Source organism: Rhipicephalus sanguineus, chromosome 6 (assembly GCF_013339695.2).
Source record: "Rhipicephalus sanguineus isolate Rsan-2018 chromosome 6, BIME_Rsan_1.4, whole genome shotgun sequence".
Taxonomy (NCBI): Eukaryota; Metazoa; Arthropoda; class Arachnida; order Ixodida; family Ixodidae; genus Rhipicephalus; species Rhipicephalus sanguineus.
Genome location: NC_051181.1, coordinates 53,164,808 through 53,236,896, shown reverse-complemented (window position 1 = coordinate 53,236,896; position 72,089 = coordinate 53,164,808). Strand labels below are relative to the sequence as shown.

Below are 72,089 nucleotides of genomic sequence, written 5' to 3'. Positions count from 1 at the left end.
AACAGTTTCATCCTACAAACGCCGACTGCTGTGTTCGTCGACGTCACGACCACGTGACATCTGGCGGAGGTGCTGCTTCTTCCATGATCCGGACGCCCCCGCGAAGCGCTGACCCAAGCCCAAGCCGCGAGGAGGACGACGGCAAAGAAAACCCGGATCGTCGAACAAGCCGCAGGCAGAAGGGACTGCAGCCAGAGCACGGGCTCCTTCCCGAACAAACCAGGCAGCCCCAGGTCCCAACACCGACCGCAGCGACGATGACCGACCCCGTGCAGCCTGCGCCGATACTTCTCCGGCAGCCCAAGGAGCCGCCAACTTTCCGCGGGTCGTCATTCGAAGACCTGGAAACCTGGCTCGAGACCTTCGAAAGGGTCTCAGCGTTCAACAACTGGGACTCCGAGGACAAGCTGCGCCACGTCTACTTTTACCTGGAAGATGCAGCAAGGACCTGGTTCGAGAATCGGGAGTCCACTCTTCGAACCTGGGACGCCTTTCGCAGCGCTTTCCTGGAGACGTTCACAAGCGTCGTCCGAAAGGAAAGGGCCGCAGCCTTGCTGGAGACACGGGTCCAACTACCAAATGAAAGTGTAGCCATCTTTGCAGAGGAAATGACCCGGCTATTTCGCCACGCTGACCCTGCCATGCCCGAGGACAAGAAAGTCCGCTTCCTCATGCGAGGAGTAAAGGAACAGCTCTTCGCTGGACTTATGAGGAATCCGCCGAATACCGTCGAAGAATTTGTCTCCGAAGCAACAACAATCGAGAAAACGCTTGAGATGCGAACACGGCAATACAACCGCAGCTTCTCGACAACAAGCTACGCCGACGTTCAAGCACTAGGATCCGCCGCCCTGCGTGAGACGATTCGAGCAATCGTGCAAGAGGAGCTGCGAAAAATTCTACCTTCGTCGCAACCTCAAGTGGATTCCATCGCCGACGTCGTGCGCGATGGAAGATCCAGCATTCACCGACGTCGTGCGCCAGGAGATCCAGCATTCACTCAGTGCGCCTCAGCTAGCAGAGCCGCAGCCGCAAGCTATGAGCTATGCTGCTGCAGCCCGCCGTCATGCTCCTCCTCCACGCCCACGCCAAGACGACACACCGCCGCAGTACCGTCGCCAGACGCCGCCAGCGACGCCCTACCGTTCACCTGTCGGCCAGACGCCGCCGCCGCCGCCACCGACGCCCTACCGCCCACCTGTCGGCCAGCGCTACACCCCAAGGAAGACCGATGTCTGGCGTGCCCCTGACAACCGCCCGCTCTGCTACTACTGCGGGGAGGCCGGCCACACGTACCGCCGCTGCCAGTACCGTCAGATGGGGCTACGCGGATTCCCCGTCAACGCGCCGCGCCCGCAGCCAGGCGAACGGCCTCGCGACATCGACGACTACCTCACAGGCACACAGTGGCAAGAACGACGACCTTCACGCTCACCGTCGCCCGGCCGCTACATGTCACCGCACCGCCGGCAGTACACTGGCCCAAACCGGGGCCGGTCGCCTAGCCCGTATCCGGAAAACTAAGGGCAGCAACCGATGGAGGTGCGGTTGCTGAACGACGAAATGCTGAAGATCCTCCGCCGTCGACGACGACACCGCGACGAAGTTCCGAGCCCCCGCCGCACGCCGAACGACGTCGACGTCCCGAAGACGAAACTTTGCGACTGGAAGCAGACCTGACGACGCAACGCGGAAGCAGCGGTGCAAACCGACGTAGCCGCGACCCGACGCCGCGACGTAACCGCAACGCAAGAATGCGGACTAGCGACCTCGACGTTCTGATCGACGGCCACAACGTCACCGCTCTCGTCGATACTGGAGCCGACTATTCCGTCATCAGTGGGCCGTTCGCAGCAAAGTTGAAGAAAGTTAGGACTGCTTGGGAAGGCCCTAAGATCCGTACCGCTGGAGGCCATGTAATAACGCCGATTGGTGTCTGCACGGCGAGAGTCACTATCAACAACCGGACTTATCCTGCGAGCTTTGTAATCCTACAAAACTGCTCCAGGGATGTGATACTTGAAATGGACTTCCTAAGTGACCACGGCGCCGTCATCGACTTAAGAACCAAGTCGATAACCCTATCGTCGGAGAAAGCGACACCACCGGATACGAACCCATGTCAACATGCCCTGAACGTGCTCGAGGATCAAGTCACCATTCCTCCTAGATCCAGCATCATAATTCCCGTCGGCACCGAAACGGCTGAATGCATCGAAGGTGTCATCGAGAGCGATCAGGGTTTGCTGCTAGACCGTGACATTTTCGTCGCAATAGGCATTGCTCGGCTGTATGAAGGGAAAGGAAGCGTGATGCTAACGAATTTCAGCCAGGAATACAGACACCTGAGCAGGGGCACGACGATTGCATACATCGAAGAAATCTTGGCCGTCAGCGATGCGTTTGCCTTTTCAGATTCTGACGAAGCTACGACGACGATCCCTGAGCCACCCTTCGACGTAAACCCAAGTCTTCCCGCTCGCCAACAGCAACAGCTTCGACGCCTTCTGCAGGAATACAGGGACTGTTTCTCGTCGTCGTCGCGGGTCCAACAAACGCCCCTTGCTAAGCACCGCATCATAACACAAGAAAATGCTCGACCACTCCGTCAGAGTCCCTACCGGGTTTCGACGCGGGAACGGGAGGCCGTTAAGAAACAAGTCGATGAAATGCTACGCGACGACATCATCCAGCCGTCCAACAGCCCGTGGGCGTCTCCCGTGGTGTTAGTGAAGAAGAAGGATGGGACCCTACGTTTCTGCGTCGATTATCGTCGCCTGAACAAAATCACAAAGAAGGACGTATACCCTCTCCCACGGATAGATGACACCCTGGATCGACTCCACAACGCGAATTACTTTTCGTCGATGGACCTCAAGACCGGCTACTGGCAAATTGAAGTCGACGAGAGAGACCGAGAAAAGACCGCCTTTAGAACGCCGGACGGCCTCAAGGTCATGCCCTTCGGTCTTTGCTCGGCACCTGCGACTTTCCAACGAGTCATGGATACTGTAATAGCTGGCTTGAAGTGGCAGACTTGCCTTGTTTACTTGGACGACGTCGTTGTGTATTCCTCGAACTTCGACGAGCACCTCCAGCGACTTCAATCCGTACTTCAAGCAATCAAGAACTCCGGGCTCACCCTGAAGCCAGAAAAGTGCCGCTTCGCGTACGAGGAGCTCTTGTTTCTGGGTCACGTGATCAGCAAGACTGGAGTGCTCCCAGACCCGCAGAAAACAGCTGCCATCGCCGCTTTCCCGCCACCCACCGACAAGAAGGCTGTGCGCCGATTTCTCGGCTTGTGCGCCTATTACAGACGCTTTGTCAAAGACTTTTCACGGATCGCCGAGCCACTAACGCAGCTCACGAAGACTGACGTCGAATTCAGGTGGCAAACAGCGCAAGTCGAAGCATTTCATGAACTGAAACGACGCCTGCAGACACCTCCGATACTTGCGCATTTCGACGAATACGCCGATACGGAGATTCACACCGATGCAAGCAGCATAGGACTCGGCGCCGTCCTTGTGCAGCGGGCGGGCGGACTGGAAAGGGTTATCAGTTATGCTAGCCGGTCGCTGTCTAAAGCAGAGGTCAACTATTCCACAACAGAAAAGGAGTGCCTCGCCATCATCTGGGCTACGTCAAAGTTTCGCCCCTATCTCTACGGCAGGCCCTTCAAAGTTGTGAGCGACCATCACGCCTTGTGTTGGCTAGCTAACTTGAAGGGCCCTTCAGGTCGCCTCGCACGGTGGAGCCTCAGACTTCAAGAATTTGACATTACTGTCGTGTACAAGTCCGGAAGGAAACACTCCGACGCCGACTGCTTGTCTCGTTCTTCGTTCTAGTTCTTCGTTGAGAGCATCGTCCTTCGACATGGCGCCGCAGAGGTTCTCATCACCGACAGAGGTACGGCGTTCACGGCTGACCTAACTCAGGCGATCTTGGAATACAGCCACACAAGCCATCACCGCACCACCGCGTACCACCCACAGACCAACGGCCTCACCGAGCGTCTAAATAAGACCATCGCCGACATGCTGGCCATGTACGTCGACGTCGAACACAAGACGTGGGACGCCATCCTTCCGTACGTGACCTTCGCGTACAACACGGCCGTACAGGAAACGACGTAGATGACGCCATACAAGTTGGCCTACGGACGGAGCCCGGCAACGACGCTCGACGCCATGCTACTAAACGTGACCGACGAGGAAAACATCGACGTGACCACCTACCTACAGCGCGCCGAAGATGCACGACAGCTCGCCCGCCTACGGATAAAGAACCAGCAGACGACTGACAGCCGCCGCTGCAACCTTCGACGACGCCACATGGAATACCAACCCGGTGACCGTGTATGGGTATGGACGCCAATACGCCGACGAGGACTTAGCGAGAAGCTTCTTCGACGATACTTCGGACCGTACAGGGTACTTCGACGCCTCGGCGCAGTCGATTATGAGGTTGCCCCTGACGGCATTACGAACTCTCAGCGGCGTCGTGCGCGACCTGAAGTCGTCCATGTCGTGCGCCTTAAGCCGTTTTTTTGCGCGTTAGCGAGCCTGGGGACTCTATTTTTTTCCTTCGTTATTGTAATTTATTTGTGTATGCACTTGTTTTGTTTTGTTTTTTTCTCTTCTATGTTCTTTGATAAGCATCGGGACGATGCTTTTTCAGAGGGGGGAAATGCCACGCCCACTTCTTGTCTTGTTTTGATGTATTCGGGTTTGACCGGCAGGGACGGTTATCAACGCTCGACGCTGTCCGCGAAGTAGTGTTCTAGAAGCCTCGCGATTGTAGTAGGTCGTTTTGTTAAGATTTCGCGCCGCACGCGAATGTTCCAGCTTTATCCAGAGATAACGCCGCCACCAGCGATATTGCTGGAAAGTTCGATAGCGCCTGTATAAAAGGCGACGCGCTTGACCGCTTGTCAGTTGATCGACGGACGACGCCCTGTTCGCCGCTATCATTGTACAGCGTGCATTGCTGTAGTTCTAGTTCTCATTTTCCGGCCACAAGTTTGGCCAAATAAACAGTTTCATCCTACAAACGCAGACTGCTGTGTTCGTCGACGTCAAGACCACGTGACAATATATACGCAAGCAAAACTGAAAATTTTCGGCGGGGGGGTTTCAACCCCCCAACCCCCCCCCCCTTGGCTACGCCCCTGCATCCATGCAAGATCACTGTGAGAGGAAAGTGTGAAAGGTAAAAGGCGGGTTCTGTAGCATGCGTTACGGGTTTGGCGGTAGCTCAGTGGGCTTAACGCCCGCCACCCAACGTCGCGGACCAAGAGGTCATGGGTTCGATCCCTGTCAACGGAACATTTTCTTATAGTTTTTTTTCTTTGCCATTTGATGGCGTTCATTTTGCTGACGTATTTCCGTGACGGAAATACGTCATGAAAATCTTGGTGGACCCCGGCATAAAACACTTTCGTGTTAAAAAGGAGAGGTTCGACACGAGCAGTAGAATAAAGCATGGATTGCTTGGTCTGGGGATCGGTTCTTTACTACGCGACAATGTGCTTGTTGATTCCATCTTTGCGCGGGATTCAGCATATTGTAACGGAAATTCGCGAGTGTGCAGAACGCAGAAGAAGAGAAAGAGTAGTTTAGGCACCGGCTGTGTCCAGGTATATGTTAACTACTGCTGCTACCATAAGGGTTAAATCATGGTCTTCGGTGTTATTCATCCGCATGAGGATGTGCCTCTAGGCGTCAAAGTGGGCGCATCTACGTCAAACGGTGCTTTAGTTGCCAAATACCAATATACACTGCGAAGCTCTCATATATCAATGTACAAAATTACACCATTTCCAGCTAAAGGGGACCATGAGGCGATGCGAAGCCGGAGCACTTGGACGATCGCGTTCCGTTGGCGTTCGTTGGGCATGCTACCGACCTCGCGTCGTGGAACGCGAAGAGGAACGCTACGCGCTTCTTGTCTTCCCTCTAGCCTGGCCGTTAATTCTCACAGGGTAATTCTCACAGGGAACGCGGTCGACAGGCGTGCGAGAGGGGGCCAGCATAGGAGAGGAGAGAGAGGGGGAGGGGACGCGCGTGCGCACAACGCCACCTAGACAAACTTTGTCTAGGTGGCGTTGATGCGCGGCGTTGCGCAGGAGAGAATTTCGACATGTCTAGCCCGCGTTTCAGAGGAAGAGTGGAAAGGGGGAGGGGAGAGGGGAAGTGGAGAGGGGTAGGGGCGAGGGAGTGGGGAGAGGAAAAGTGGAGAGGGGAAAGAGGAGAGGGGAGATGGAAAGTGGAGAGGGGTGAGAGGGGATATTGAGAGGGGGAGTGGAGAGGGTATGCGCATGCGCAGTAAGGGTGGTCACGCCGCACACCACCACCACCACCACCGGATTGAACTCCGCCATAAGATACTTCGCATCTAATAAACAATCAACTATACTGTAGTAGCTTTAGTACACGGGAGCCTACTTGGCAGGACACATGTTTATTGCAACTTGCAATACAACGGAATGAATGCAACGCGCACACTTGGCGGTCTTATAAGCTAACAGAGAACTAACAGTGACGTATGAGAGCCAATCCTTACACGTGCATCTTATCTTAGGTACGATACGCAAAGCAACGAGTGACGTCAGAGCATGACTAACGCACGTTCTATCTTAAGTGGAATAACACAACACTCCCTTCCCCCCAAGTGTTTTTAGTAACGGTCAGGCGGTCGTCTTTGTCGGGTGCTGCGTCGAAGCTCCGGTTGGGAAGGTTGGGACTCGCCTCCGCCGCAGTGCCCGCCTGCCGATGAAGTGTCCGGTAGGTGGACCGGTTCTTTGTTGGCATCGTCTGCCTGCTCATCGACTTGCTCGGCGTCAGACGTCTCTCGTGCACCATCGATGGGTACAGGGGAACCTAAAGACCTGCGAGACACAACGGCTTGACTGCATGCTGGAAATTCGGGGTTTGCAGACGGCACCTGAACCGATGGCGGGAAGCACTCCTGGAATGTTCGTGGTCTCATATGATCAACATGCACGTATCTCTCCTCGTTCCCTATCCCTATCACATAAGTGCTTAAACTAACGCGTTTGTTTACCTTACCGCTCAACCACTGTCCTTCCCCGGGGCGTAGTCCTTGCACGAGGACGTCTTCCCCTTCCTCGAAGTCTCTCCAAGCTCCCCGTCCCCGATTGGCCGACTGCCTTGTTCGCTGCAGTTTTTCTTTCATTCTTTGCTCGATATCTGGATGGAGAAGGCTCAATCTGGTTCTAGGTTTCCACGATAAGAACAGCTGGGCCGGCGTCTCTTCAGTAACACCCGTTGGCGTGTTCCTATAATTGAATAGGAACTGGTCGATCCGGTGCTGGAGAGACTTCATCTGCCCATTCCTCTGCTCGTCCATGACCTGCTTAAGAAGATTTCTTTTCAACGTCTGTACACAACGCTCCGCGCTGCCGTTCGATGCCGGGTGATAAGGCGGCGATTTTGTGTGCCGGATGCCGTTCCGTCTCATGAACGTCTCGAAAAGTTCCGAGGTAAATTGCTGGCCATTGTCTGTTACCACTTCTTCCGGTAATCCGTACGCTGCAAATACTGTGCGCAGTTTTTCTATTGTCTTTTCGCTGCTAGTTGACCTCATCAGAAACACTTCAACCCACTTGGAGTAGGAATCAACAAGCACTAGAAACCAATGCTGATCTCGATGAGCGAAATCTAAGTGCACACGCTCCCACCGGCGCCCCGCCACTCCCCATGTCATCACCGGAACTTTGGGCGCCGCATTTTGCGTCAACTGGCATGTTACACACTCTAACTTTTTGCTCAACATCCTGCGTAAGGCGAGGCCACCACACGTGGCTTCTAGACAGCATTTTCATACGGGCCATTCCAGGATGGCCCTCATGCAACAGTGATAGCACTTTTTCACGGAGAGATAATGGAACTATCACTCGGTTTCCCCACGTCACACAATCTCTGTCAACAGAAAGCTCGCTGCGTCGCACAAAATAGGGCGCCAGTGCGTCGTCAGACACCTTTGAAGGCCAACCGTTTTGCGTGTAAAACAACACTTTTGATAACCGGCTGTCTTTTCTCGTTTCCCCTCTGATGTGTTCTGCGGAGAGTGGGAGTCCATCTAGCATAGAAAAAGCTATGTACTCCGACACGTCATCCGAGTTCCTAAGCGGCAGGCGTGAAAGTGCGTCTGCATGGCCGATATCCCGTGATTTGCGATAAACCCATTTGTAGTCATAAGCAGAATCTGCAGGGCCCATCGCTGCACGCGTGCCGCCGACATAGCAGGAATTGGTCTATCCTGTCCCAATAATCCCGCCAAGGGTTGATGATCAGAGAATATTCCAAATTTTCGCCCAAAAAGGTACTTGTGAAACTTCTTTAGCCCGTACACTACAGCCAGTGCTTCTTTTTCGATATGGGCATATGCCTGCTCTGTTTTAGTGAGAGTTCTAGAGGCAAAAGCGATTGGCCTTTCTTCTGAGCCTACTTTGTGAAAAAGGACTGCCCCCAGACCATACGCAGATGCGTCGCAAACGAGCCCTAGCTCCTTTGAAGGGTCATAGTAGGTGAGTACAGACGTACTCAGCAACCAGCTCTTGGATGCTTTGAAAGCTTTTTCGGTGACCTCCGTCCATTTCCACTTGGTACTCTTAGCTAGCAAGTCATGCAATGGTTTAAGCTGTGCCGACATGTTTGGTACGAACTTCCCATAGAAATTTAACAAGCCTAAGTAAGCTCTCAGCTCATTCTTGTTTTTTGGAGTTGATGCTTCTTTGATAGCACGCACCTTGTCCTCTGAAGGGCAGATTCCGCTTTCGTCAATCACGTGACCCAAATATGTCACAGACTTTTCAAAAACTTGCATTTTTCTTTCCGCAATCTCACCCCCCGTTCCTTGAACCTTGTCAGCACAGCTTGCACTCTATCATAGCATTCTTCCATCGTTTCCCCCGCGTTTAGCACATCATCAAGATAACATGACACTCTGTCCAAACCCTTCAGCATGTCATCCATTACCGCTTGGAAAATGGATGGAGCACTTGTTATACCGTACGGCATACGTGTGTATTGAAAAAGCTCTAGGTGAGTGTTCACAGTGACCAAGGGTTGCGACTCGGGATGCAACTGCAATTGTTGGTACGCTGTCGACAGGTCAAGGACAGTAAAACACTTGCATCCATGTAACGCTACAAAAGTATCTTCCAATGTTGGGAGAGGGTAATAATCAGTTCTCAGACAGCGGTTCAAAGTCACTTTGTAGTCTCCGCATATTCGCACTTTGTTGTTGGCCTTGGGGACAACTACTAGAGGCGTTGCCCATTCACTGTGTTTTGCTGGAACCAGCACCCCAGATTCCACTAGTGAATGTAACTCTGATGCTACTGCGTCCCTGAGTGCGAATGGCACCGGGCGATGCTTGCAGAAAACGGGCGTACAGTTGTCTTTTAGCATCAGTTTGACCGACGTGTCAGCTATCAGTCCTAGTGACGGATTAAACACTTCCGGAAACTTTTTGATGAGTGCGGTTGATCTATCAACTGTGTTAGATCTCTCAAAGTTGATATTACACACGCTAGACCAATTCAGCTTCAAAGCCTCTAGCCAGTTGCGGCCCAACAACAAAGTGTCACAACTTTTTGCTGTTCGAACTACAATTAACGGCAAGGTCGCGGTTTGCCCATCGTGCTGTACACGCACCGTCAACTTTCCGGCAATTTTTAGTGCCGAACCCCCATAAGTTTTTAACCGTAAAGTACATCTTTCTAGGGGTACCTCCGGCCAGTACCGTCTGTACATTTGTTCCGGCACAATAGACACAGATGCCTCGGTATCAACCTGCATAGTGACATTTCTGTCTGCTATCTTAAGTGTCACAACGTAGCCACCGTAACTACTCCGACATAAAAAAATATGACTAAGCAAGGCATAGTTCTCACCACTTTTATCGTCCCAGTCACCGGAGTCTCTAAGCCAGTGCTCTCTTCAAGAGAGTGCACCGAACGTGGCGTTGTTCTGCAGACCCTTGCCAGGTGTCCCATCTTTTTGCAGGCACGACATCGAAATTTGCGAAAGGGGCAGGTGGCGGCGTCATGCGTTGCTCCGCACCGGGAACAGTCCGTTGTCTCGGCATGCCGCTCCGTGTTTTTGCTCGCGACCTTTCTTGTCCCAGTGGTCCGCTGTGGGTGTTGCTGTACCAGGTTCACGTCGCCGAGTTCTTTTGGGTGAATTTTTCTTGTTTCCGTGCGAGCAAGTTCCCCACTTTTCGCCAAGTCGTAGGCAGTTTGAAATGTCAGGGTACTCTTCTTAAGCAGCTCTGCTTGTGCCGTTTCATCTCTCAGTCCGGCCACGAATCGATCCCGTAAGGCGTCATCCAAGAATTGCCCGAACTCACAGGATCCAGCCAGCCTTTTTAGTTCCAATGCAAACGCGGCCACTGGCTCATTTTTCAGCTGCGACCGACGGTTGAACCGGAATCTTTCCGCTATCACCAAAGGCTTCGGAGAATAGTAGCCTTTCAGTATCTGGAGCAGTTCGGCATACGTTTTCTCTTCCGGCTTGGTCGGGGCCAATAAATTTTTCAGCGTGCGGTAGGCCTGTTTTCCAATGGCGGTAACAAATACTGATACCTTCAAGTCTTCACTAACCTGGGTAGCTCGGACGTAATGTTCAAAGCGTTCCGCATAAGAGTCGAAGTCTTCGTCTCCCTCCTCCGTGAACGGATCAAACCGCCCAAAGGAAGCCATGTCGTGGTAATCCGCCCAGCCGCTTCCGCTCCTAGAATACCGACGCCCGAGAACATCCCATCCTCGTCGCCACTGTAGTAGCTTTAGTACACGGGAGCCTACTTGGCAGGACACATGTTTATTGCAACTTGCAATACAACGGAATGAATGCAACGCGCACACTTGGCGGTCTTATAAGCTAACAGAGAACTAACAGTGACGTATGAGAGCCAACCCTTACACGTGCATCGTATCTTAGGTACGATACGCAAAGCAACGAGTGACGTCAGAGCATGACCAACGCACGTTCTATCTTAAGTGGAATAGCACAACATATACTCCTTTGAAGACACGGTTCACTTTCGTGTTACACCGATTCCTATGACGGAGGAATCAACCATGTTTTTTCATGTTGAAAACTCAGCCTCGGTTCATTCATATTAAATATGACAGCGAGAATGGACTGGGCACCACCACCGCCGCTGCTCAGGTACAAAGGAATCGTAGAGCACTATTGCTTCCACCATTGCCGGTATCCTCCCCCCGCCAAGGGTCTGGATAAGGCGGGAGTAAGAATCCTACGCGGACTTCGAACGAACACATTGCTATGCCCGGCCATATTACCATGCTTCGATCCCGCACTCACTGGGAGGTGCAAGCACTGTAGGGAGACAACCGATGTCTACCACATGGTATGGGCCTGCCCACACAGCCATTCCTCCCATCTCCGACCCAACGCGAGATGACCGGGAGGCGAAGCTGCTTAGCTGCTCTGACCTAGGGGCCCAACAAGCCCTCATTACGCGAGCAAAAGCAGCGGTGTCGTCCAATGACGTCCCGGACTGAGGATGTCACCTAGTCGGTAGGGCCCTTTCAGGCGCTCATACACTCTCTCTCTAGTAATAAAGTTTTCGACCACTACCACCCATCAACACGGTGACAACGCCTCGTTGTTCACATTTGTATTGCTGTCAGGTTAGGTGTATACGCCCTGTACCACGTGCACGTACGATTTCTACGTCGAGTACAAGGAAGGCGGAGCCCTACGCACGGTCATCGAGCGGGTCGAGTTTTACACTGCGGCCGGTGGAGGAGCAGCCAGACGCCAGGAGTCCCGCATCATCCCCATCAAGGAGACGGAACACCTCAAACGGCTGGAGGGTGGGGACTCTTGTGCGGGTGTGTGTCCGGGTCTGCGGTAGAGGTATGACCTCGCGGGCGCCGCACGGTGCTTCCAACGTTACCAATCGCCCATGCGAAGGGACGCACAGGCCATTGACTGTGAAAGCAGTCGTCCTCCAAAGACAAGGAGGCCAGTCGCAGCAATCCGAGGAAATTCCGGACGCCGTGTTTCCCGCAGTCCGTCAGAAAGGCGGTACGGTTGCGGGCCCGTGTAAACCACGGCACGGTCCTCGGTATGGTCAGTCACTATCAGCAGCGCCTGCACTACTGTTGCGCAATATAGGCGACCGGTGTACTCGCATGCTTCTCACAGGAATTTGATAAAAAAAATTCACCGAATTTCACAGATCTCCTTTTTTGATTTATCCCGCCTACGGTAAGGTCAGATGATTGCGCATAACGCACGTGTGGCGGCGTACGTCAATTCTCGGTGTTACCTCACACATTCCTACTCAGAAGGAAAGCAATAAGACTATTTTAGTGCTTTGCACGTTCAAAAACACTTTTTTTTTTAATTCGAAAGCCTGCCCTTAGGCATCGTAAATGCGAACGCCAAAAAGCATGGCGTAGTTAAAAAATTTCGGCAGATCCCACGTACCGTGGGAGTCGATGTTATGCGAAGCATGCGGCGGGTAGGTGACTGTGGCCTAGTTTTTTTTAGGAGCGAAACGTTACAATATGACGCTAAAGATTTGTATAAATTTTATACGCACACATATATGTTGAACAGCCGCACATGTGTTATATAACCAGTTGTTTACAGTTGGGTAACGCTGGCAACGGCAACGTGGGTATTACCAACACTAGAAGCGGTAAGCTGATATGTAGTGCTTATACTTGTCCCTTATGATGGACAACGCACGCAAGTTTCACGAACCCGTGTGCATCTGTGAAAACGCTTCTTGACAGTTCTTGAACAAGGTCATCGTCACCGTGGTCAGTGAGCACGAGCAGCTTGGTCATCACTTGTTATTGGATCCGGTCCTGATCGCGGTGACGAGGAGTCCATGTGTAGTGAAGTATGATGTATAGTAGAGCTGTTCCAAATCGCGGATGCCTCGGTTTGGAGAGACAGTTTGTCGACGACAAACTGTCTGTCGATACAGCCAGCGACATGTAGGAACCTGAAGTCACCCTTCGCGTTGGTAAGGTATAGGCCGCCGAGGCTGGTAGGCCTGTATAGTGCTTCGTAGACCAACATCAGTGGACGGTGCTTGTCGTTTTCGTAGACTACCTGGGCGTATGTGGCCTACGTAGCCTAGTCTACAAAGCAGCTGTCATTCAATGTGGCATCATCCTCGGTCAGCATGAGGCCATCGCCCAGCCTCGTAAGAAATGAAAACACTGCGTCGTTCTGGCGGACAAAGTGCACTTTACGGTGCGATGATGTGAATATCATACGTAACTTTACGTTTGAAGACGTACGCGACAGGATTTTCCCGCTATTCATGTCATGACATAACAGTCATATTCGTCAGATCCTCTTACCCTCCCATGCCAATTTTGGTCTGCACCAAGTTAAGGAGGCGATCATGAAAGCACCCAGACGTAGGCGGCTAGAGAGATAGATAGATAGATAGATAGATGGATAGATAGATACGTAGATAGAAACGCTCAAACTGCCAGAGGTTCGCTAAGAAATGCTTCGCACTTAATATTTGTGCCGTAGTAACATTTCAAGGCCATGCCTAGCCGAAGGTTGACACGATGACGTTCTGTGAAAAGAGAAAGGTTGGACAATGGGATGAATGCGACGACATTCCTAATGGTACTATTGAAGAGTGCAATTTGAGAACCGGAAATTTATTGTATAAATGCCTGAAGAGCACTTTACCCCCAAAGTTGGAGTCGTGCTTGTAATAGGAGTGAATAGTTAAAACTAGACAAAAAAATATATCGATCTGGCGCTTTGACTTAATATTATCACAAAATGTGATTTATCCAGCAGCGGAAACGCGAAATGACACTCTTATCTTTTAATGCGTTTACTATGCTAAAACATCAAAACGAGGAGACGACATACATTGGACCAGCGTATTTTATATACAATACTGTTACTTTATTAGTACAAACTTATCTACAAGGCAGTTATACATGACAACAGTGCAACCCTGAGTTGTAAATGTGTAAAAAGGGGCACACAATGCATACAGCTGTTCTTTATACCCGTTTTGTTCCGCATATCATAAAACATAGCGCATTACAACACACACAGGCAAAAAACAGAGAAGACTGGCATCCGCGTGTGAAAATGGCGCATATAATATACATAAAACAACAATGATTTACATGAATGGCTGCTATCATTTCCAGTCTGAACGGCAGTGCATTATAGAAAGGAGAGACATTGTTACGATAAATATACGCATATTGTTTGCTGTATCTAATCTAACTGCCACGAAATAAGCATGAGAATGCAAGTAATGCACCTGAAACTCGTTGATGATCTGCGGGGTGCGCATTCAATAAACGAGCGCTCGTCTATTTGACGAAACACGAGAGAATCGTCTGATTATTATCTCTTCACACCATTACCGCCCTATCTGCAATCAAATAGCCTGTAAGCACATCTGCGCATTACATATTTTGAGCAAAAGGTACTCCACTACAATGCTGTTTGGTCATGCTCGATGTCTCCGTAAGAAAGAGAAATGTTTCAAAATATTACGTCGGACAGTGACTGAATAAGAGGCAATCAGCTGCGGCGAAGCGACTGGCTTTAAAAAAGAATTCACCGACGATTACGATACTGCTAAAGCGAATTCTGAGCGCAGCGCCGTGTTGGGGCAACCCCAACTGTGTTTGAACTTTTGGCTTTCCGCAAGGTATCGCCTGAGCCGTAAATCATCATTTTTGTGAAGTAGGACGGCACCTACTACGCCATTATTCGTCTTTCTGCCGATAAGCGAGGTACCCGCTACACATCTGGAAGGTATTATGTGCACTTTGTTGATCCTGCATGTGGCTGATGACGACGAAGAATTATGGCTGAACACTTAGCACTGGATGGGATGCATTAAACCACACACTGGTTGTGCAGTTTGCATTGTGTGATGACTGGTTGTTATTTTACTTTTCTGTCAAGCTATATTATATCAGTTAACGCGATTCCTCGCCCGATATGACTCCTGCATAGTGTCGTTCTGCAAGAGAGATTCAAGCATCAGCGTGGCTCCATGATAGAATACTGGACTGCCACGCAGACTGCCGGTGATCAAATCGCATTGGATCCTGGGTATTGTTTTCTTATTTCATTTTTTCACGTCGATCAGTAACTTTTTCATGGATATCGATTACGACGGCAACGGCGATAGCAACGCCGCTCAACGCAGGAACGGGCGCCTAGGAGCTGCGCTCTAAAACAAAATTTAGTGGTGTTTGTTCTCGCTGAAGTGCCAAGCAGGATATTGTTTACGAGGTTCGTTGTCAAAATACATAAAAAATTCTATGTAGGCCCGCTGCTTTACTGGACACGCACGATTTGCTGCTATGTTTCTTCGGAGTTTCAGAAACGTTAGCGTCGTCATCTCCACGAACAAATTTTTTTCTCGCGAGATCACTGCAGCGTAAAATTTAACTCTTAAATTGACCGTACTACGTTATATTAGACTTATTGTGCTGACTACATAACAGTACCCGTATAAGCATCTCAAAAAGCAAAATAAAAGCAAATTACAAATACGAACGACAATCGGTTTCTGTTTACAGCAGGACTTTCTGCCAAGATCACAAGTCGCAATCTTACTCTTTTCCTCAGTAGATGAATCAACACAAGGCTTGAGGAAATTACAGGCAAATCTAAGCTTCACGACACTCCAGAGTAATTAAGCTGTTTTTATACTGAATAGGTGAATATTTCGAATGTTGCCGTCTTCCAGCACATGGTGCTGCCTTACCCATAAAATGTGGGGCATTGAGTTTAGTAAGATTTGACAACTTTGTAGTGTCGTCAGCTGCAATACCACCACAGAGATGTGTTCGTTAGACACAAGTGTTGAATCAATATCGAACAGTGTATGCGTTCGCTGCTCTAAAAAAAGTAAATCGATGTAATAGGCGACTAGAATAATGATCAAAATAAAGGTAATGTTGATTCATAGAGAAAGTGATTCAGAGTCGACGCTTACTTTCGGCAATCTAGATGCATACATAAAAATGCTTTTCTGATTGCTTCATGACACTCCAATAAATTAATTGGGTGCAGCGGAGCGAATGTTCCCAACCGTTGTTCAGCCAATATCACCACGTTCTTTCTAATTTTGACTTCTCAAAATACTTTCCCTGGCATTCATTAGAGGAAGTAATGAACACTGTAGCTTTAGCGATTTCACTAAGTTGGGGAAAGCGGGGATTCAGACTATTTCAATTGAAACATCTCCACGTACACTGGCATCGTCGGTCAGCTTTTCCTTTAGAAAAACAACATCTAGAAACGACGTTGTTATTGCGTAACGAGACCCGTGCTCCTTGCGTACACGTAAATATTCACAATTATTTCGCCTATGGTCCTGCAGTATGCGTATCAGCAATGTGCACAAAAACGAAAGAATTCCTGCCGTTCGTCGAGTATAGCGCATGTGCCTTAATGGACAAAACGTTACAATGCATGGTTTCTCTTTCTTACTGCACCGAGTTTCGGGAGCAGTATATTATATTGTCAGCAGATATCGCTGACTCCATCGAGGTCCAGTATCGTATGTTGGGCTACGAAGATATTCTCTTAAGGTCACGGTACGTCCTTGTCCAATCTTCGATCGTCTAAATCAAGGCCGTACTGCAATATGAACGCATGCGTAGTGCAACAAAATATACACGCAAACACCAAAGAAGCAAGCTACCATTACGCTACTAGGTCTGGACATGTTACAAGCACTCCAAGAATTACTCCTTAGCCTGATAGGGTTGCTTCGTGCCCACAATTTCTTTCTCTCCTAAGAAAAGGAAAACGACGCGGGTGTGCATTACATCGCATATACCTTTCGCTACTAGAAGGGCAGTTTGCCCTTGCGTTGTTATTTAAGCTGCAAGTTGTTTTCTTGAACATTAATTGACCACATCGTATCCTTAAGCATCAGCATACTTTCAGCAGTCACAGCTTCTGAAGGAAACAAAAAAAACGTAGTGCAGCGTGGAACAGATGGCCAGAATTTGACAAACAGATACCCTTAGAAAACAAAAAGCAAACGCCGAAGGCGCGAAAGAGCGCGTGTTAGTGGGTGACGTCAGTTTCATAACACGTGCACTTCCAAGTTTACAGGGAAAGATTTAAGAACAAGCAGACAACGCAGTCTCGTTTGCTATTTCTGCATAGATATGTCTAGAACCAGTAGCCCGTGTTAACATAATATGGCCATACAGAAGAACTTCGAAGATTAGATGCGGAGTGTTGTAGAATTTCCGAAGCTATTAGCTAGTTCCTGGTATTATCTGCAAATTTGTTAAAAATGAAATTAGTAATGCGTTTGGCCATAGATGGCTTTAGTGAAAGGCTGCAGATACCAATACAGAGATTGTATTCATGCGCTTTAGAGCACACTGGCCTCGTAGCTTTTGAAAAGCATGCAGCACCATAACACAGATCACAATTGGGAAATTCATTGAGTCAGTGCTAGTTGGACACGTTGCAAACAGGTTAAAACACATCAGAAAAAAATATCCAGAAGAGCTCAATCGAAACTGCACATGCACACTTCATTTTTCACTTGTTGTTCCCACTGCCTCAAGCGTTTAGATGTATCCATGAATGCTTTATAAATGCGACTTGGCCATGCTACAGTGGAGCATCTCTCCTTAATCCAGACTCGGAAGCTGTCACCATTGAAATGCTTTTGTAGCTAAGCAATGTCACTGTTGAGAGAAAGGCAGATTCGGGAGGACTACAAGAGTCTTCTGTCTTCTATCACCACAGCGGTTGCACCTTCAGGGCATAAAAACAGATCGGTTAGCCAGAAAGATACATCCAGGGCTCATCAGTAAGTGAACACTCACGACGCTGCTGAAGAACCACGAGAAGGGCGACGTTGCTTCTCAGACACACCCTAACCTTTCCTTCACACCAATCTGTTAATTATGATTTTTGATTCAAGCATGATTGGTGATTCTTTTAAACAGATACGTTGATTCAACGTCCAGTCCAACTCCGAACAGTGGTACACAGGTAGGCCTCCTGAAGGTTTACCACGGACACTAGCACTTAACACCATAAGCCTGAAAACAGTTTGACACATGACTGGCATTTAGTTCAGCCTCTGCTGGCTTTGTCCACAACGCAGGGGAGGTGTTTACCGGAGGCTGGTCGGTCAAGGTGATTTGATCGGATGATGCGCTGACAGATCAATATATTGTTTCCGCTGACCCTATTTGTGTGAGATTTAAGTTGGCAAACGCAGGGGCTTGACGTACTCACACCATAGGAACGGGGATAGCCCCAGTATAGAAGTCAGCACTCCTTAGACTGTCCAGAACGCGCAAGCAGCAACTTGCCCGCTGTCACACCGCGCGTCCTTTAAACCAAGACCTCTTCAGTCAGCTGGAGTACATCTCTTCCACACTGATGACATGCACTGTAGTTGCGGCACGCATGTACGCTTGTACTTGGCGCATGTGATCAGTCGGCGTGCAGAAGAGCGTCTGGCTCCATGGCTGCAAGCGCCGCCTGGTCCAGTCCCAGCGCTGCTGCGACAGCGGCGACGTCAAGGCCGAAAGAGCGCAGCAGATCGGAGAATCGAAGCTCACGGCCAGTCATCGGGTCCAACATGCGTGGGCAGCGGCGGTTACACTGCGGCCACGCGCAGCTGTCCATAAGCCAGTGTTGACAGAGGTCCTCGTGCAGCCGCCAACGGTGCTGAGCATGCCGACTGCCCGGACGCTCACGGGAGCGACGCCTTGGCTCCTCGGACCTCAGAGGTGCCGATGTCGCGGCTGCAAAAGACGGCGATGTCATCAACCACATAGGCGGTAGACGGGCTACATATTGTGATTAGGTCACTTAAATCCTAATACTTCCTTTCTAGTTCAGTAAATTCTAATTCTTTTTCTAGCAAGATGACACGCGTAGAGTAACGGAAGGCTCACGTGCTCGTTTCAGATGCACAAAGAATGCACAGTTGCGCTGTGTGCTTGTTCGCTTTCCAGTTCCTTTGTTCTTCCGCGCTGTCTTCGTCAAGATGCATTACTAACCTGCCCCGCAAAGCACCCTTCCTAAATAATTAATTGTGTGCTGTGCTCTGAACTGAGGAACACAGCGATCATCAGTTTTTGATGTATGATTGATTTGTCATCAGTGCACAAAAGCACTGATGATAAATCAACCATACATACAGACCTATTTGCCTAATTTCAGATATGTGGCCATAAATAGAGCACTCGGACCATATCTTCGTGAACAGGATTATTGAACAAAATACGCTGGTCATAGCGTTATAATTAATTCTAGTGATTATGTATTTGAAGCGCGAATCCACTAATATATCATATAGCGACGCACTCATGAAAATAACTGATTATAACGAAGCGTATCATTCTACAATGCAATTTTGGTTTATCTTCTACACTGCTACTAGCGGAAGAAACTTCGTGTCGCACTTTTTGCCCCCACTACTCTGAGCTTTCTATGTACCTATTAGGATATCAAAATTTATACAGCAGTTCCTCCCGTGAATGTTCAAGTGAAAATTTGTCTCACTAGAACAATTTGTCAGCCCCGACAGATCACAGCATAGAGCTGGACACAAACACAAACGTTTGTGTATCGCTCTACTCTGTGCTCTTTGTTCTTGCTACCAAACTGTTTCAATGAATAAATACGAACTCGTCCGCACATCTTTCCACCTGAAGTATTGTATTCCACACGGACACATATCGCTTAGTATACCATGACTTGCGAAGGCTAGTTTCCATGCATGCTAGCGTCACAGTACGCAAAGGTGTCGAAGTATTTTCATATGACTGCCCCAGAAGGTTGACCAAGGTTTTTACTTACAATATTCTCCTTTCCTTGCCTTCCGCAAGCCCTTTCTGTTGTGTCTGCAATTCTTTCGCCTTCTCTTCATCTTTCGACGTCTTGTCTTAGTTTTCTGTGCATGGCCGTTTGTCATCACTGTTGCAGACACGTCCGCGAACATTCTGTGTCGAAAGCTATAAAGCAGAAGAAGAAAGTACGTTCTGTTTAAAAAACAAGTGAGCGATTGACAGTGTCAGCTGAAAAATGCTTTACTAATGACACTTAGTTTTATGCACCATTTGTTCTCTTCCTGAGGCAACATAATATAGAAGGTTTCTTTTTTTTAAGAATTAGGATACAGCGTTGCCCTGTGTACACTGGTACCATATGAATGTCATGTGTGTCAATAGGCAGCACAGCTTTAGCGCTACGTTATAAAAGCTGACTTTGCCATGTGCGTTGTTCAGACTAAGCTTTCTTTGCTTATTTTATCTACGAGCTAAAGGTCCTGTATAAAAAAAAACAAAAAATAGGCCATTCAGAAAAGCATACGCCATACACCATACGAAACTCAGACCAATTGTAACTTGAATGTGCCCAAGCTGACGATGTCACTACCAACCAAAAGCATGCTGAAACAATAGCAGCGTCGCTTTACAGGCACGCTGCATAATCATATGGAAATGCCTGCCAAGATCGAAGCCAGGTTTTAGCAGTGTTGTAACAGGATAGTGTGGTGAAATCAACAGCATCGCATTTTCATTTCTCCTGCCCGGTCTCGCTTAATCTTTTCTTTCCCAGGTTCCCGATTTCATCTGTTAACCTAAGTCAATTCTTGTAGTCATTATAAGAGATACGTAAACGGAAAGCTAATTCTTCTAAATCCTTCTATAAAATATGGTAATTGAAAATTTTCTTTTGTATGTAGCACAAATTTGCCGCGATAGGGCTGGAGAACTGGAAAATGCGGGCATTAACTTTACAAGATGCTAAGGTGCATAATGGACTAGTTAACTAGATTTCAGCGAACAAGAATTATCTTATTCATATAGCGCACAGTTTGGAATTAATAAGTCGAAGAAGCCATCGATATGAAAAAGTATGCAAACTCAAAAGGAATTTATTTCTAGCGCAGTTTTCCAGATAAATGTCCAGCCAACAGTAAAGATCTGTTGTTGTGCTTACTTCTTTATGACGAAGTACTTTTTATGCATTAAAAGAAAATCACTTGCCCCCCCCCCCCCGAATCTACCGGCCACCAAAATAAATGTTATTTCTCTCTCTCTCAGAATTATTTCGAAGTAGCTTCATCAGAAATGACTTGCGCAGTCACCGACATCACTCTCTTATTAACAGCATGTGCACTGTAATTTTGATGTTAATAAATAGAAGTTAATAGTCATAATCAGTTATGATTGAATAATAAATTTTCATTGCTTTTGAAAATACGGTAATCATGTTATAGTTACCCAGATAAAATGTCACTGTGGTGCACACCACCAGCGATGTAAAAAAATAAAGCCTGATAAAGAAAAAAAAACATCATTTCCATAAATAGTATCTCAAAACTGCAAGAGATTGAGCATTATTAGCTTCGTTGTCTGACACCTCTGTGACAAATAACGCAACAATGGTATTACATTAAAAAAAATTCTTTAAACTGGAGACTAGTAGTGGTCACCTATACTTGAGCATATCAAACCACTGAAGCGGAGCGTGGACTATTAGTGCAGAGGGAAGTTTCACCAGCCTTGTCTAATGCACTTGTGAATGAACTCATTCTTGAATTTACCGAATGCAAGATTAGATTTCATATCGGCTTCGCCGCAGGTGCTTTTGCGAGTGAAAATAATCGCGTTGAAGAGTAATACACTCGCTCACCTCGTCTCGTTTTCTTTAGCCGGAAGTCGGTCATATAGGTTATGGTTCGAGTGGTGCTCGTGGTGATTGTGTTCGTGCTTCTGGAGTTCCCAGCAGCGTAGCGCCTGAGGCAAGGATATTCCGCAGATTTCAATCGCCTGCCAGTTCCTGAAAAAAAAAAATTAACCGCTCAAGAGGGTGAAAGAAGCAGCGGGAGGCTTGCGAGAAAGAAAAAAAAATCTTTCCAGATTGCCATTCTTAGGGGCTACAAAACTAGCGAGTTAACGGTCCTGTTTGAGCAAGTTTTCATTGGCTTGGTCTCAAAAAAGAAGGACACGTGCCCCGCCACAGTGGTCTAGTGGTTACGGCGCTCGGCTGCTGACCCGAAGGATGCGGGATCGAATCCCGGCCGCGGCGGCTTCATTTTCGATGAAGGCGAACATTTTTGAGGCCCATGTACTTAGATTTAGGTGCACCTTAACGAACCCCAGGTGGTCGAAATTTCCGAAGCCCTCCACTACGGCGTCCCTCATAAACATATCGTGGTTTTGGGACGTTAAACCCCAGATACTATTATAGAATGAACACGTCTGGCGCTGCCACTAACTCACTTTACCATCGCTTCATTACGTGAGATTCAGTTTCTATTTCCGGGGCCTCCTTAAAGGTTTCTGCATATGAAAAATTTCGAGGTGACGTGCTTGATTCGCTTCCACGGCAGTGGCATTTTGAAGGGGCCGAGTTACAAGAACACCAGCGTAAATAGATAGATGCACGTTATAGATAGGGCTCCGTATTTTGGTGTTTATTTTCTTGAAAATCGGCGGGTGTTTATCAGAGTTTATATTTTTGAAGGAAATTCGGCGTTTATCGGAGTTTACCTCTCGTAAGTCCCCAATTCTCCGACATTCCGAGTTTTGCATTAATCTCACAACCCCAAAATCTTAGGTCAATTCATAACTGAATACTAAAGCATCAAAACAAACGAAACACATTTTTCTTCTAGAAGGCTTTAATGCGCAAAAACATATACGAACAAGCGAAATACTTGAACACAAAACACCTGCATTTGTGCGTATAACAACCTTATGCTTAAAGTTTATTGTAAAACACGCAAGCATACTTTGCGAGGTTGCTGTCAGTGATCGAAGCGCGCTCCTTTCGATTGACGATGATCAGCTTTGAAAATGCCCTTTCACCGTTAGCGCTAGAGACAGGAAGCGCCAGAATACGCAACGCGCAGCAAGAGAGCACTGGCCACTGGACATTGTGAAGTCTCCAAAACGACAGGCGTTCAACAATGCTACATATTTCATAGCACGGATAGTTCGCAAAATCACTCAGGAACTGGCTCATGCCACTTTCAAGAAGCACTAACTGAAAAATAGGCGCATAGGTTCGGAAGATCAGGACATGAAAATTAAAGTCCCAGAAAAAAATCTAGGGACTTGAAAGGGGCGCTGCAACACTTTTCCAAGTAGCCATGGAATGGCTTCACTAAAATAGCCTACTTCCTCGACCACTGCAAAAATTTTTAGAATCCGTTCAGTACGAGCGGAGTTACAAAGATTTGTGGCACGCTGTAATTTCTCTCTTCTCTCGTCGTGACGAAAGCGCCGGAAGCTAAGCTGGGAGGGGGCATAGGGGAAGAAGGTACGTCACGCGCGACTCGTGACCTTGAGAACTTTTTCTTAATTTTTCTTCGAACGCGTGCACGATCGCGCGCGCACACGGGCAAGTGACGGCCTCCCGCGGCGGCCGCAGTAACTACCAAGCGCGCAATGTTGACATCAGCCGATGGCGTGGTATTTGTGTCAGTACACGCAGTGATTTTGAGTCGATAGCATCATTTGTCGAGAAAATAGGAAGCGATTTTTAGCGGATCTTGAGAACTCATTGTAAATCCGAGGCCGCGTGCCGCGCTATAATGTTTGGCTCGCATGTTCTCGGGAGCCTCGACTACCGATCGGCAGCATTTTCTGACCACGATGAAAAAGTGTTGCAGGACCCCTTTAAAGAAAACGAAGCGACGATGTGCTTCTCACAACGGCCTGCCATTGGTATCCGGCTTTCCGGGGGCAACGGTAGAAAGTAAGCATTTGAATGCAATATCATGGGACCTCGGTCACCATTTTCGTCAAAAATCACAGCATATCCACGGAGTGAATGATGATGAGTGGGCGAAGCTGCGGAGGTTCATCGGTAAACCGTGAATCTTCCGTGAATTCTGCCCAGTACATCATCACCGACGTGAGATCGGGCGCGTTTATACTAAAGGTTAGATGAGTTATGACGACTTGCAGCACACTTTAATTTTACATGTACGCTGTGAATTTTCATTGTTTAGAAAACCATTGCTTAGAAAACATCTGGCGTCTTTCGTTAAGCAGCTGGCGTCTTTTCGTTTTGCTTTAGAAACATCTGGCGTTCTTTCGTTTTGCTTTTACAAAACATCTGGCGTCTTTTGTTGGTTTATTTCATCAGTCAACGGCGTTTTGAACAAAATTTTAATTGTTTAATCGCGCACAGGAGAAATCTCACCAGGCACTACCTTGGAGGTAAAGAATGGCTGCTAATGGGAATGAGAGACAGAAGAAGTCGGCTTTTAGCTAACGCTGCGAATTTTTTATTGTTCAACAACGCACAGGAAAAATCTCCCACCGGCACCACCTTGCAGGTCAAAGCGTAAGACTGGTTACATACTACGCTACGAGGGACGAACGGGTGCCGCTATACGGAGCTTCGCCCCTAAAAAGCATGCGTAACCATACTCCTGCGCATAAAAATATTGCGCAGAAAGCCCGACTGAGGGGGGGGGGGGTCTTCTTCACATGAGAAGTTCGGGTTGCCAAGAGTTGGGCAGTCGGGAAATACACAAAGGAAGTTCACCGGCCTAAGAGTAATCAAAGAACGCATTTAGGCATCACGCTGCCAAGCTCGCGGACATGAATTCAATTCCCGGCTATCGAGGCCGCATTTGGACGTGGACGACATGTAAAAACACTCTCGCACTGAGGTTTAGTCGCACTATAAAAAAACCCTGAAACTGAAATTTCATCCGATTTCCCTCCCTACGTCACGCCTCACTGTCGTATTGTGGGTTTGGTGTAGGTAAAGCATCAGAATTTAGCTTGTTTTTGATATTTCGCTTCACTTCTACAATTGTGCATATGTTTATAGAATCAAATGTCTTCTCACGAATGTAGACTTACCTTTTAGTGAGAATCTCGTGGGAAATACAAGACGGTGCAAATAGAGCCCTGAAAGAAAAGGTTGAATTACGAACTATTTTGGCCTTTTGTAAAATGTGCTTGTTAGCAATAATAGGATATAAATTGAATAGACACTCTGAATTTCAGTATAGTGCTACAAATAACTTTTAAGGTGATAGTTTCAGCGCAAACCAGGACTAACCACAAAGAAGAGATGGGACAAGCACCGGCACTGTGCTCTTACTTGTGGTCTGTCATGGTTTGCACTGAAAGTTTCACCTTAAAAGTTATGGACCAACTATCCTATATCTATCACATTGAAAGTATACTTAAGGGCCGACCGCTGCCAAGAATTGTTGCCTGAAGGTAATAAATACCAATTAGGCGACTCAAGCACTGCTGGCGTTTCGGATCGTCATATATACAATATTTACGTTAATACTAAATTTATCCGAACTGGTTTGAAGCGCTCGAAACAACGTGCTGATGCTTGGAGTGTAACGACATTGGGCTTACGTCACGTTCATGAGTGTGCTACGAAGCTTGCTGCCCAGGGCGTGAATGTAGTCCCAATGGGCCTTGCTTGAAGGGGCAGCGACATTGTTGACAACCATCTGCGCTTCGTCGAACACCCACTGAAACACAAATGTTGGTGCTGCAAAAGGGATACAGAGAAAAAAGAAACATGTCCCATCAAAACTGTAATCATTTATAAAAGCAATGGTGGTACTGCGACTGGTACTCGCCACAGGCATTCACTTTTTTTTGTTCCATCTTATTTCGATACTTTTTCCGCACTAATCGCATACTTCATGTTTTAGCAGTGACCTTGTGGTACCTGCGCAGGTACTACAAGGTCTCTGTCGCGCATGTGGCCTATATCGTCACGCTAGTGGGCTCAGTCTGCAATGTGCATGCCTGACAGTGGTGGTCAAACCAATCTGCCCGTTAAGCCATGCACAAATGCACTGCTCCAAAGAATAAGAACCCTTAACAGTTGTTCAAATGCGTGAGCCAGAGCTTTTAAGGGATTTGTGGGTGCATTACGCTGCAAACCTACAGATTGCTTTCTGCATGCGAGATCTAGACAAGTTTCCCATGCATTCCCTGTGGCAGCTACTGAAGATGCTAAGTGACATTTCACTGTACCTGCAGGTGGGCCAATTTACCTACCGGACAACCTTCGCGGTAAGTCAAATTGCAGGTTGCCAGGTCATAACGTTACATGCACATCAGTCAAATAAAAACGAGGGGGACCGTGGGAGGTTCGCGTCGAAAGGGTAAGGGGGGGGGGGGGGAGTAAGGTGTGCCGCTTAATCATGGTTGTCAAAAGTAAGCACAACCTGACAATGATACTTTGATGGTGATAAGAAGGGTTAGAACTTCCAAAAAGAAAGACTTAATACTGACTGGTTTTCGTTGTGTATATTTCATATCGGATGAATTCGAGAGCCCTTCTTGAGCCCCCTCCTTCTAACCCTTTCGACACGAACACGCCTCGCTTTTTTTACTGATGGCTTTCTCTTTCCTATTGACTAACCCAATTCGGCACGCCGGCTCCTGCTTCTCCCCCACCCCGCTGTCGCATTTGTCCTTTCCTCCTCTTTCTCTTGGGTTGGGGGAGAGGGTGCAAAGAATACGCATACTCGTGATAGGGTAGGCGGTTGCAGCCTTGAATAAGACAACACCGCTTCGAAACATTGGCTCCAGTGACACATCGTGTTCAATAATTTTTCCTATCTGGAGATGCAACAGTATTTTAGTATCTTATTACGGTTTTGCTAAATGCATTACACCACAAGATTGCCGGACTCTCGCGCAACTTTGTTTCACAAAGGATAACAAGCAAACAGTACACCAGAGGTAGGATATGGTGTTGCGTATTGACCTTTGAAGAGCTTGAAACTCCAGGCTCGTACCTTTTATTATGCGAAACGAGATACTGGTTGCTTAACTGGAAACATTTTTGTGCAAGTTCGTTCCGAGCAAAAAAACTGCATAAGTTATCCGTATCTATACAGAAAGGAAACACCAACCTTTCAACGTCGGGTATATTCTGTAGCCAAAATAACACCTCCATTGTTCATAATCAGAGTAGAGCGGCTTGCAGCGGTCTGGAACTTGACCGTTCCACAACCTGGAAAGTAATAACCCGAAAAAGCCAACGTTAATGTTCACAGATAGCTAACTGCATGATTTGCTAGAATGAATGACAGTGGCGCACCGATGCCTGAGATATGTTAAGCACAACCGACACAGGTTAGGCAATCTTCGGTCGGATAAAGCGCAATGGATGTGGAGTAGTGACGCCCGATGTTCCGCCCACTTGTCTTCCCGCTATGCGACGGATAACTTTATGGTGCTGTCGACTTGCTTTTCGAGGTCGGCTATATGTTGACTCCATCTGAGTCGCCTTGTTATTCACCGTTGGATTACTGCAGCTGAAGCAATAAAATGGCATAGTGTGCAAGGTGCCTGCGTCCCCCTTTCCCGCAATGCCATGATTTTGTTTGAGTTTTAACCCCCCTCTCCCCTCCTTCCCCCAATACCCTTTAAAGCAATCCTGCCAAGGCTGTCGCTAACTAGGCGGGTCAACGCTCAAAGGGGATTCACTGAGAAAGGCATAGTAGGGTCCGCGGTTTACATAGGAAAACATAGAACACGATAAAAAGCCGCTAATTTGCTTAATTTTGCACATTTGCATTTCACAGCAGGAATATGTACTAGCCGTACTTGTGTACTGGTGGCGATCCGCAATTAAAAATTAGTTGTTCTTACTTTGATGATCAAATTGTACTGGACGCCGAAGCAATATGGCAGTTCTATTTGTGGATAGCATAACACTTGTGAACAATCTAAACGCTATGCATGCGCAGTAGCATGAATCATTTCTCAACTTTTACATCTCAGTACCTAGAGATGCAGGTGTCCTGAAGATCTTCAAGTGTCACACAGTTGAACAAAACATCGCTGCGAATGGCCACTTACCGAATGCCGCGCTTGATAGTTTCGACGGGTGCGCATGAGTAAGGTTCCAGGCATTCTCTTGCTTCAAAAGGCTCGTTGTCAAGGAACCATCCTGAGTCCACCACGCCGCGCACTTTGACTTTAGAATGAAGCGAGGCCAGCAAATCGGCGATCCTGTCCACGTTCAGCAAAACACCTGCACCCCCAGCACTGAAGGGAAAAATTAAATTACCAGTTTAGTGTATGCGGTGATGCAGAGAGCATACCAACGCTGTTTCTTTTTGCTTGTTTTTTTTCTACACTAGCAGCTCAAAACGGTTAAAAGTGGACATGATATTAGCCAGGCGATAGAAAGTCTAGCGTGTGCGCTCTTCAGTAACGATGGAAGGAATAAAACAAGAGTAAATTCGAGACATCTTTATGAATTGAACACGCACTTGAGACATTTTAGAGAGCTCGAGGCACCTTGTCACTTAAGTGTGAGCATAATGTATCAACCAAACTTGAACGTCTCAAGAGAAACACACAGGAAAACATGTAGTAGGGACAAAAGTATGCGTTCTTTCATAAACTGTTGCAGAACCATCGACGCTCAATTGTGAAACAGTCAAACCATGTGCGTACTGTAGCTCCCTGCTAAACGCCACCAGAGCCATCCTGTTTAGATGCCCTTTCACAAGACGTATGGCTTGCGGTCAGCCTCATGCCTTGCATACAATGTCTAGGCGAAAGGCCTGCACCATTACTTGCGGCACTGCGCTCACCCTTACATCGAAAGTTGCTCGACACCGCCAGTTCCCTTTCTCGCGACGTAATGCTATGGCATTTCTCCCGCATTAACAGCTACTCGACACAGTCTTTTTTACAGCAGAGCTGTAAATGACGCATCTGCTTGATTTTGCGAGGGTGGCTAGTAGTTTTAAGTTGTGAAAAGCGGCCGCTGAAACTGGTCCCCAAAGCGCGCCGATGCCGCTTGGGGCGCTTAGGCAGGGGCGCGCGTAAGCGCGGCCGCCGTACGTGTGAGCGTATCCTCCTTTCGCGATAGGAATCTTTCTCGTGGCGTTCGCTAGTTTTCGGTGAAAACTTCTTTGGTTCAGCAAATGTGGTTAGGCACATAACGCTGAAATCATTGAACGTCGCCACACTCTTGCATTTCTGTGAAAAAAAAAAAAGAGCGTCCCGTGGAGGCATCGGAGACGCGAGACTCGGTGTTCGACGCCAGCTGGGTGGATTTAGTAACATTGTGTATTTTCACGGCAAAATGGCACGCAGGTTATAAGTAGAGACCGGATTTTAGGCAAATGCCTATTTTGTTCCTTGCGTTCCTATCGCGCCACTTTGATATATGAGCAGAATTAGAGGTTAAGAAGGGCTTTTATAGTGTTTGTATAGTGCCTATAAATGCCTATTTTTGGCGTTTGTGCCTAAATGCTCACAAATGCCTATAAATGCCTATTTTCGAAATTGGCGCTTATATGAACGTTGTTCAGCCTCAAGATTCTATTTAAAGTGCGATTTGAGACTTTTATTCATATTACCGGGCAACATTGACTGTTCAGAACTGTTTAGGGTTCAACCTAATCCTCTAGTTCAGCCAACTTCCGGAAAACAACCGCTAGCAGCAGTGAAGTGGGACACGCAGCATTCGCCGCCGCACTGACATGGCACGAGCAGTTGGCGAATGCGAGACCGCGGTAAGTCGTCAGCGAAAATGACAGTGAAGAGCAAAGAAAGAAAAATGTGGTGTGCACGGGCTTTTTTTTGTAATTTACTTTGTAAGCTGTTCACTGCAGTAGCGTAACCATAATTTTTTTCGGAAAGAGAGAGGGGGGAGGGGGTTTCAACCATACTTTATGTACGTTCGTGCCATCGTTTGTATGTGTGCGTGCATATATACACATGCAAAACTGAAAATTTTCGGAGTGGGGGGTGGGGAGGTTTAACCCCCAGAAGCCCCCCTTCCCTGTGGTTTACTGTCAGGGGTGAAATTGGCGCTACGCAATTCGACCTGGCCAATAAGAGGAATCCCTCCCTTTTGTTCTTTTAGCGATCTGGCTATCTGCTCCCGTTCTGCTCCTTCTCAGTCATGCCGAAAGACACTCAGGAGTGTGTTGATTCGACAGTGGGCACTTGACTCACCGTGCAGAACACGGGAGAGACCATAATCTGCAAACCGTGCGGGACAAAGCACTGTACGGCTGTGTTCAACCGTTGGCACCTTTATGCCATTTTAAGCAATAACATTTGGTTTTCTGTCGTAGACAGAGGCCGCGCACGTCTTCGTTTGAAATTATTTGCATTTATGTGAAAATTTGTTGTGCCTATGTTTACTATTTTCGAAGCCTAAAAAGTTGTTTGGCCTGCCTATTTTTGGCGCCTAGAACGAGCTTTTTTAATGCCTAAAAATCCGGCCTCCAGTTATAAGACAAGCATTGTTACAAAGCTTCGTATTTTTGTGAATGCCCTAAATGTTTTTGTTTACCCGCAAAAATATCGGCACAAGAGCCTCACTTTCTTGCTCCTAATGCTCAACCAAGTTGTGCGGACTGCACCTTAGTGGTCACTTAGCCGCCCTAATTTTGTGGCGTCAGTCCGCGTCCGTGCACACCCATGCGAGAACAGAAAAGAAAAAAAAACTACGTGACTTCCTCCGTGCGAGCGACGACGTCATCGTTTCGCCACGGATCACGAAAATTTGTGGCGTCATTGTGACGTCATATGAAGGCGTCCGACACCGGTATTTCTGTGAAACAAGCTCTTTCACGCTATCGCATTAGCATGTTAGGAGGAGAAAAGTTGTTGTAGAGTCAGAAAAATAACTTGTTCTCTGCCTTAAAAGTAGGCCCGGTATGGAGTAAACTGGCTCCGTGAAATATTAATTCACTTTTACATGTAGTTTCCTTTCACGCTTCCTAGTTACACTCTCGAGTTTTCTTTTTAGTTTCGCAGAAAGAAGTGCGAACAACGGGCAGTCCTTGAACCACTGCCGAACGTCGCTTCCGTGATGTCTAATCCAAAGTCAGCTGCATAAATAGTGAAATTCTGGCATGAGTACTGCCGAAGTTCAATGAGAGCATTACTTTTCCTTGGATCACCCATACACCAACATGCATCCAAGCTCTGTCAAAGGAGGACGTTGAATAGTCAGTGCAGCTCGAGAACTGAAGTTTTACTTGAACAATCAAATTGAAGAAACAGGTGATTGTAAAAAAGGAAGTGTCGGAGGAAGGAGGTGGGTAGGGCCCCTAGTCCACGACTACACTGGCCTCAGCAGCCCGCGGCACTTAGCCGAGGCGCGCCACTTGGGCATCCTTTACCTCGCTGGCGAGCGAGCTGTCCCATTGCTCCCTTCTGAATTTGTATGCCGGAATGTAAGGCTCGTCAATATGGATGACCTGAGCTCGCATTCCCGCGAAATGTGAGCATGAGTTGGCGGGCCTCCACATCACGAAAAACACAAAATAAAACTCTAACAATGGACGCAGTGAATGTGATACACAAGCGCGTGTGGGGCACCTAGTGTGCCAAACGGGTATCTGGGCGAGAGACAGTCGCTCGATGAGTGCACTGTCTGCTGTATCGTTGCCCGTGGCTGCGATGTGTCCCAGGCATCATATGAATCGGTGTTCCTGCTGTACTGTTGCACCTAAGACGCGGGCGACACTCGTAGGAAAGCGGCCGCTAGTGATACAGCCACACGCTGTTCGAGAATTCATGATTATGTACGATACCTGCGTTATGGCTTGATTTCTTAGTTTTGATTACACGAGCTGCCAATTTCGTCTGGGAAGTGGTAGCCCACTTGGCCTTCCGCCACTAGGGCTTGTAAACCTTTGTGGCTTCCACCGTGTTTGCTGAGCTGGTCTTCGCTGAGGCGCAGGTGAACAAACCTGGCATGCGGACCGAGTCAACGGTGGCCAGCAACACGCCATTTGCGCCGCCTTGGGCTGCGTCCGTGTAAAGTGTGTCTGAGGCCGTCCTCATACTGTTTTGCGAGTTGCCTCGGGAATCGCGACGCGCGCTCACTGGTATGAGAGATCCATGTCTTTTTCTGCAGGAGCGGTGTTTATTTGGGCACAGATGTTGTCGAAAGTGGTACGAGTTCCTCGTCACTGTATTGCGACCGCACAGAATACCCTAAATCAGGTAGAATCTCCCTAGCTCAGGGCGTGAGTCTCTCCGCGAGGTAAGGACTGCGGCCTTCATCTCCTCGGAGCTAGTGTGATACCGAAGGCTAAAAGCAGATCACTCGTTGTTACAGTTGGCAGTTTGAGGGCAGTCTTATAGGCTTGTACGAAGGATGAGTATCGGATTGTTTGACCTCGTCCTTACCAATTTCTAGGTAGTGGAGACCGTACGTTACTCGGCAGATTACGAAAACGTGGATCATTGATTGCGTATCCACCTCGCCAAAGGTCATGAGAAGTGTTTTAGGTGTATGATCTGCGTGCGTATTGCCCTTTACTCATAGACCCAGTATGTGTTCTTTGACTACCTTGCGTATGGGGTGATCACCCACATTCAGAAGGAAGGCTTGTTTTCGTCTGTAATCCGTGCCGTGTACCTGAACAAATTCCGATTCTTCCGGGCAGCCCTCTGCCACAGCCCTCCGCAAAGAGATGCACTGCTGTTTCTGGCACAGTACGTTCTTTTTGTGCGAGAGAGCCTCGAATCACCCATACATTATGTCAACGGCATAAAGAGCATGTCCAAAGTCCGGAATTGACTTGAGCATTCAGGCTAGGCGAGTCATACCGATGTTGAGTGCGTGGATATATTTGTCTCCTGAAGCTGACCGCTGAATCTGCTTCATTTTGCCCATGAAAAAGTGCGAGAACTTTTTAGTGAACTAAAGAAAACTCACTACTCGTTCAGTTTATAGCTCATACACAGTATGCAAGCAAGACTGAAGGTGTCATTTCTGATGCTTGCAACAAGATTGATGACCACCCTAGAAAACTTTAGTGGGCCTAAAAACTTTCACAAAAGCCTTATTGTCTAGACCAAGTCTTACCATTATGCCTTATGATAGTGCAACGCTGCTCGAATCAAAGTCCTCGTGGCTCAACAGAAAGGTGAAGAACAGAAACTGAAAGGTGAGCCCGCTGCGCTAACTAGTGCCAATCTTTTTGACATCGGCTACTAGAGAACGGCTAAGCTTAGTGTAGAACAGGCCCTCCACAACAGAGCGAAACTCGAACAGTTCTTTGTAAACACCAGTCTTGCTGCAGTTTTGCGTAGCATCGTTTAAAGTAGAGAAATTTGATAAGGACAGGACTGTGTTCCATATGGGCTGATTTCAAACTTGCGAAGTTAAGTAGCTGTTATTTAACTTATGCAGCAAACGATTATATTCTCTGGTTCTAACTACCTGACCAACCATACGAGTGTCAGGTACGCTTTATTAAAGGACGTAGAAGTAATTTTTACATTATAGGGATCTCTAACGCGCGTTTAAATCAAAGCGCGCGAGCAATTTCACATTTCGCCTAGAAAAAAATTTCAGTTGCCGAGGGCAGGACCGCACCCGTGACACCGAGCTTAGCACTGTAGCTGTCAACCACTGTGCTAGAACGGCGGGTATTTGGTTTATGCAAGTTCATTATACTTGGTTTAAGCCCGAGCTACACGGAGCACTGTTGCCGGCGTTTCCTGGCGTTACGTCTCCCTGCGTCGTAACATCAATGCCGCCAGATAGGGCGACCAACGACACAAATAGCGCGCAGACTAACACAAGCCCAGCCTCGCACTATGTAGCCAGATGGATTACACCTGAACCCTCCTTTAACAGTGCGTACTTTCCGTCAATGAAGCCATAAGTTCTCCCTGCCCTATTTATAGTTTTGTGGCAAGAATATATTCAACGTATGGCGAAAGAAAATGCTACCCACGAAAGGTCTACTCCTAGTCTGTTTGTGCCACCCACTATAGAGAATAAAACAACCAGCCACCTCGCAAATTATGGCTTCTGAGATTGCGCCAGCAACCATCGCAGCGCACCGTCGTTACATATTCGGGGCCATATACACGTAAAGCCAATACAGCAATTCCAGTGGAGCCTAGCGGAAAATATCTAGTAGTCGAAAACAGCACAAAATGTTCAGTAGTGCTTTACTGTCGAAGCATCCAGAGAGAAACCTAAGATAAATGCAAGGCCATCGGTAACTTGCAGGCCGCAGAGTGCACAGCAAGGCTGACGACAGCCTCCTTTATCAGCAGCGACGACGCCAACAAGATGGCGGAAGTCGCTGCCACGTGCGCGCTGTTTGATTTTTGTTCGTCCTAAGGATTCAGGCGGCGGTATGTGGAAGGCTCAAAGCTCGAGGTTTCGGCTGCAGTCACCTACAGCGTCGGGCCCAGGTGACGCTGGTGAATGAAACGCCAGATAACGCCTGCGTAAGCGCTCCACGTGGGCAGGGCGTTACGCAAGTATAGCGAAACTTTGAATATAGCGAAAAAAGTGAGAACACCGCCGTTTTGCGCTTGCGTGTAACCCTACCTGCTTCCGGCTAGTAGCAGCAGTTTGCCTTCATAAAGTCCTTGGTCAAGCAATTCACGGACGACAGACTGCAGTATCAGAGATCCCATAAAGGCGTAGCCAGCTGTAATCAAAATGTGAAATCATTATCAAGATGACTGTTGAAACGCTAATTGTTGAAGCGCTCATGTACCGGTTTGTTGAGTGCGCATGTGAACCCGCAAATAAAATTAGGAGCTTCTGAAAACCTCCACTATTCTATTATTTATTCCGATAATTTGGACTGCTATGTATCGCACCCTGAAGCAGTGCAGAGCTTGTGGGGCCGATAATGTGTCGAAAGCAATAATTTCTATCTATCTGGGTAGCTGATAACATGCATGTCGTTCTTGACGAGAAAGTAGAGGGCACACAGAGATAACGAAAGCGAAGGTGTGCAAGATAGACGGCGGGGTCTCTTAGAGGCAAGACACCTTTAAAAAGTTTCAAATTTTATTTTGAATGCGCCGTGCTTGCCTTTAGGCAACACTGAATGACACTTATGATCCGTAGTGCTACAACTTTTACATGATTACACCATTTTCTCACAATTATTCATGGCAGGTTGTATGTCAAGCGTGAATAATTTAAGAATGCTGTTTGTACACCAGCAGAAATTGACGCAAGTGTTGGCGTGCACACAACACACAATATAAGGTGACTGAAATGACGCGCGTCGTTCTATGTAGAACGTGTGTGAGGCTTATGATGCCAGCCGGAAGCATGAATGTAGTGGTCGACACCTCAGTGAAACGCACTGCTCGCAAGAAACTTTTCAAATGGCCATAGCATTCAATTCACCACTGCGCCACACTTTGGGCTTCAAGTACGTGCACGCTAACTTGCAAAACCAACGTAATAGCAATGTAGGGTATGTAGTGGCATATGACTTCAATCAAATACCAAATTCTCACAGAATAAGCAAATTGCAGTAATAGCCGCTGTGGCACTTTTAATTAATGATAGAGCAATTCGGTTAGCCAAGTGTGTAAACTATCGCGGCAATAATAGTGTAAATTATCGCGGTAATAATGTTTGCGTTAGCACAGTAATAGATTGACTGTATGCATAAGAACACAACGAAACAGAAATGCTTGCGGTTCAGAATTGTGGAAGCTGTAAAAGGATTCAAAACAGAATGCTTATCCTACCTTGAAAAACATACGCCGAATCACCTTAGTTGGAGCATTCCCAACCCTATGCAAAAAAAAGCAGAAAAGTGAATAAGCTGGTGGCAACTCTGAACATGTTTCTTATGTTGCATGACCCGGATGTACGAGAACCATTACAACAAAAGAAAGTACAATTGTCATAGGTATACTGAGCTTCAATTATGGCGCAGGATAAAAGAAATCACCGTTAAATCAGCGCACGAGCAATTTTCGAGGTTGACGTTTTTGTTTGCCTGCCTTGATATGTTTGCCTTTCAAGACCTTTGGGATAGACGCCATGCACGCGTCGTGCCTGTTTTCAAATACTAGGCGTCAGAAGATCACGTGCATATGTGAAACCCTGCAATATGGCACTTGTAAAAAGTACAATAAAAGTTCGGAATTTTTAATCACTACCTTCAAAGATCCTACTTAATTAAAACAAACAGGAGCAATTTCTTCAGGTTAAGAAAGAAAATCCAATATGGATGAGTGTAAACATGCTGAATATCTGTCAACCACAATGTCTCGTTTTTTTCCATGTAGTTTGTATGGGCTGGTGCGCAGTTAATCAATATTGCACATAATGTCCAGAGCGCTTAAACTTGTAACTTTCGACAACGCAGGCCTAAACCACGAAGAGAACACTGATACTCAAGCTGAAGACTATACACCTTAGCAGAACCTGTCATACAAGATTCCATGGAAGATCTAATGTCGATCTCGTTTATTCTTTGTACAGCGTTCATTTTGCCACAACAGCTGTAACAAACTGATTATACGAAAAAGAAGCCAATGTGACCCCTACTTTGCTCGTACGTTGATTTCATCACATGATTTCAAGTCACCTGGTAGCAAAAGTCTTAAATAATACAATGTGGAACAAATAAAGCAGGAATTGCCGCTCATGCTGTTCACTTGTTAGCAAGTGATGAATCCTATTAACTGCAGCGCAACCGATATCCCGAAAGTTGCGTCGCTTAGACTAATAAGAATATAAGGGCTTTCGTAACGTTCAGAAATTATTGTATAGATGCCTTGTACAGATGTCACTGAAACCGCCATGATGGTGCGCCGTATGGTAGGACGTGTTAATCTTGTAATTACATCACTTGCAGGTTTTTTCGTTATTGACGCATAGAGGCCAGTAATATTGTGGCCGCACCATTACCATATTGGAGCAGGTTAGGCACAATGTAATATGCTCCCTTTACATAATCAAAGCCGCCACGTTGGAGAACTAGTACATTATGACGTTGCGTCTATGACGTCACATGCAAGGCATCTATATTGCAGCCTATATGTTGCCCAGCAAACACACGGCAAACGCGTCCACTATGTGCAACTGAAGCAGCTGACAATTGCAAGTATATTTTCTGACATACGCGACATTTAATAGGGTAGAATACGCTAGGCGAGTTGCCTATCACATTCCAGAATAATGACGTCTGAAGAACGTTACGGGTAAGCGAAAGGAACGGTAGCAGTGTGTAGCAGAGTGTATGCGATGCGAAGGTGCTTAAACGACACTGCGAATTCTGAAATAGCCTTTGGATACTCCCTTAAGGTTGCTTCAAAAAGGTTCACGCACTTTAAGTACATAAAAGAATACCTGTGGTTCTTCTTCGTGAGTCCTTACTTGCCACATATATATCTCCCTTTAAAGATGCACTTTAATTCTCTTTGGAGAGTCCCCACCTCCCACGACTCTCCGAAGGGAGTATATTTACCTCAAAAACAGAGTTAACCTAGATCTCGAAACAGATCTATTATATATGTGCTAAGTCGGGTCACACTGAAAAGACTAAAATGAGTTTTTTTTTTAGAGTACGGGCAAGCTAAGCATTATACCGCATAAGCATTGCTACAACTAGTGAATGCTGGACAATGCCGTCGGTGAAGCATATTGTATACAGATACTTAATTAACATGAATTTTGGTCATTGCTAAAAATCATGTTTCATCAACGGGCCGTTATCTTTGAAATAAGAGCTCATGAGTTCTGTGCACGCGAAATAACCGGTGCGCACTTATTCTCCAAACGCGTCCACAAGAAGTCACATCCGTAGTAGTGTTGAAATAAGCCACGCAGTGTCCATAGTCATACGTTTTGATAACACTAGAAATACACACGGTATCATCACCTGATATTCAATGACCATCAGGACACTCATTCGCAAATGCGACAAAAACAGAAATTGTACACGCCAAATATCGCTACGCTGGCGTAAGCTCATTAGCAAATTGAATGCAGTGCGGTATTACTGCGGGCAGTACAGTGTGAAATTCGCAAGATGGGCACCGCTCTCAAGGCGCCAGTCAGCTTCTGTTTTGGATCTTAAAGAATCCTTGCAGCACTCCTCTTTACAAAAAAATCGCCTCCTACAACAAATATGAATAAACCAACTCGGGTGCAAAAATAATTTCATAGCAATGTATTCAATTTCCTGACATCATTGCACACGCCCCATTTGTGAACTGGATTATTGGAAATGCGCATGCGTGATATGAATCTTCGAGAATTCTATGTATGCAAGCGAGCAACCTGTAAAACTGCTCATGCACAGTCTCTCCCTTTCCTCTACTACCAGGGCGCTAAGGAAACAAAAAAAAAAACCTCCATCGGCAATAGTTCATCACATATTGTAGAAGAGAGGGAAAGAAAGGATTTACAGCGTTTCTACACTTTCTAAACACCGTAAATGTCTTCATGCAAGCATATTTTAAATTCAAAGTACGCCACTATACGCAACAAGACTAAACTCACTTTCAGTTTTTCCGTTCGTCGCTCCACTCCACGCGTCGCTTGAACAGTACGGCACCAACCTGTCAAAATCAAAAGCGTCTGTTTAAACTCGCTTCCTGATACAGCTCAAGGATGTACAGAGTATTTCAAGGAATGTCTCCGAAAATCCTACAACATAACGGAAACGCAATATTTGCTCGCTCCCTTCATAATTTTCTTGGCCGACGGACAGCTTAATATGATTAGACACATCGAATACGGCAGTTATTAACGAAACAATTATTTACTATTTATTATTTAAAACAGGCGGTCGGGTCAAATGGGATAATCGCAGTCCTTCCTGCAAAGAGACCATTTCCGCTTTGAGATTTCCAAAAAGCAAACGCTGATAGCTTTGGTGGAGTGAAATCTGATCATTTTCGCTGGCGAAACGAAACGCAGAAGAGCGCTACTACCACTCTTCTGGGACGTCTGGGAAAAGCGAGTGTCATTATATCTACCATTTATATACTTCGCTTCGTGAGTGTAAGGCCGGAATCTGCATCTCTACCACGCATAGCGCACGTAGGTTAACGAACGCAGAACTAACACCACTACAATCGCTGTCCTGAAGATTGACGTCATTCTGGTCTTCTGCTAGTTGTGCTCATATGCGCTTCGGTTTAGGTTGCTGTTGTTTCACGGCACGTACATTAAACATGTCAAATGTAAAGCATCCATGGCATGTGAGACTTCAACCGCACCATATATACAGTAACGCACTGCTGTCATCTTTGCTAAACAGTAAGATCAAGGGTAGCAGGCACCTAAAAGGCCAGCTTTCAGATAATTTTCGCCAGCTGGGGTTTGTTCACATGCACCCAGACCCCGGCGCTTGTATTCTGTCCTCATTTCAATCTGACCGGCATTGCACAAATAAAACTTGCGACATCGTGCTCAGCCCCCCCCCCCTCCCTTTTCTTTTCTAGCACAGGGCCACATTTGAATCAATTAACGTCTGGTATATCGTCAGTAAAAATGTCCCTTCTATTGCTTCGGCCTTCGGGTTGTCGGATAAAAGTAGTATACAGTTTATTTAAAATTTTCCAGAGATGTTTAACAGCAACAATATCGACGTCTTTCTTACACCACCATGCTAGGGCTTACATATCTACACTTGCGAGGTTGTATCTATTTCTGACGCCCTTGTCACAAAGCTTCGTGCGGAAGCACAGCAAAAATACATTACTAAAGCAGCTGAATTCCAATCTAATGTTATAGCTAAAATTGAATATACAAGCATGAATTGTGACAATGCATTCTCGCTTATTGTTTTCACGTATTACTGGCGATTGAAAAGAAAGTGTAATGTTAAGACGTACTGTGACTGTTGCTTGTTTTCACATGCCTGATTTACTCGCAGCATATAGAAAGTCAATTAGCCACAAGACAACGTACCTTTCATCGAAAAAAAAAAGCAGAAATAAAAAACAACTCACACGTGGTTTGCGTTCCACCAGTATTGGTTTTCTTCTCTGTTTGCTGACAGTATACCACTGACTGAAAAATAATTAAGAAAATTAGTTGTTTTAGTGTTACGCTATCCCGTCTACAGTGAGAAGATACACACAGAATATAAAACATCTTACTCGGGAATCCGAAAGTGCTATTTTGTATGGTGATTACTTACAGCATTGATTGTGCATACGTCCATCATTATTAGTTCACTAAAACGACACGCCTCATTGACCAATGGCATCTGTGTCATAGTAACATTTTTTTATTTGTTTTGCCCTGTTATACCGTAATCATTGTTTCTAAGTTTGAACTAGACCAACACAGTGTACATCTCTTTCCTAGCCTGCTGAAAAGGAGGAAGAATATCTGACTGTTGGAAAAAGACCTGACTTCGTAGCTCCGCGTTTTCACAATTTTGCACCTGCCATGTTTAGAGAGTAGGCCAAAGCTTGAAGAGTGCTCCATATCTTTATTATATTTAGCTAATCAGCATGCCTGCACTCTTAGGCAGCTGCCTCTGTACAACGTATGCTTGCATTTATTAGTTTTTTTTTTTTTCCGAACTAAAATGTGAAACAGCCCTTCTCAAAATAAATTAAGGATATCACCAAGCTGCCGGCAGGAATGCACTTTTTCGGTCTTGAATTTCTGCTACCTATTTCTCAACTATAATACCAACGTCTCTTTTTTAAACATGCCCTTCAGCCGGCACTATACTCGTTGACAACGTAAGAAAAAATGGTAGGTCCATCCACAGAAATAACGGGCGCTTGCCCTACACCGGTGAAAAACAGTCATGCTGATGGTTTCCGCTCAAACCATAAGTACCTCTTCTCGGGTAATATGAATACCACGCATATTAAAAGGTAAAGGTTCGTCGTTATCACCTAAAGCATTGACTTTGGTTGAGCAGCAATGTCATAATTACACATGAAATTTACCAGGACGTTCAAGTTTCTGATTTAGAACCAACGACACAGACGTGAGTATGTATGGGGAAGTCAGCCATCTGAAACACTCGAGAAATGCTTGACGTCACGAAAATGGGTAAGCGCTATTGGATGGAGCTTTGATGCAAATTCCTCGTCGGAGGGACAGCGATGTCTCTGGGCGGTGCTTTTTCTTAGGTTGTAACCGAGTATAGCATATAACGCCTCCGGCATTGTGGCGGTGCTCTACGCAGTAACATGACGGCCCAGATGTCGGCACCCACTCCTAAATGCCGGAGGTCATGAATGGCTTGAATATCATCTGAGAGCGCCACCGCTTAAAACCGGCACCATTTAAAACGCACATAGCACAACTGGGCCCACTTTCATAGCATTTATTTATTTATTTATTTATTTATTTTACCCTCAGGGTACTAAGTACATTCAGAGGGGGACGGCAATGCAACAGAATAACAAAAAAACAAGGGACACAAAGCAATGGGCATAAAACAACAGCTCACTAATTGGGGTACAAAGATGGATTACTCCTAACAACACTTACATCATAAAAAGCAAATGAGCAGCAGTATTTTATTTTTATTACATGGTGAAGGGGCAAAAAGCATCTAAATCAACTGATGAACAAACACATAAAGAGGGGTATTAGGTAATCCACTGTTTTAAGTACATTCCTAAATTGAGTGGAGTCATTGATGCTTGTTATTGAAGCAGGAAGGGAATTCCATTCATTACAAGTTCTTGGGGAGATATGACTGGGCATACGTTACGGTGTTGCAATGGGGGACTGTGACTTTTGTTGGTGATTACGACGAAGAGAAATGAAGGGAGCAGGTTGGATTAATCGGGAACGAAGTTTCTGATTGTGATAAAAATATTTATGAAACAGCCAAATGCGAGTGAGCTTCGGCGGGTAACTAGTGGGATGAGGTTTAGAGATGCCTTCATTTGGGTGACACTGGCTGAACGATGGTAGTTAGCCAAAATGAAACGAGCTCCACGATTTTGAAACGGATTCCAACATGTGTGATAGTGTTACCTGGCCGGAGTCCCAAACAGATGAAGCGTATTCCATTTGAGGACGGACGTATGTGGTATATAGTAGTAACTTTAGTGACGATGGAGCAAGAAAGAAGTTTCTTCGAAGGTAACCCAGTGTTTTATTGGCTTTGGACGTTATATGTTCTGTATGTAATTTCCAGGACAAAGTGTTAGTTATGTGGACGCCGAGGTACCGGTAAGATGTTACAGTTTCAAGGGGGTGACTGTGAAGAAAGTAAGTTGGACAAGTTGTATTCGAGCGAGAAATCCTCATAGACTTGCACTTTTTAATGTTTAATTCCATTTTCCAAATATGACACCAGTGAAGAATGTTATTGAGATCAGCCTGCAGAGAATGAATATCATTGTCATTAGATATTTTACGGTGAATCACACAGTCGTCAGCGAACAAACAAATTCTGGAAGTAACAGTAGTAGGTAAGTCATTTATATAGATTAGGAATAGAAGGGGGCCAAGTACTGATCCTTGCGGAACCCCAGAATCAACCGGTGCAGTGGAAGAATTAACATCATTAGTGCTCACAAATTGAACACGAGAAGAAAGAATGCACGAATCCAGTTAAGAACTGCAGGGTCAATTTTTAGAACACTTAGTTTATATAAGAGCAGTGAATGGTTCACTTTGTCAAACGCTTTAGCAAAGTCAAGGAAGATACAGTCAGTTAAAGAAGCAAGTCCAAATATAAATGCAAATCGTTAGTAAAAGAAATTAGTTGAGTATCACACGAAAATATCTTTCGAAAGCCATGCTGAGTTGAAGAGAAGAAGCTATTATCCTCAAGAAAATTAACAAGATGAGAAATATTATATGTTCCATTATTTTGCATGGTACACATGTGAGAGATATAGGACATAGTTAGATGGACTATGTTTATCACCGCCTTATGTATTGGAATAATCGCAGCAGTTCTCCAGTCTTCAGGTAGTACACCATCATGATACGATTGTGAAAATATGCATTTCAGGATGATAGAACTGTATTCTTTGGGATTCTTTAAAAATTTACTATTAATTCCATCACTACCGTGAGACGACGTTAGTTTCAAGTTATCGATAATCGTGACGATGCCATGCGGGTCAAACGTGATGGGATCCATCGCAAAATGATTGTACGATTGAAGCTCAGGACTTTGGGTATCATTAGATGATGAAAACGACTTAATGAATGTATCGTTTAGCACAGTAGAACACAGATGGTCGGGAACAGGATCGCCGGTGGGTGTACGTAATGACACTTTACTGGTGTTAACGGGTTTCATTATACTCCAGAAACGTTTAGGGTTAGTCTTCAGGATGTTCGGCAGGGTTACGTTGAAGAACGAGGATTTAGTAGCCTTTAGCGCTCGCGAATATGCTAAGAGGCTGTCTTGTACGTTGCCCAGTGGGCCTGTTTAGGTGAAAACTTAGCGATTCTAAAAAGTCTTTTTTCCTGTTAGAAAGTCGGTTTAAATATCTGTTAGTACCATGGAGCTTGGTTATTGGAGTACACCCGGCGAAGAGGGATATGGAGATGAATCAGTTCAGAGACTTTATTTCGGAACAAACTCCAATTAGTTTCTACTGAGCGCCCGAGATAAACCTGGTAAGAAATGTCTAAAAAGGAGCTCAGTTCATTATTAATGGCTAGATAGTTACCCTTATTGTAGTCTCTGATGTTCTTGGACCGTTTTGCTGATGGTGCATGCGACAAATCGAACGTGAAATGCAAAATATTATGGTCGCTCAGGCCAGGCATGTGCAGTACGGGTGACGTGACAGTTTCTGATGACGTTAGTACTAGGTCTATAAGGGAAGAAGAGGTTTGAGTAACACGGGTGGGTGAGGTGACAATTTGTGTTAAACCAAAATCCATGCAGGTGGTGATAAAACAGGTTGGCCTCAGTTGGTCGATGGGTTGGAAAGTGGGCATGCGTGCAACCAATCATATTCGTGTAGTTGAAGTCCCCCATTAGTATGAGTTGTGAATTGGGATAACGAACCGTGACTTGATTTAAGCAGTCGTGCAAGCTATCACAAAATGACGCATCGCTTGATGGGGAGCGATAGCAGACGCCAACAATAACTTTCTTGGAAATTACATTCAAGCAGCACCGCACAGATTCAATATTCGAAATAATTGGTATGCAGTAGCAATCAAAACGCTCGTCCACGGCCAGCAAACTCCACCCCCCACTCTGTCAGAGCGGTCACTGCGGTGAGACTACATACCTTTTATCACAATGAAACAATTCGGTGTTAGATATCTTGCTGCTAAGCCATGTTTCAGTTAGTGCGATGAGATCGGCTTTCATATCGTTAATTACGGTACATAACTCATCCTTCTTGCGGTAGATACTACGAATGTTTGTATATAAAATAGAAAATTCTAATCTCGGGCGAGTAGCACCGTTTCCCCCCCCCCCGTGTCCCCTAGCGATCTTTATGCTGCAGAAGGCGGCCAGAGCGGAGTGCTCGAGGGGATGTACCATGCGAATTCGATGCAACTTTGGGATACCGATCTCAACAATGGTGTCATCTATGTCATTATAGCAGAAGGATTTACCGCAACATGCAGTTTTTTGTACCCAAGTTTATATGGCGTACGCAGGGCTTTTGCATACTCTCTAACTTTTTTGAATTCGCGCGTGGCGGGGCAGAAATCCTCACTGAGAGCAAAGCCACTATTTTTAAGCAAGGAACACTTAGCACAGCTTCTTTTTGCTTGTAGGCAGCAAATTTGACAATGATCGGCCGTGTTTTCATTTTCATAAACCGACCGAGCCTGTGAGCGCGTATAATGCTATCACTGTTAAGGCTCAGATTCAGTTTATCATTAATGACGCTCAAAACTTTGGCTTCAGAATCAGTATACGCCTCGTTTTCAACATCTGTTATGCCATAAAAAACTAGATTATCTCGTCTAGAACGGTCCTCTGCGTCGTCTAGCCGATGGCGCAGCGCGCAGGCTTCCGACTCAAGTCGATTAACTTTATCATGTAGCCCACTGAAATCGGCCCGACATTGCTGAAGTATGTAGTCTGGCCTTCAACAGCCTCTAACCGTGCCTTTATATCAGATATGGCTTGAAAAGCGTTTTTCTGCTGGTCTTTTAGCTCAGACACCGTTTCGGCAACCGATTTTTGTACTGTTTCCATTCTGATTGATCGCTCATTTAAATCTTTGACAGTTTTAAGAACTTCCGCAAGAGCAGCCGATGATTCATTAGGACCCGGGTTGCACTCAACATCCCCACACAAAAGCAATAGCAGCGAGCAAAAAGGTTCAAACAAGGCTTCAGGGCATGGAAGCACGACTAGAAACGGAGAACGTACTGTACCGGCTGTTAGGCGCTAAATTTTCATCTGTGAATATTCTTTCGCGACAACTTGCCACACTATTGCTAGAGATCTTGGGAACTTTCTGGAGCTCTGTGGGACAACGTAGGTTTCTTGTCTTTTTTTTTCTTTTTTTTGCGCGCTACGATGAGTTCAGAATATGATTAAGTCAAGCAACTACCTCTTTTCATCATCTTTTTTTCACGAGACTATCATAGCTGAGCCAGAGAACATACTGCGAAATTGTGGATTGTTTAAATACTTTTTAATTTTATAAAATATTTTGTCGTTCCAATGCAGTTTATGTAATCAAAACATTGGCTTGATGCTCGCCGCTGTTTGTGAACTTCTGCTCTTTAAATCTATGAAATGGCCGTACGCACTTGCAATGGGAATAGTTAAGTGAGAGATACTTCCACGTTATATGTTATTGAACAGATTCAGTGTAATTACATAGCTATATTATCTGCCCTTAAGAGCTGCCTCGTGTACTTTATTCTTTATAAATTTCGTCGTGTTTTTTAATTTAATGCTGCCGACATATTTGCAACAAACCAGCATTTACAACTTCACCCAAGGTAACAGTGGCGCTCAGCTCTACTGTTGTTTTTAAAACTGCGAGAGCGATAGCGAGAAACTGACAAAAATCAAGCACTGCCTCAGCAGATCGCTGTACAGAACGCGTCGTTTATCAAGGCGAAAGCCTTGGATACATTATCAAACGAGAAAAGTGACAGTCGGAGTCTGCGGGAACACGAGCGATGTAACCACTAAAATCACGGATAACAAGACATCGCCATGACGAATCCTTCACTTCTTTTAGGCTCAAAACGATTTCTATGAAATATTTGTTCTTCCCTCGCACCGTTTCTGTGTGGAATAGTTTACCTTTAACATATCTACATAGCATTGACCTAATTGCTCAGATTTCACCATATATCTTACATTCTATACAATGCCTCAATATACCTACTCCAGTTTTCTTCAGCTGTATACCGCGCATTACTCATTATTCTGTGGCTTAGCTTTACGTGCCATGTTGTATTGCTTATGCTTGCACAGCTATATTGTTGCATTTTGTACTTACACGATGCCCCTCCTGCATGGGCCCTTCAAAGACCTGCAGTACTTTTGTATATAAATAAATCAATCAATCAACAAAAGGCCCGTGATCAGAGATTACGGTTTGAGGACGTCATCATGATGACACTGTGCCGTGACATAACATGATACCAAATCATGACGTCATCCTACGAAATCATCGCATGGTCAAAGGTGGGCCGATCCGAAGGCAGTGCAAAACCACATGAGGTGCAGACAGCTTGCAAAGCCTCCAATCCTGAATGCAGTGCAAAACCACGTTAGGTACAGAAAGCTTCCAGGGAGTAGGAGGCAAGGATCAATAGATCGACTGAGAAGGAAAACAAGACGATGGCTTTCACCTTCGAGGCATAAAAACCCTGTGAGTTTCTGAAAAAAAGTTTCTCGTTGATGAAAGCTTCGGAGTGGACGGTTGCTTTCTTTTAAGATTTTGACAATAGGAAGCTCAAACCAAAGCATCTGTACATATACCTCTGCCTAACGACACATCCTTAAGCTCACCTTGACGGCTTTCTGGCCACTGTAGTGAAGACATGAGTTGGCGGGTGCGCATCCACCGTCCGGCGCAGCTTTTATCGTCATAGCAGTGCCATCCGCCTGCGAAAGAAGTGAAGCAACAGCGAGCTGGGACAACAGTAGTAAAGTGCGTTGTGACGTGGATGCAAGAAGCCAGATAAGAGCCATAATAAGACAGTTACTAAAAAGGCGCGGTTCTCCCCTTTCAGCGCACTTATGCTAAGGACCATAGCTCCCGTTAGATTAAGTCACTCGTGCTCATCTCTGTGCCGGTCACAAGCAATCGTCTGTGCTGCGCACTCTTGCAAGGAGGCAGCAGGGAAGGGTTGCGTGGTGCGTTTGTGTTTTCGCCTATTAAAAGCGTGCAGCACGCTTGCAACTGCACTGGTTGGTCATATGCATGACCAAGCAGTTAGCTGGAGGTTGTCGTCACGATAGGGTTGTCAGCGATTAAGTCGGCATCCCGCCTCTGTACATTTCCGATACTTATCCGTAAAGGCATCGGCGCACTCTCGCCGTACTTGAAAGCAGCCCCTTCGTATTCTTGGTACGCTTCCCCGCACTACACATCAGAACTGCGGCAAAGCTAATTTTCGGTATCCGCTACGGCCGCAAACGGATCGACTCGCGCAAGCGCTGGTTCGAGCCTGCGAGACTAATAAAGTAGCAGCAGTGGTGGCTTCAAATAATGGAATTTCACACCTGAAGTTTGAGCAAAACCTCCCAAAAATAAGACTTCGAAGAGTTTCGGTGTCCGAAATTTCAGAAGTTCTTACGAAGTGACTCTATCGGGCCTGTAACGGTGTCGCGAAAGCGCCAGAATTTTCAAGTACGTACAAAAAATTGGCAGCTACCTCAATTTTAACACGAAAGTGTTTTATGCAGGAGTCCACCAAGGCTTCAGTGACGTATTTCCGTCACGGAAATGACGTCGAAAAGATATACCCGGTCAGATGGCAAAGAAAAAAAGGTACGTCAACGAGCATCGAACCCACGCCCGCTCGGTCCACAACAACAGATGCCGGCCACGCTACCCTCTGCGCCACGGTCACAGACGCTAGAGGGTTTACAAACGTGCCTTTTATATCTACCACTCTCCTTGTCGGCGGGGTGGTATTGCCCTCTGGGAGTGGTAAAGTAAAGTAATTCGTAATTACTGTGGCTTCCGCGATTAACACCTGCAACGCGCTACACGACCGTCCTATTCGGTGCGTTTTCAATCGAAGTTCAATTTTGTCAATGCCTTAACACACCGCGAGGTGGCGATCTGAGCCCAAGCGTCGTAAAAGCGTCAGCCTCGCTCATAGCATCACGCTAACCCATAGAGTTTCACACAATCCCCTAGAGAGGAAACTGGCGCTGCGATCGTTCAACCACCATGGGAATGATGGGAAGTACATGCTTTGGATTGGATAGCGTTAGCTAGCGAACTGTCTATGGATCTTTTTCTACAGTTTCAGTTTCGTTCTTCGCGAGGCGTGGGTAGTGGGGTGCGCCTTTGTTCTTCAAAGAGGCTGAAGACCGCTAGATCTCTTGGTTTGCTGTGACGCTGCAGCTTTACAGGTTGTATTTGACAGTTTTACCAAAGCGTCGTGCACTCACCGCTGCGCACAGATGTAGCGTTCCATGTCAGTGCCGCAAACTGCATCGATTTCACGTTTGTTTGATAAGCGCGTCTTACCAAAACTTGTTCAAATCAGCTGCAAAACGACGGCGAAGCTAAGTAGACGCACCGTCGCGCTCCTCTGACTCGACTTCGCGACAAAACAAGAGATGCGTTGGAGGCAGACCACTTGAACAGACGCACCTGGCATCGCAGCAGACGATACGTTAAGTGTTTCTCACTCAATACAGTACTGTTATTTCCATAAATAGATAATGCGTACTTTCGAGGGAAAAACAAGCGTGTCTCTTTTCAAGTGTTGTACAAAAATAATTCATTATTTGGTGATGCCAAATCTGGAACACAATTGCAGAGCAATGCACACCCTGGTGGTTGAATTTGTCCAGGTTTCAGTTCCATCTCACGGTCACGCAAACTTTTTGCAATATGTTTCACATACAAAAGAATGAAGCAAGTTTTAATTGGAAGTAACTTCATATAACTTTGTTTTACACTCGGCAAACAAGCGTTGCGAATCTCAAGAACCTCATCCATCCGAAGCAAATCCGAAGCCTGTACTTCCCATCATTCCCATGGTGGTTTAAGCGCGTCTCAAGGAGCCCGCGTAGACACTAGCGCCAGATTCCCCTCTAGGTATTATTGTAAGAAACTCTATGCGCTAGCCCAAACCAAAAATAGCTCTGCGACGCGCGCCTGCCTCACCGTGTTCACCGCTCACGCGCTCGCCCCGAGAAAAATCGCGGCCGGGCTACCGGGGCGGCACGACGCGCTTTGCGTTTCCCTCTAGTCCGGCCGTGGTGTTCAATCACATTTTAACATGCCGCGGGATGGCGACCAAGTTCTGCGTCCAATATGCGACGCTCTTCTGGCTAGCACACCTCCTTCTGTGATAAGGCTTTCACCGTTAACTACTACAGCTACCGCAAGGGTTTATTTAATCATTTAACATGGACGTTAGTCGTCGGGATGGAGATGTACCACCAATTATCAAATTGGGTGCATTCACGTTAAACGGTGCTATTGCTGCCAGACGTCAATATACATTGTGCAAACTCTTTTATATCAATGCAGAGTAAACATTCAGTTACTCCTGTAAGGGCACGCTTCACTTTCGTGTTAATCCGATTCCTATGACGGAGGGATCAACCATCTTTTTCTGTGTCGCTTTTATTACCAATATGCGTTGGAATATCCAAACCGGTATTAGAGTTTTCTGACAACATACAGCTATATAGTTTTTTTTTTTCATACATCCCTTTTATTACAGCTAACGCGGCGGTGTAGTGATTACGGTGCTCGGCTGCTGACCCGAAGGTCGCGTTTTCAACCCTGGCCTCGATGGCCGCATTCACACGGAGGTAAAATGTTAGAAGCCCGTGTACTTAGATTAGGGTGCCCGTTAAAGAACCCCAGGGTGGTCAAAATTTCCAGAACCTTTCACTACGGCGTCCCTCATAATCAAATCGTGGTTTTGGCTCGTAACACGTGAGCAATTATAATTAACCCGTTTATAATAATTATCGCTTATAAAATGTGTTTTCATGTCATTTGAATATTGTTATGAATTGCTTCGGCTGTACTTCTTTTTTTTTTTTATTTAAATGCAAGCGCACTTGTAACAATCCTCGTGAATACAAATGCAAATGAACGAAAGGAAATACTTAGCATTGTTCGCTGGCGCTAAAGACGGCAAGTCGCCAAGTCGTAAGAGCTGGGTCGAGCTGGGATACGCATTAAGATGTGCACCAAGCCACACTTCACGCAGTAATGTATAACAGAACTGCAAGAACAGGCAGAAAAGTAAGGTTTCATTCAACGTCCTTAAAGCATTGCCTCGAACCAACACTATGGCCTCCTCTTCAGTTGCTGGCAGTGTGCGTTATGGCCACCGTGCTTGAGGCTTGCAGGGTGGCATACACAGAGCATGCTGGGAATTCAGGATACGTGACAGTGGCGCATAGTCAGCCAAGTGGCCGAGTGCAAGAAGCGCTTGAGTGTCCCGCATATCGGTGCAAACAATGTGAACTGCGCAATACTCATTTCTGAAACCCTGGTAGTCAGAGTTTGCTGGTAGCATTTCTGGCAGAGATTCCAGCAAACTCCTGCCAGAAATGTCAAATGTTCAGACGCTAAAAAAAAAACAGTATATAAGCGCATATAAAAATGAGAATAAACATAGGCCTGGCTTTCTTGTTGATGAAATTTTCGGCCTATGCGTACTTTACATATATTACGGCCTGAATGAACCGGCATTACACACTTGCTCTGCGACTTAAAAACATGTCCTTTCTTCGAATAAATCGCTCGGATATTTTCTTACCGCTATAGAACTGATACGCCACGACGCACGTTTCTATGACAGTTCTGGAATGTGTCAAGACAACTTCTTTCACGTGCATATCGACTATGACAAAAGAATTGGAAATAGTCCAAGTAAAAGCTGCCGAGCACATCCGTAAAGATAAGCGAAGGTTTAGCTCCACCAAGCAACATAGTATTGTGCGAAAGCACATTCGAAAGCCGCGGACAACGCCAAATGTTGCTGGAATCTCAAAGTACGCAAAGGGCTCACGGAATGAAACGCGACATCAAAGACTAGCATAACGACTAGAATTGTTCTCTGCTCAAAATAACAATGTCATGTCGCTACGAATCCAAATGCGAAAAGTGATGTTGACTCTCATTTAAGTGTACGAGAAAATATTGCGCCGCTGGGACTCAAACTGAAGACAGGAGAAACGAAAGTACGCGCATTACTCAGCCATGAATTGTCGCATTTCAATCGGTCAGCACCGCACACGAGTGACAGGAGCGCTGCCGAAGCGGACGAGGATCGCGCAGCCCAATTGGCAGATGGAAACGCGCACAAGCGCTGCAGAGCCGACGAATGCCTGGCCAAAGGGTCAGCCGCGACAAGTTCCCCGGCCGAGTCCAGGTGAAGCCTTGCATTGTTTTCTGACATCAATGAAACCTCCATAAGTGGAATTGCTTCGCACTAAATATAGGCGAGCGCGAGCTGCACCATGCTGTGTCTGAAAGACCACGAAAAGCACCTGAAGGTAGTGCTGTTTCAATGTAACGTGCGCCAACGCACCTTGCTTTCTAAATTTGCCGCTCTCCAGCTGAAGCCCCGTGTTCTTTCCTTACATCCGCGAAATCTCAACAGCAGCAGCCCAAGTCCTTTCACGCTAAAAACACAACCGTAGAGACAGCTTCTATCCTACAGAACATTTAGCCTGCTCGATGAGAGGCACACTGTTTTTCACGGCATGGTATGGATAATGAAAACTAAAGCATTGGGCATTTGTACAGGGAAAGCCTTGTTGGACAACACTATGAGGCATTTATATTTATTGAACAGGAACTAAAAGGAACAGGAAGCTACTGAAGTGTCTGGCAGGTAGCAAAGAATGCAATAAAACGGAAACTTGGGCCAGTTGGTTGTACTTCATATTTACCGGCAGCGCAACCACACGCACGGACAGAGAAAAGAAGCGAAACGGAAACACAGCGCTGACAGTCAGCGCCGTGTTTCCGTTACGCTTCTTTTCTCTGTCCGTGTGTGTGGTTGCGCTGCCGATAAATATGAAGCAAAGAATGCTTCGGATTCATAAATCATACTAACAATATGGTTAGGTAACTTACGTTATATACTGCGCACTGCGGGGTGCTTTGCGGTTGGAGGAATTGACAACAGCAAAGTGAAGATTCAAAGGAACAAGCTTCTCATTTACCTTCCAGGAAAAGGATCCAACGTCGGCTTCCTGGCTTTTTCCGGATATAGTACCTGCGAGAAAAAGTGGCCACGTGGGTAAAAATATTGACGAAAATCTGGATAATCATAACTAAGTATAGAAAGTCTTGCAGATATTTAAAACGCTCCACCACGGAACAAAATTGTTCGCCGTAATGCAGACCAAATGCGCAAACATTTCACCGGCTTGCTGGTGAACGCACAAGAATTAGCCACGTTGATACAGATTATGATCGAAAATTGGGTGTCATGGCCCTATTAAGGTCAAATAAGCACATTGTGGAATATTTAGAAGAATGAGGCGACCCTCCTCCCCCCCCCCCCCACCCCCCCAGAAAAATAAAGAGCTAGCGTTAGCGTTATAAGGTGTGCGGCGAATGATACCAGGCATAAATCTCCCTCACTCTGTTTTCCGCAAGCCAGGAAAACGTGGCGCCCGTTAGTGTGTCGCTTTTACTTGAACATACTGTATTGGGCTGCCTGAGCGCCACTGCTGCATTACATAACGTCGATTCCTACGATGGTGCGGCGGCACGCATGCCTCAGCCACAGGTGCGAGAATCCCGCGTCCCACCGCACGTGGCACAGTGCGTAGCCTCGCGATTCCGAAGCGGCTGCCACATGCGCGATCGCCACGCACAGATCATCATGACGGATTGGGATCTCGAAAACGGCAGGGAGAAAAAGAAAATGCCTCGCGCAAAGGAAAAGCCGCCCGCCACAAGACCCCTGTTTTGCCGAAGCGGCAAAAAGAGGGTCCCTAACAGTTCGTCTCATTCTGATACATTTTTTACTTCTTTTTTTTGTGTGTGTATGATACACGCATTACACAACAGTTGCCTGCCGCACATCGTGGCAGACCGAAGGAGGCGGGGTGCTGAGGAGGGCTGAGGGAGGGAGGGAGGAATCGCAAGAAGGGATTCGCATTCCTGGATGTAGCGAGGCCTGTCGTTAAGGCGACTCGCAAGATCTATGGCCTTCGGCCGGCGCCCCGAGTCAAACGAGCCGCCGCGCAAACAGGGCGCCCTCTCACAGAGAGCCGGCCTGTCCGTTCGCCGCCCTCCTCGGAGCGACTCCTTTCCCGCGGCGTTCGCCCAGTACTCGTCTCCGATGGCCGAGCGCCAGATCGGAATCGCGCGCCCTTCCGCTCGCGTCAGCTCGTAAAAGCGCCGCCCCGGTGCAGCTTGGAAGCATCTCACCGCCATCACCCTCCCCCCCCCCCCCCTTCCACACACACACACACACACTCAAGCCTGCAGCTTCTAGAGCAGTTCTTGCGAGAGAGAGTGCGCTGAAGGTGGGCACAAACGGGATATACTGAGCGGAGGAGGAGAGAAGGGGGCAACAAAAATGGGAGCAAAAAAGAATAAGCTGGTCCTTCCGCGCCCCGCGGAGTCAGATCATTGCCGATTTACGGTGATTTACTGCCCGTGAAGAAAGCGAGCACTGAGGAGCCGCACGAGAACGGCAGCTATATGCGAGGAGGTCGCGTAAGCCTCACCGCATTCCGCCAAGTTTTTACTCTTCATTCACCACTTCGAGGTCCACCTTTTTCTTCTTATTCACGCGTCACCGTTTACGCGGAGGGGCATCCCAACACGTGACCTGCCGGACGCGGCGTGCGCTACCTGCTCCTCTAGTGGCAAATGCACCGAGGAGGGATCGACTCCTTGATAGGGGCGACACCATTCTGCAATATTCTTGCGCAGTTTTGTTCGGTATGTTTGGATTGTAGCAGTTGTGTGGCGCCGCATTAAAGCGCTGATGACTCTGCATCTGTTGCTGCATACTACGCGCGCCATTTTTACGACTGGTCTGCAGCGCACATCTACAGGAAGCACCTAAATGCCTTTGAGCGATTAGTGAATGTCATTTGGATAATCTAGTGATCACGTTACAGTGATCAATTGCAAAAAAAAAAAAAAAAATCTGGACGCGTTACCGGGTCACCAGTCGACATGTTTGGCGTGTCGAAGACCGGTGATTTACTTTAATGCGAATGACTAGTGTCAATCCAGTTCGATGCAGCGGCGCCATCGAGAAATACAGAAATTGGCCCCAGCGTGAGCTTCTCCGCAACGCATGGTTGCTAGCGGCGTTTGGAAGATAGATGCGCAACTGTGCTACCTGAAGATAGCATATGCAGTAACTCTACGCTGCGTGAGATATGGGCGCCATCTGGCAATACGTCGGGAAACGAGCTTGTGCAGAGGGCACGGAGGAGGAAAGTTCTTTCTTTCCTCCGTGGCAGAGGGCTTTCGTCGGCGCGTCGCATTTTGAGCGCAGCCGCATTTTCAGCGCAGTTTAAGAAACTAGGGTCTTTAGAATTACGTATCTATGTATTTTCTATTAAGGGAACACATCACCTAGTACTTACCTAGTGATGTTGCGCCTCAGATATGCGTATATTTACTTTTTGATCGACAACGTTCACAAGTATGAACAGCCGTACCAGTTCAAGATGGGTGGGCGGTAAGCAAGTGGTTCAACTTTGGCCGGCTGGCTGAATCGGGTGACAGACAGACAAACAGAAAGACGGACAGACAGACCAAAACTTCTTCGTTTAAGTTCCCAAGAAAGACTATCGTTTTCTAAAATTGATCAGCAGACGGCCTCAGGCCCCGTGAAACATCTCACGTGCGGTTGCGCCCTGACACTTCCACATTCAGAGCGCAGACAAGGATCACTTGTTTCATCAGGTGTTATAAAAGTGGAAAGTAATGAGTCAAGTTTGAGAGATACGCGTTCTTCTGGTGCTTTGCCGCAACATCGTGACGTCGGCAAGCTGAACGATATCATGCACAACTGAGCTATATATGGTGGAGTACAGAAGCGACCCGCACGATAATGACGCACTTCGTTTGAGAGGGCGCGTTACCACAATTCGATGTTTGAAGACGCACCTCCGCAATCCTCATTGCTGATCCTGGTGTCCACAATACAAGGACGTTGCATCCAGTTACACACGTGCCACGAGCGTAGAGTCAGTAGTTTAACTACTTCTTATACATGTAAGAGTAGCGAGTAGACGGCGTATGTTTTCCCAAAAATCACAAACGGAGATGGACAGTAGCTTTCTGCTCTACGCAGAAATATTAAGATTGTTTCGAGCAGCAGAACTTGCAGTGAACATTTGTTTTCCCAGCAGTGCGCGAACCCTCTGCGCATAAATGTTGACGTGAAACGCACAGCATAAAAACTGAGAGTTAATCACTCCGTGAACACAAAGCTTTTTCACACATATAAGGAGTTTGTTCCGCTGAATTAAAGAAACTATGAGACAAATAAAGCTAATTAAGGAAAGTGTCTTGCGAGAGATTGCAAGTATCTTAATTAATTTTCCCAGAAGAAAACAGATAATGTAAGACATGAAGTTCCTGCAGCGTGTCCAAGAACCAGAATAAGTCATGCGAAGCCGCCTGCCACTATAAAACTGCACGAAGGAAAAACTGCATCCGATATTTGGAGAAATGATCGTTGTGCGATTCGCGAAGCATTGGTGGTGTTCTGATGCTGAGTGCCAGCCGGGGGTACTGCAGTAGGAGACGTCCTTCAATAAATTAGTATGCATATCTATGCGCACAGACAGACGCTACATGTCAAGTGGTGGAGTTGATAGTGTGTGTGGCGATTGTCAGGCCAAACGTTTCACGGAGATGCTAAAGTAGCCTTGAGTCTGTAGAGAAGCATTGGAACGCTGACTAAAGTGCGTTGGCGGGCTAGTTGGTTGTTCATGCTTAGTTTCTACAGCGCGACTGGACGCGGACGGAGAAGGAACACGCAAACACACACACAGCGCTGACTTTCAACTGGAATGTTTATTTTTCATATGCACGTGACGCTTATATAGACACACGCGCACGTGACGCTTATATAGAGACACATGCCCCTCGAAACAAATTATTAACCAGCTGTACTCATCTAATAAAGTGCGCTTATCTGCACATGCAGACGAGACGTGTTTTCTCTGAAATCAACCCTCACAAAAATTTATTTCGACAGCCTATAGACTGTCTAAACCCATTTTTAGACAATCTACAGACTGTCTAAATATATTTTTGTAAGGGAAGGAAGTACAAAAATCAAGGCTCAACTGTTCGTGAAGAGCATGAAGAAATTAAGTGAACTGCGAGATGTTTCAAAGTTAGCGTATACCAAACTTAAACTGTCCAGAACATCCGCACACACAGAAACACGAAGTCTGTAGTGTATAGAAGGCGACTACATAAAGACAAAATAATTGTGCAAGATCGATTCGAGAGGAAATCCATAAAGGCCTTAAATGTGAAAGTGCTGGCAGGAAGTAGACAGGTTGTCTCTACAGAAAGGTCCAACTCATTGTGCGAGGGAGGCCTGTTAACGAGATAAGTAGTTCAGAGCGCAATCACGCGACTATGATGTTCAATCTGAAGGTGTTTACGGGAAGGCCAGGTGAGAATTCAGCAAAATATCCAGTGTATTTCTGATCGTGCCCTTACGCAAGTGGAGCCTGACCAGACACGCCTGCTTACGCGTACGTGTCAGGGTAGACGTGGCGGCGAAAGGAATCGTATGGAAGACCCGATGTGGCAAAGCGACACGTTGCGGAAGTCAATGATACAGGGACAATGTACAAAGGCGCCGCCGCAGGATGCCTGTTCTCGGGCACACCGGAATCGAGGGCAGGCAGATCTCGAGGGTTGCAGTATATCAACGACTACGAATAACTATTCCGTTTTTCGGGTCTGTTTCCATGTATGAACGAAAGAGGGAGGATTGGTCGAGGGCTCGTTTCTTTGTTAGACACAACATCAGGAAACCGACAGATAATGAAGCCAAGGTATACGTATAGGGGGCATTAATTGTGTGCTTTAGATGTAGTATAGTAATTATGACATTAATGGAAAGGAATTAAAGTGGATGCAAAATCTACCTGCCGCAGGTAGGGACCGAACATACAGCCTTCGGATAACGTGTCCGATGCTCTACCAATTGAGCTGCGGCGGCGGTCGTCCTTCCGCCAGCATTCTTTAGGTATTTATATGCACGTAAGCCTGGGAGTGTTAGCACTTGCAGCCCGGTAGTGAGACATGACGGCGTACACGGATATCTGCGCAGTTAAAAGCTACGAGAAGTGAAAAAAAAAAAGAAACGTATAAAAATTCGAAAAGAACATAAACGTATGCTCAATTCCATTGTGACAGGACAGACGTTGCACTGATGCGCCGCGAGGGAAAAGGGTAGGCAATGTCTATTCCGAGAAAGCTATTAGCAGCACATCGTTTAAAGTGAATTATTATGAAGGTTACAGAGCCAGTGTAAGGCGCTTCTTTAAGGCACAGCACTGCCTTAAAGAACGAGCGGCGTCGCGCCGACACACCAAACGCGCTCCACAGTGCTGAAAGTTTCCTATTAGAACTAGCCCGCAAAACTGAAATGCCGAAGATGACAAGCAGTGATGCAGAGTTTGCGAGGATTCACTGCATGGCACAAATTGAAGAGCAAATTGGACGAACTACACTGACTGCTAGTGTAAAAGGCACATGTCTTGGCCGCACTTTGGAGATGACCGTACCACACAAACTGCACCAGCTTTCAATACAGCCCCCGCCCCTGTCCTGTCATTCAAACCAGCGAAGAAACGCCGTGAAAGCGAACCTGCACTGTTCGGCTCGAATGCGGCCGGCGTAGCCGCGCCTTCCCGCTGGTAAACGCATTTGACCACGGGACAAACCGGCCCACCAAGAGACGAGTCGTCGCGAACAGACTTCCCGCAACAGTTTTCCTCTCACCTCTAATTCGTAATGTGCGAATGCAAGGGCCAGTATGTGTGTGTACGTACTTCGCGTGCGGCGCTGGTGGCTCCGTGGTTTTCAGTGAGCAGCGCAAAGAATCCCTGCCGCGCCGCCTAGCGCGACGGCGGTGGGAGACCCCAGAGCCATTCTCGTCTTCAGCACCCCTCAGCCCCCACCCATATCGAAGTCTCGGGGATTGCGAGGAGCACGTAGCCGGTCCTTCCTCGGGGGAGGGTCGCGGCAGGTGCGGCTTCAGGCAGCAGCAGCGGCGGCCACTCCATTAGGCCCATTGTCTCGTCGGGCGGCCGAGCAAAGAGATGAGTGCGCGCGGTCGCCGGCGGTCCCCTTTGAAGCGCGAGCGGCGGCTTGCTTTGATCGGCGCCGCCGCCTTTGAAGTGCGCCGCCGCCACCGGCCTTGGGCGCCCCGGCGACGCCAGCGCTCCTTTCCGCGCAGCGAGGTCCCGCTACGCATCCCGGCCGGCATTCTGCGGCCGCGTGCGCCGTGGGTGCTGCTTGCCGAGCGACGCATGCGCACATCCGAAGCAAAGGCCTGCTTCGAACGAACATGTTATGCCGTTCGCTCTTGCGCGCCGCTAAGTCATGTGCCTAAAAAAAAACACGGTTGATCCCCCTGTCATAGGAATCGGAATAACACGAAAGTAAAGCGTGCCCTTACAGAAGTAACTGAATGCTTACTGTACATTGATATAAGAGGGTTTGCACAATGTATATTGATGTCTAGCAGCTAATGGCGCCGTTTAACGTGTATGCAACCACTTTCATGATTGGTGGTACATCTCCATCCCGACGACTAACGTCCATGTTAAATGATTAAACAAACGCTTGTGGTAGCTGTAGTAGTTAACGGTGAAAGCGTATTCATAGAACGAGGTGTGATAGCCAGAAGAGCGTCGCATATTGGACGCAGAACTTGGTTGCCATCCCGCTTCATGTTAAAATGTGATTGAACACCACGGCCGGACTAGAGGGAAACGCAAAGCGCGTCGTGCCGCCCCGGTAGCCCGGCCGCGATTTTTCTCGGGGCGAGCGCGTGAGCATGGAACGCGGTGTTACAGCGAGGTGAGGCTGGCGCGCGTCTCAGAGCTATTTGTAGTTTGTATTAGCGTGATGCTGAGCGATGCCGACGCTTTTGCGACGCTTGGGCAAAGGTCGCCACCTCGCGGCGTGTTAAGGCATTGACAAAATTCAACTTCTATTGAAAACACGCCGAAGAGGAACGGACGCGTAAACGCGTTGAGGTGCTAGTCGCGGAGGAAACAACAATGACGAATTACTTTACCTTACCACTCCCAGAGGTGAACACCACAGAGTTCGGCGGAGGGGCGGAGCCAACAACCGTCCAAATTTAGCGGCGGCGCTGTCCGCCATTTTGTGCCGCGGCACTGTAAGCTCGCGTTGGCGTGCGCCCGCAACGCTCCGTCTCTGGCGAACCCTTTCTTCAGCGAGTTAAGCGGCTGATATACTCCAGCGTAACGTCGATGCGCGCGCACGCTCGGCACAGTGACGCTACGCTAACAAACGTGCAGCACTCTATAGGCCAACGCGCGATGCGACTGACGCGCCCGGCGTCCGTCAACGCACCCCGGCTGCAGCCGGCGCGATATGCGACATGCTGCATTCCACGCCGGCGACGTTATCCAGACTGAACTGCGTCTATGTCTCTACGTGAAGAAGGGACGCCGAGTGCGCTCAATTGCGCATGCGTCAAGCGACGTAGTGCGTCGCGCAAGTGGGAGTATAGAGTGCTCTGTTTTCGCGTCAACGTAACGTGATGAACCCTAGCGTCGCCATCTCCCGCCGCCGCGGGCTGACGCGAACGCACGTCGGAGTATAACAGAGTTTTTAGAGCAGCCTACTGCGCTGCAAGCCCCCATTGCGACGTCCGTGCAGGTCCACGATGTTCCACGCAGCCGACACGTGCACGAACAGCAGCAAAGACACACCAGGCCGGTCACAGAGGAAGCATAAATGCCGACAGCGACGTCAGCGGGTACAGCATCACGAGAAACCTCGGCACGAAATGGCGTCGGCGGCGCGGAAGGGTGCTGTTGCCAGACTGTAGTGCAGCAGTTGCCAGACTGGCGGCGAGATCAAAAGAGCGCCGAACTCTCCCGAAGGGAATATACGGCTGAGCCGACCGGGAGAGTGGTAGATATAAAAGGCGCGTTCGTAGAGCCTACAGAGTCTGTGACCGTGGCGCAGTGGATAGCGTGCCCGGCATCTGATGTTGCGGACCGAGCGGTCGTGGGTTCGATGCCCGTTGACGGTACCTTTTTTTTCTTTGCCATCTGATTGTGTATATTTTTTCGACGTCATTTCCGTGACGGAAATACGTCACTGAAGTCTTGGTGGACCCCGGCATAAAACACTTTCGTGTTAAAAGCTTCGAGCTGACGTTCGGTTAATAACAATGCGCAAGGTGCTGGCAAGAAGAAGACAAGAAATAGACCAGGTGTAATAAATGCCTCCTAAACCGCTTAACATCCCAACATCTGCATGTTATACAGAAAACGCGTAATTTACGTCAGCGCTTGAAAAGCACGTTACGAATAGGTCACGTTTTCTTGTCGGCATTTGCTTTTGCATTTGCATTTACAAAAGAAGGCGCAAAAGGAAAGCATCTGGCCACTTTTTTTTTTTGTTTCTCAACCCTCGAAGTGCGCGCAAGGACGACTGCAGTGCACGCGTTCTTTTGTTATTTTGTCCATTAGTTGTGAACATTCACCGGCATGCACTGCGTTCGCTTAGAGAGTAGCACAAACTAAAAGGGCTGGAAGTTTAGCAGTACTCGCCATTAAGGTCAAAGAACTCCCCCGATATTACATTCCAATGAATAGCCGAAATCAGAACTGCGAGTTGTTTATCAAAAGGCGATGGAGTTGTTCCACTTCTCTGTTATCGCTCGGGAACTGCGCGCCGCCGCTCGCAGCATGTTTTGACTGCGGGCACCCCAGTCACCGCGCTGAAGGGCATGCACCTACCGCAGGCTAATTGGCAGTTTCGCCAGATATCCCAGGAGAAGGAGGAGCTGGCACTAGGGGGTCGTCACAAGACCCCCCCCCTCCCTCATTTCTCTTTCTGAGGTTCACTTGGTCCGGCGAAAGCAACTGCGCTCGCGTGTCACATACTACCCGCGTCCTCGTGCTGCGTGTTTACTTTCCTTCAAGCGCGCCGCCGCTTTGAACGCCGCCGCTATTAAAGGCCCGCCAAAATACGCCGCGTAAACATGGGGTCGGCTACCAAACGATGGGCGTCGCGTGCGGTAGACGACGTCGGCAACACGACAGAGGCGCGTATATAGTCGGAAACGCAATTTCCTCGAAAGATGACCTCACGGCGCAACGATTCTGCGGAGCATCTTACCAGAAACGCGCTCCACCAGGACAATCTCCATCGAAGTATCGGAGCGCGTCCTCGTAGAAACTGTAACCATGTTGAGTGAGCGGTTCTAGAGACGGCACTCGCGGCAAACAATGACCGCGGAAGAAAGTAAATACACGGGCCTCGTGAAGTTTACTCAAGACAAATCCCTGCGGCTGTTGTTTTGGCAACTAAGAATTCAATAACTTAAATTCTACGCTAAGTGATATTTTTACGAAATGTGTTAAGGAGAGGTTGGTGCCTAGATAGGGCTCCAGCTACACCTCTTCTCGTACATAATAATTTGCACCAACATCGCTGCACGCGCACTAGTGCAGTTTTAGAAGAATCAAGAATATGAGAAAGACACTGATGCACACAAACAATTATTGTTCGCATTTTAAATTACTGCTGCCCACATGTTTCGCGTGTTTGTTTTGTGCGTTTCTCGTGTTTCATGAGAGCTGTGTGCGGGCAAGTGCCGAGTGACTGTTGTGTGAAACAGCTTCTTTAAATAACTAAGATGAACTCTTCTGTAAAGCGCGAACGTTTCTTTTATGTGAACATTGCATGTTGTTGAAGCGTGAACATTGCTTTTATTGAATGGACATTTTCGTGCATGAATTTTGCGTTACTTTATCTTTATTGACAACTCTATGATGTTAAGTGATATTCTCTTTCCATTTGTCTCTAAAAGCATATATCATGTACCCGGCAGAAAATTACGACGGCGCTCTGCAAAGCAAGTAGAATAATAAGGACGGCGGAAGAAACAGGAATTCTATGCGGTCATCATAATAGGTCAGAGTGCCCCGGCAAGAAGAGTCGGACCATACGGCTTTCGTTTCGTTGTCCTCGCCGTCTTTGTGCCTGTCGTGTGCCTGCGCGCTGTTCGCGTAGACCTAAAGTACTAAGGTTCGTGTTTCAGGTTATCTTGTCATGCATGGAACAGAGGCATAATGATGATTGCGCATATTGTGTGAGGCAAAAGGAAGAATTCATTTGTTGACTCCATTATTGTAAATGTATCAAAGGTGACAGTAATTTTCTCAACTCAATTATCAGTAAATAAAGGGGGAAAGAAGGAGTGTTGGGGAGTGATGCCTTCGCGCTTCTAAATATATATACACGAGGTAAAATTCTCTGAGGTTCGGCAAGCGGTTAGGAGTTTCTCGCCTTCGTATAATTATTAAACATGCATCATAAATGTGATCCGTATTAGGCGGATGTTTACTGATCGTTCGCTCGACATGAGAAACCTTCGTTCTTGTATAGTGCCTACAGGAGTTGCGTTAAATGTTATGCCACAGTTAGCACTGTTTATGGAAGCAGGCCAGTGCATTTTCAGTGCTGATCATGTGAGCGGGATCTACTCAAAAGTCATATAAGTTTGGCGCAGTTCATGTCTATTGCGGAACGAGTTCACTGCATGCATTCTACCAAGCATTGTTGTGCAGCAAGTCCGGTGGTGTTTTTTAGTCCGCATTTCCGTGAACCAACCATATCACGTATGCAGTCAGAAACTGCATCATGTGGTCCACCTGCCGTATTCAAGAATCTGAAAGGAAACGCGGAGGGGTCGCTAATTTGTACTAGTCAACTTCGATTCTGCATGTGGCCTCGATAAAAGGGCACGTAACAACACTTATACCAGACACCACGCCATGGCAATCGCAATGAACAATGAACGTAAACCACCAGCAATCATTAGTCTTTTCTTCAGTGCGGTATTTATATGAAGATGAAGCAATGTATTGTTTGAACGCAACCGATATAAGTATGAGTTTTCCTAATTCTGCGAGGATTTTCGAGAAGCATGCATTCTCCGTCTCCTTGATGACTGCAGCGCAATGGCACAATTCTCATGCGACAAGACACAAATCTGATGGAGCCATGGATACGATAATAACAGGACACTAGGCGTGTGCTTGCTAGTATCTCGACAGTCGCCCCACCGCTAATTTATTTTTAGATGTCATGGAAGCAGCCACTCGTAACCTCAACATTTCAAGCGTTCACATTCTCTTGGCTCGAGTTGAACAACCTGCCCGCCACAGAAAGCTGCAGGGATCCCAGAGAGCTGCCGAAAAGTGCGTGTAATACGTTAGGCAACGGTTTTGTATTGAAGAATTTTTACCTGCGTGTCACATTGGTGTCCCATTCAAGTACAGAAGGGGTACTGACTTTCCATTTGTATAGTTACCGGAAGAAGAGGTCATCGGCATTTTCCTATAATTTCTTGCTTCGCAGCGCCCTGCGAATATGTTGGAATGATGACTGCCGAAAACGATATCAACATTTATAGGTTATGACCGACTCAGGGTGTAGTTTCAGTTAAATGTAGGAGCTGCGTACGCAATAACATTGCATTTGCCAAAGGTGAGTCGACTGGATTGAGCAAGCGTACGGCCGCCGCGCATTGCACCGGCATCTAATGCCAACATAAGTTTATAACTGATACAAGCAAAGAAACGAACATCCGCGCTTTAGGAGAAGACGCTACAAGAAAATTTATTTTCCTGCGTATTTCGCAGAAAAATAAAGCTTCTGAAACGAAAGAACTCGTCCTAGCCCGGAACTCGAACCCGGGACCAACGCGTTTCCGGATGTGAACACCCATGTGAGCTAACAAGGAGGATAGCCGATAGCGCTACGAGCTCGAATTAATCGACAAATCCAAGCACACTATAACTGATAGGTCGAATCGGATCTGGGAAAGCCCACAATATGGACAAAGGAATGCTTCCATTCTGATAAATTCATATGGATTGCATAGCAGCACGCTACAGAAGGTCCGATGCAAGGTTAGATGAGAAAGAAGTTAGAAGTCAGGTTTTTCCTTTCGTGAACCTTCCTCAAACTTCCTCCCTACAGCAGAACATGAGTTATGTAGCTATAGCTACGCGAACCGGCGTTATGGTATTTTAATGTGTTTACAGAATTACACGCAATAATTTAATATCTGCCATTCAGTTTACAGCAGCGGGGATGTTTGCAGCTTATCTGAAGGTTGCTCGACAAAGCAGCCTAGCTGGGCTCATGATCTGGTCTTAACAGAACCGGAGGTTTGAACAGTTTGTAACTAATAAGCCCTCGTGACCAAAAACCTGAGTGGACAAATCCCTGCGCTTTAAACAATGGTGGCACAGCTAGGTCTGACTGAGGGAAGGTATAGGGCAGGCATGTGCCCCCCCCCCCCTTTCACCTTTAGATGATTACGGGGGCGGCATTGAGAATACGGTCCAGTAGCTCAGCAATAATACACAACTTAGATTCATAATTCACTAGACGCCATTGAGGCTTATTATATGGCAATTATGCGCAAATATCTACTTTCTCTGCAACGTACAGAAGGTTCAATCCGGAAAGATATATACTTACCCTGCGGGCGACCCGTCATTGCAGACGGCCGTGCCATTGCCCAGCAGGACCTTGCGTAGCCTGGCACGTTGCTCGCGTCCATGACCTCCGTGGCAGGGATGGTTCCGACCATGGGGACGCTGAGACCGGTCGTTGTTGCCGCTTCCGGAAGCCGAAGGCCACGGAGGCCGTGCTGTACCGGGTCCCGTCACGCTTAACCACACCAGCATCACCAGAAGCAGGGACGGACGCAGACACGCGTTCATTTCCGCGAACGAACCCGAAGCTGCGATTAACGAAATCATTTGTTAAAAATACGCAAGGAGCGAAATGTGTATACTCATGCTCAAACATCTCATATAATTAGTGTGCATTAACTATGGTCCGGACGGTGATGACGCAGTCATCCACATATCAATAGTGTTTACGCCAACCTTTACAGTACCGAGGATCACATCGCGTGTCGGTAATAACTTCGCATGTGTTCAGTTTAGTATGCACATCACGTACTTAGGTGTTATCGCAGTAGCACGCTTGACCTCTTGCGTATGTGTGCCACGAAATAAGCAGCGCCCACAATGTCGTGTTTCATCACTTGACCGTGAGATTTGTTTGTAGGTATTACGTCTCCGCATGCGCTTGCGCGTATACTGACATAGGCGCGCCGCAATGCTATATCTCAATCTCCGGTACACAGCTGAGCGGTGAAAATAATTATTTTCGCTATGAAGAGGGCACCGATTGCACGCCCTGAAGAGGGTAATAACGGTTAAAACGCCGCCGCACGGAAACGGAAGAGGACGAACTCGCGCTTCGCGCGGCAGCGAATGTGCAGCGACTCAAGCGGCGGAAGCGATGATTTCTAATGTGAGCGACGCGGTTTTCTGCCATAAGAGAAAAATCATCCGTTTTTACCGCCGCAACACTGTAAGTCTCGCTCAGCTTGCGTGAACACGCCCTTTTTCTGCTCTAGGTATCACCGATACTCGAGCCTAAGCTCGATATTCGCGGCAGAGTGCCTTCGATTCCGTGTACGTTTTGATGTTCTCGCACTTGCTCGGTTTCATTGGCCACTTTAATATACGGTTAAATCTGCTTAGCGATGGAACGACGGCATTGCACAGCGAGATCACTTGTCTTCAGTATAATGATAAAGGACTCAGAAGGTGCTCCTTAGTCCTCTTCGCGGAGCCGCACCTTGAGACTGAATTAACTAGAAGAATAAGAATGGGCGTGGAAAGCATTCGGCGGGTATTCTGAAATCACGATAGGTAGTTTACCACTATCCCTCAAGCGGAAAGTATATAACGGCTGCAACTTACCGGTATTTACCTACTGAGCAGAAACCTGGATGTTTACGAAGGGGGTTCAACTTAGATTGAGGACGACGCAGCGAGCAATGGAGAAGAAAATGAAAGGTGTAACCTTAAGAGAAAAGAGTGGGCCAGGGAAGAAACGGGTGTTAGGACATCTTAGCCGAAATCACGAAGAATAAATGGACACGGGCAGAGCATGTAGCACGTAGGCAAGATAACCTCTGGTCATTAAGAGTAACAGAGTGGATTCCAAGAGAAAGCAAGCGCGCGAAGGGGAGGCAGAAAGTTCGGTGGGCAGATGAGATTAAGAAGTTTGCGGGTATAACGTAGCAGCAGCAAACACAGAACAAGGCTGATTGGCGGAACATTCCAGAGGCCTTTGCCCTGCAATGGGGGCAGTCAGGCTGACGATGATGATGATGAATAAGAAGGATAGTTTATAGTAAAAATGAAACTTGCAGGTGAATGAATGTTGACTCTAAAGTACTTAAAAATGACTGTATATACGTGATAAATTACAGCGTATCCAAGACTTTGAAAAGAAGAAGTCAAAACTGGTGTTTTGTTCTACTGATGTGTGCTAAGTTACTGGCTACAAAGAAAAGAAACGGAAAATGAAATAATGCACAGGACAGCAAGCAGGGCAGAAGAATTCTGATACGCACATCTCCCTCGCTGTTTCATGCAATTGCAAGAAGTATTATCTGTCATTTCAGGGCCTGTAAAACATTCAACATCCAGGTAGCTTTTGCCACGTACAGGCAGACTACCTCTCTGCAATGCTGCCCCCCCCCCCCTTTTTGTTTGCTTGGTCGGGTTGACTTTCGCTACTCTCATCACACTGTGTTTGTCAAACTTCTTGTATTACAGCTGGAAATTTGAAGTTGCAGTATCCCAGATGGTCACAATTATTATGTATTGTGTGCGGTGACATGCTTCAGAGTGTTTATTTATTCATCTTTTTTTTTTCTTTTTGCAGCCGCAAAATTCTGGATTCATCTTCATCGGCCTTCCTTGTGTCCACTACAGGAAGAAAGTCTCTCCCAATGATCTCCAACCCACCTTGTCCTGATCAAGCTGATTCAATTTTATGCCTTTATTTCTTAATTTCGTCGCTACACTTAACCCTTTCCCGTCCTCGGCCACGTTTCCCATATTTTGGTATCTATTCCGATGCCCTAACTGACCATCTGTTCCCTCCCCTTCTCATCACATGACCTGCCTAGGTCTATTTCTTCCCCTTAATGCCTACTAGGATATTGTCTATTCCTCTTCGTTATCTGAGACATTTTGCTGTCATCCTGCGCTTAGAGCTGCGCCTATATCATTTTTCGTCCCATTGCACGCACTAAATGGTCCTTAGTCTGTACAGTTTCTTCATTATTCCCAAAGCTTCTGCCCCGCATATGTTATAACCGGCAAAATATGATAGCTTTACACATTCCGATTTAGCGTTAGTCTCAGGTCAACGGTCATGACTTCAGAATGTCTACCTTATGCGCACCAACCCATGCTTATTCTTTGGAGGATTCCCTTTACATTCGTAGGATTCCCTAATATAATATTTGGCCAAGAAAGACATACATTTTTACTCATTCAAGGTTGCTTACAACAAATTCTCGCTCTTTCGGCGGGTCACCTAGCGTTATCTTTTGTTTTCGGTATACATTATTCAATTCTGCTTGGATGCCTTCTCGGTTTAATTATTTATTACATTTTTGTCGCCATTGGTCACCATATTTGCTCAAGAGTACGACGTCGTCTGCCACCTTAAGTTTCTACGATATCCTCCGCTGTGCTTTATTCCTACATTTTCCAAAACTATAGTCGTTTCAATACTTCTAAGCAAGCAGTGAATAACAACGGAGAGACTGCATCTCCTTGACGGACCCGTTTCTTTATGGGGACTTTTATGTTTATCCTGAGGATGAACAGAGCAAGTGTGGTATTGCAGCATATATTGGCTATTGTATACATTATTCATTACAGTTGCAACATAGCCGGTCTTATCACTTTCTCTGCTATCGCATTTAGCTCGTGCTTTTAGATTCATAGCATGACGACAAGAGGAAGAAGAAAATATTGACGATTTGCAGCGCATTAAAGAGATAGAGACAGAAGGAACGAGACGGCAGGCGAGTGCTATGCACGCAGAATATTTAGCACCTGCATGGGTGCATAAAACGTGCTTGGTTCCTGATGCCTGACACGCTTGATACTTAAGGGTTTAGATCTCATTGTAGTGTCGGGAAAATAAAATTTGCTTGTTTGGTGGTTGTTTATTGAAATGTATAACCAAGAGGGCTGCAAGAGAGTGCAAGAAAAGCGCAGAAAATAAATTTTCGCGGCTATCGCGGCGAAATTCTGTCGCATGCAAACCAAATGGTCAGTATTGGTACAACCGTGCTTCAGCAAGGCATGTTCTCATTGTACATATGTTAACGTTCGCTGCTGTTTGCAATACTATTTCACAGCGGCAAAGATAAGTATGTTACACAAAGGACCGAGACACACTCCTAAGGGTGCAAATATTTGTACATTGTGCACAAGAGATGAAAGGCGGTATGGCGCTTATCTGTCTACCGTTTCATCTGTCCCCGCCTCTTTATGCGCTAAAATTCGCCAATGTGCTGTACCAACAGGCCCAAACAATAACATTACCAAACAAAAGAGGGTGAGACATATAGACGAGCGACACTTCTGTGCACAGGTAGTAGGCGTAGTCAAGCTGTCATAATGCCGCCTTACTTCCCACCATACTTGCCAATGATGTACACGTACACTGATGTGTATGTGGTAAAATATTCAATGTTTCAGTAAAATTTTGGTTGATAAGTGGAGAGACGAGTCGAAATAAAACGAAACGGAAGAGAAAAAAGTCCATTGCTGAGCTATATAGGTCATGGCAATTTCCATTCAATGACCAATTAGTTCTCATTTCCTGAAGGTGATGCAACAACGCGCTTTACACTTTCTGAGCTGAAGATTACTATGACCAATGTCAAAGGGTTCTCTATGACTTTACGGGCGGTTGTTCAGTCAATGTAAACACTCAACAGCATAATGCTTAGGCAGACTGTACTGAGAGTATTGACAAAGAAGATGCGCAATAATCCCGTCGCAGTTGCAGTTGTCGCACATCGAGTGTTGGCGATTTCGCCGTCAGGTGAACAGGCCTCCTTAAAATTCACGACGAGCCACAGGCGGCAAGTGGGCTTTTCTCTTCACCTAGTGATGCCTTAGGCCCATGGCGGAGCTATGCAGACTTAGAAGGGAGCTATGAAGATTAAGATTGGGAAGTTCCTCAGATTCATACCGGATGCGCAAAACTAAACACAGAGGACAGTCTTGTTTGTGTCTAGCGTTGCGCATCCAGTAAGAATTTGCCAGTTATTTTGCGGGTTTCGTAGCGCTTCACCGCGCTGGTGTAAGGTCGTACGCCAGCGAGATAAATCATGCGGCCACATTAGCTGTTAACATTGGAGGTACTGTACGAATTTTTGGATGGTACACGAGGTTGAATGAACCGCCTTTCAGAGGGCGTAAGTTGACAACTCAGTTTTATGTCGGTCGGATGCCAGAAATGGTGACGAGGGCTCAGTCCACGTGTAAATACCAATGTAATAAAGATGGTCTCGCTCTAAGCGAGAAGTTCGACGATTAAGTTGCATGACTAGCAGCCATACTACTACTGGGTATTAGGGACGAATACAAATTCACGCAAATGTAGTTTCCGAACAAAGTGAAACAAGAAATCATGCTATGCGAAATTCATCCGGGAATAAATTTCTCAATAGCAGCAAATCTCCCGTTGCCCAAAGAGACGTTGATTCACAGTCTTCGACTGCAAGTAGCGTGCACTAATATTTTTCTGCACAGCACACACCGTTCCAGCGCAGCATACACCGTTAGTGCTATTATGGACATAAATATGTAAATTTTGCTCGAATTCTGAAATGCACAAAGTACGCAAATGAAAGAAGAAAACAACAGGGACCGTGGTCAAGCGCCCTTTTGCATGGCACAAAAAATTAGGCCACCTTCGCACTGGTGGTGCCAAGCATAGAGTTTCCTACAATGCTTACTAGAGGGAACTCTGGCGCTAGTGTCTATGGGAGCTGCAACGCATGGCGCTTCAGCCAGCATGGGAATGATGGGTAGTACACAGATTTGTCTAGACTTCATTCATTCGGCTCCGTTTGGCTCCGCGTGGCCTGCATCCGCTTTGTCGCAAAGCGAAGTTCAGCAAATGTCAGCAGTTCCACTTCACCACTTTAACGTTTTTAGGCTCACAAAGTCAAATCCCTGCATGAAGTTCACAACGATCCATTCTTTTGTCCGAAAGAAAACCAAAACATAGCAATAAACAAAGCCACAGGTGCGTTCGAAGCCCGCAAGCACGAAGACTATAGGCAAATCCGTGTACTACCCATCATTCCCATGGTGGCTGAACGATCGCAGCGCCAGAATACGCTCTAGTTAATTTTAGGAAACTCTATGGTGCCAAGCCTGAAGGAATAGCGGAGCTGGGCGGCCTTCTTTAGCATATCAGCCAAGCCTAGCCTAGATATAGCCACATGACCATATAGAGGGCCAGTTAAGCCTACGAAAGCTAAGTGGACCTCCTTTCCCTATACATTTCTTTCTCTTTCTCTTTCTATCTGCTTTTTTCTCTCTGTTTATTTCGTTTTCTCTTTCTCACTCTTAGTTTCTTGTTCTTTATTTTTCTCTATTTTTCTCGTTCTCTCGCCTATAGCAACGCAATCATTTTGTTCCCATAAATGCTTCTTCTAATGGCGTGCCTGTTATACTAGCGTGTCTCTAATCCCGTCTCACCAAGAAATTTTATTTCGTTTTATTTATTTCTTCTCCTCCTCCTCTGCACTACTCTGCTCCTCCCATCCTCCTTTTCTTCCTCCTCTGGACTTCGCCATGCAAAGTTTTGGGTTAACGTTGCCAGGAAGGAGGAGGGAGGCGAGCTCCTCATTTCACTAGGCTTTACTCTCTCCAACCCCAGGCTCCAACCTCTTTCCCCACCGCTCTCCCTAACTCTCTTGCGCTCCGCTGTCTCCCGCCACTGTCTTCGCTTTCCCTCGCACCTGCTGTACTCGGCAGTAGGGCTTGCCCAATTTCTGTTACGCGCATGAATCGATGTGCTGTCCAGAGTACAGCACACATAGCTTGGACAGAAACGTGTGCTTGTGAGTATCCTAGTGTGATATGAACTCTTGCCATCGAACTGTACACTGCGTTTTTTTTTTTTCGTTCCAGACGGATTTCTCATTTCTTTACTTTTGATTTATTTTAGGCTAAGCATTTTTGTGGTCGAAATTTCCGGAGCCCTCCACTACGGCCTATATCATAATCATATAGTGGTTTTGGGACGTTAAATCCCAGATATTATTATTACTATTATTATCTTTCTTCTTTTTCTTTTTTTTTCGGGGGGGGGGGGGGGTGGCTGCTGCTGCAAATCATGTATACACATGGAGTAGCCCAGGTTCTTCATTCCTAAATCTCTCAACAGCAACAAATTTACGACAGAACAGAACGGAACCAACGCATGCACTTAGCACAGACACAAAACTGAAATCGAAGAGCACGAAGCCACATTTTATTGTTCGGCAAATAAAGGCATATGAATACATTTATTTTGTTAGGCGGAGGAGGAGTTGAGGAGAGGAAAAGACGCTATTTTCGCAACCTTAATTTTTGTTAAAACAACACATAAGGATACGTGCCACACTTGTACCTAGACCTGTTTATCGCCATCTCTGCCACTTGAAAGATTTCTCGTGTTAGTTTCCTTTTCTTACTGTACGCCTCCTTTGTCATTTCCATGCAGGGTGAGCACTCCGACGCATTCTGTCTAGTGGAAAGCGCTATCAATATGGACGCCGTCGTACAAATGGTAATTACACCGACATCGCACGCACATAATAAAGGCACGATAGGTTAGACCCCATCTTTTTATAGCTATTATATCAAGGGAAAGCAGACAGGGGAAACACAAATGCCCCGGTGTCGTACAGAAAAGCTCACTTACTGCAAAAGGCTGCATACAAGAAATACGAATAAACGACGGCCGCATTACTCTGGAACAGTGCCTCATGAAAAAGCGGTCCAGTTTACGACAGTTCCTGTCGGCAGTGCTTATT

At 46.8% G+C, this 72,089-nt stretch overlaps 2 protein-coding genes across 2 annotated transcripts; both read right to left on the bottom strand.

Annotated features, from left to right (window-relative positions):
* Positions 1–6,678: 6,678 nt before the first annotated feature.
* Positions 6,679–10,797, bottom strand: LOC125758846 (uncharacterized). The gene is made up of 2 exons (XM_049416507.1): positions 9,923–10,797; positions 6,679–6,969 (listed from the first exon to the last, which is right to left on the bottom strand). Exons 1-2 carry the CDS (start codon positions 10,727–10,729, stop codon positions 6,679–6,681), a joined length of 1,098 nt encoding a protein of 365 aa, XP_049272464.1. The 5' UTR covers positions 10,730–10,797.
* Positions 10,798–25,416: 14,619 nt separating this feature from the next.
* On the bottom strand, positions 25,417–64,884 carry LOC119397264 (palmitoleoyl-protein carboxylesterase NOTUM). The gene is made up of 9 exons (XM_037664695.2): positions 64,637–64,884; positions 52,081–52,133; positions 46,708–46,803; positions 39,764–39,824; positions 38,307–38,365; positions 34,371–34,473; positions 27,893–28,081; positions 26,941–27,041; positions 25,417–25,559 (listed from the first exon to the last, which is right to left on the bottom strand). Exons 1-9 carry the CDS (start codon positions 64,879–64,881, stop codon positions 25,417–25,419), a joined length of 1,050 nt encoding a protein of 349 aa, XP_037520623.2. The 5' UTR covers positions 64,882–64,884.
* Positions 64,885–72,089: the final 7,205 nt, after the last annotated feature.

Coding starts and splice junctions, on each gene's coding strand:
- LOC125758846 (XM_049416507.1), bottom strand. CDS start 10,729: ATGGCTTCCTTTGGGCGGTTTGATCCGTTCACGGAGGAGGGAGACGAA. Junction 6,970..9,922: donor TGACTGGGACGATAAAAGTG/GTGAGAACTATG, acceptor CGAACATTCCAG/GAGTGCTTCCCGCCATCGGT.
- LOC119397264 (XM_037664695.2), bottom strand. CDS start 64,881: ATGAACGCGTGTCTGCGTCCGTCCCTGCTTCTGGTGATGCTGGTGTGG. Junction 39,825..46,707: donor GTGGCCAGAAAGCCGTCAAG/GTGAGCTTAAGG, acceptor ATTATTTTTCAG/TCAGTGGTATACTGTCAGCA. Junction 34,474..38,306: donor GACGAACGGAAAAACTGAAA/GTGAGTTTAGTC, acceptor TTTTGATTACAG/CTGGCTACGCCTTTATGGGA.